At 51.8% G+C, this 55,902-nt stretch overlaps 5 protein-coding genes and 1 pseudogene across 11 annotated transcripts; 1 reads left to right on the top strand and 5 right to left on the bottom strand.

Annotated features, from left to right (window-relative positions):
- Positions 1–11,033: 11,033 nt before the first annotated feature.
- Positions 11,034–12,685, bottom strand: S100A6 (S100 calcium binding protein A6). 2 transcript variants are annotated; one of them, XM_032265119.1, is made up of 3 exons: positions 12,385–12,685; positions 11,649–11,807; positions 11,034–11,265 (listed from the first exon to the last, which is right to left on the bottom strand). In XM_032265119.1, the coding sequence occupies exons 2-3, from the start codon at positions 11,784–11,786 to the stop codon at positions 11,131–11,133; spliced, it is 273 nt and encodes a 90-aa protein (XP_032121010.1). In that variant the 5' UTR covers positions 11,787–11,807; positions 12,385–12,685; the 3' UTR covers positions 11,034–11,130. The 2 variants fall into 2 exon arrangements, with proteins under 2 accessions (XP_032121010.1, XP_032121011.1); XM_032265120.1 differs by having other exon boundaries at positions 11,649–11,822; positions 12,385–12,650.
- Positions 12,686–13,532: 847 nt separating this feature from the next.
- S100A5 (S100 calcium binding protein A5) lies at positions 13,533–16,761 on the bottom strand. Its single transcript, XM_032265121.1, has 2 exons — positions 16,093–16,761; positions 13,533–13,821 (listed from the first exon to the last, which is right to left on the bottom strand). The coding sequence occupies exons 1-2, from the start codon at positions 16,228–16,230 to the stop codon at positions 13,681–13,683; spliced, it is 279 nt and encodes a 92-aa protein (XP_032121012.1). The 5' UTR covers positions 16,231–16,761; the 3' UTR covers positions 13,533–13,680.
- A 3,289-nt stretch (positions 16,762–20,050) lies between these two features.
- S100A4 (S100 calcium binding protein A4) lies at positions 20,051–22,283 on the bottom strand. Of its 2 annotated transcripts, none has more exons than XM_032265117.1 (3): positions 22,159–22,283; positions 21,068–21,223; positions 20,051–20,352 (listed from the first exon to the last, which is right to left on the bottom strand). In XM_032265117.1, the coding sequence occupies exons 2-3, from the start codon at positions 21,206–21,208 to the stop codon at positions 20,188–20,190; spliced, it is 306 nt and encodes a 101-aa protein (XP_032121008.1). In that variant the 5' UTR covers positions 21,209–21,223; positions 22,159–22,283; the 3' UTR covers positions 20,051–20,187. The 2 variants fall into 2 exon arrangements, with proteins under 2 accessions (XP_032121008.1, XP_032121009.1); XM_032265118.1 differs by lacking the exon at positions 22,159–22,283 and adding an exon at positions 21,373–21,516.
- A 1,872-nt stretch (positions 22,284–24,155) lies between these two features.
- On the bottom strand, positions 24,156–26,979 carry S100A3 (S100 calcium binding protein A3). Of its 4 annotated transcripts, XM_032265114.1 has the most exons (4): positions 26,935–26,951; positions 26,221–26,307; positions 25,104–25,249; positions 24,156–24,606 (listed from the first exon to the last, which is right to left on the bottom strand). In XM_032265114.1, exons 3-4 carry the CDS (start codon positions 25,242–25,244, stop codon positions 24,442–24,444), a joined length of 306 nt encoding a protein of 101 aa, XP_032121005.1. In that variant the 5' UTR covers positions 25,245–25,249; positions 26,221–26,307; positions 26,935–26,951; the 3' UTR covers positions 24,156–24,441. The 4 variants fall into 4 exon arrangements, with proteins under 4 accessions (XP_032121005.1, XP_032121007.1, XP_032121006.1 ...); XM_032265116.1 differs by lacking the exon at positions 26,221–26,307 and having other exon boundaries at positions 26,935–26,979; XM_032265115.1 differs by lacking the exon at positions 26,935–26,951 and having other exon boundaries at positions 26,221–26,919.
- Positions 26,980–38,701: 11,722 nt separating this feature from the next.
- Positions 38,702–43,096, bottom strand: S100A2 (S100 calcium binding protein A2). 2 transcript variants are annotated; one of them, XM_032265111.1, is made up of 3 exons: positions 42,742–43,096; positions 41,311–41,464; positions 38,702–38,961 (listed from the first exon to the last, which is right to left on the bottom strand). In XM_032265111.1, the coding sequence occupies exons 2-3, from the start codon at positions 41,449–41,451 to the stop codon at positions 38,809–38,811; spliced, it is 294 nt and encodes a 97-aa protein (XP_032121002.1). In that variant the 5' UTR covers positions 41,452–41,464; positions 42,742–43,096; the 3' UTR covers positions 38,702–38,808. The 2 variants fall into 2 exon arrangements, with proteins under 2 accessions (XP_032121002.1, XP_032121003.1); XM_032265112.1 differs by having other exon boundaries at positions 41,311–41,458; positions 42,742–42,838.
- Positions 43,097–49,147: 6,051 nt separating this feature from the next.
- LOC116541117 overlaps positions 49,148–55,902 on the top strand; it is a 15,739-nt pseudogene continuing 8,984 nt past the window's right edge.

Here is a 55,902-nt window from a genome sequence, read left to right as displayed (position 1 = left end):
TCTCCTGCCTCAACCTCCTGAGTAGCTGAGATTACAGGCACACGCCACCATGCCCAGCTAATGTTTTGTATTTTTAGTAGAGATGGGGTTTCACCATGTTGACCAGGATGGTCTCGATCTCTTGACCTCGTGATCCACCCGCCTCTGCCTCCCAAAGTGCTGGGATTACAGGCATGAGCCACCGTGCCCAGTTTATTCTTTTTTTTAAAAGACGAGGTTTCACCATGTTCATCAGGTTGGTCTCGAACTCCTGACCTGGTGATCCACCCACTTCGGCCTCCCAAAGTGCTGGGATTACAGGCGTGAGCTACCACATCCGGCCCCAAGTATCTTAAGTAAACAGAAAGGAATTCCTCTGAATCGCTGTGAGTTGGCAGTGAGTTCCCTCGGGGCAGAGCATGGATCTCATCCAGGACGGCAGCTGCTGGCAAACAGAGGCACTCTCTGAGTCCACATTTATTGAATAAAACAATAAATACTGACAGGATAGGTATCTCGGCCAACCAGAAACATCTCAAAATGCTACCTAAAATATGAAAACCTTTTTAAAGTGCATAAGCAAAACAATCTGCTAAGAAATATTCAGAGGCCAAATCTAAATAAAAACAGAAATCTAGAAAAATTAAAATAACTTTGAAGCTGGGTTTTGCCTTGAGGGCATTTGCCAATCTTGGTAAATCGAGCTTTCATTGTCATAGCCTCCCAGGGTGATAAAACAAAAGACAAAACCCAAGATCTCTAGGCAGGAAGTTTATTGATATCCCTTCACCCCTGCGTAAACCCCAGACTTTAAAAGCCACACCTAGGCCAGGCCGGTGGCTTAAATCTGTAATCCCAGCAGTATGGAAGGCCAAGGCAGGTGGATCACCTGAGGTCTGGAGTTCAAGATCAGCCTGGCCAACATGGTGAACTCCCATCTCTAATAAAAATACAAGATCGAGGCTATCCTGGTCAACATGGTGAAACCCCGTCTCTACTAAAAATACAAAAAATTAGCTGGGCATGGTGGCGCGTGCCTGTAATCCCAGCTACTCAGGAGGCTGAGGCAGGAGAATTGCCTGCACCCAGGAGTCAGAGGTTGTGGTGAGCCGAGATTGAGCCATTGCACTCCAGCCTGGGTAACAAGAGTGAAACTCCACCGCAAAAAAAAAAAAAAAACAACTAGCCAAGCATGGTGGTGGGTGCCTGTAGTCCCAGCTACTGGGGAGGCTGAGGCAGGAGAATCGCTTGAACTGGGAGGTGGAGGTTCACACCATTGCACTCCATCTTGGGCGACAGAGTGAAACTCCGTCTCAAAACTATAATATAACATGTACAGAGCATTATTAGAGAAAAATAGTCACTACGTATTACTACAGACATTTCAGAAGATATAACAATTCTAAACTTCTTTGTATCTATTAGTGTAGCCTCAAAATATATAAAGCAAATATTGACAGAATTACTAAAATAAATTTATAAAATCACAGTCTTAGTGGGATATTTTAACGTGTTCCTTTCAGTAATTGAGAGATCAAGCAGACCAAAAAACCTCAATAAGAAAAAAAGAACGCATAACTACAGAATATGCTTTCTTTTTAAATATTATTCTGAAGCACCCACACAACTTTTATGAAAACTGACTACATGCTAGAGCAAAACAGAGAAGTCCAAGCGTATCTCGTAAAACTATCCAATAAATCCCCTGCTATCGAAACACAATGTAATTAAAAATCAATAACAAAAGGGTAACTAGAAAAAAAGATAAATGTGTGAAAGGTTAAAGATATTCCTCCAGGAAATACTTAGGGGAAGATAGGGAATCCTAATGAAAATTTGAAAACACATACTTTCTTTTTTTTTTTTTTTTTTTTTGAGACGGAGTTTCGCTCTTGTTACCCAGGCTGGAGTGCAATGGCGCGATCTCGGCTCACCGCAACCTCCGCCTCCTGGGTTCAGGCAATTCTCCTGCCTCAGCCTCCTGAGTCTCTGGGATTACAGGCACACACCACCATGCCCAGCTAATTTTTTGTATTTTTAGTAGAGACGGGGTTTCACCATGTTGACCAGCATGGTCTCGATCTCTTGACCTCGTGATCCACCCGCCTCGGCCTCCCAAAGTGCTGGGATTACAGGCTTGAGCCACCGTGCCCGGCCAACATATACTTTCATCTATCAATAAAGATAAGAAGAGGAAACCTAAAAAATGTGGAAAAATTGACCAGGCACAGTGGCTCACGTCTGTAATCCCAGCACTTTGGGAGGCCAAGGCAGGTGGATCACCTGAAGTCAGGAGCTCGAACCAGCCTGACCAACATGATGAAAGCCCACCTCTACCAAAAATACAAAAATTAGCAGGGTGTGGTGGCACATGCCTGTAATCACAGCTACCCAAGAGGCTGAGGCAGGAGAATCACTTGAACCCGGGAGGCGGAGGTTTCAGCAAGCCAAGATCATGCCATTGCACTCCAGCCTGGGCAACAGAGCAAGACCCTGTCTCAAAAAAAAAAAAAAAAAAAAAAAAAGTGGAAAAATCAAAAACACAAAATAGATGGTAGGAATAAGAACAAACAAATATATCAGTAACCTCAATACATATGAATGAATTAATTGTTCCAGTTAGAGAAATCATCTGGTCAGATTTTTCAAATCTGTATGTGCTTTTTACATAAAAACAAATCTAAAGCAAAAGAATACAAGAGACTGACAGGAGAATAAATAAAATATGTATCATGTAAATATAACCAAACAAAAGCTGGTTAGTATAAGATGTGTAGAACTAACCAATTATATATTGTTTAGGCTGGGTGTGGTGGCTCACCCCTGTAATCCTAGCACTTTGGGAGGCTGAGGAGGGAGGATCACTTGAGGTCAGGAGTTTGAGACCAGCCTGACCAACATGGCAAAACCCGATCTCTACTAAAAATACAAAAATTAGCTGGGTGTGGTGGCACATGCCTGTAATCCCAGCTACTCAGGAGGCTGAGGCAGGAGAATTGCTTGAACCCAGGAGGCGGAGGTTGCAGTGAGCCGAGGTTATGCCACTGCACTCCAGCCTGAGGACAGAGTGAGATTCTGTCTCAAACAAAATTTTAAAAAATTAAAATAAAAAAACAAGAAAGAGAGAGATCTATCAGCCTAGCCTAAGCAATATGGCAAAACCATCTCTATTTAAAGACAGAAGAAAAGGAAGGAAGGGAGGGATGGAGGGAAAAAGAGAGAAAGAAAGAAGAAACAAAGAAAGACAGAAAGACGGACGGACGGACGGACAGACGGAAGGAAGGAAGATAGTTTTCTTCATTCTTAGTTTTCTGAGCCCCCACCCCAGCACAGCACAGCAGCTCTGCAGAGATGCGATCAGACTGCTTATTCATATGGATCTCCAGTCATCCCCACAGTGTTTTCTGGCCAACAGAGGTTTCAAACTTCCCTGGATGGAGCTCGCAGAGGAAGGGATCAGCCACCATCTATGCTGTTTGGCTGCAAAGGCCGCTCTTGCCTTTGGGCTCTGGGGAGTCTGAAGCAACTGAGGGCTGGAGCGGACCCCTGGCATACCACAGCTGCTCTACAAAAACGTAGTCAGACTGCTCTTTTAAGCAGGTCCCTGATCCTATTCCTCCTGGCCGGGCAGGACCTCCCATCCAGGGTCTGCATCTACCCCTGCCATTGTTTCCTAGCAGGCAGTAGTTCCAAACCTCCTTCCACCTACCCAGGTCATGGTGCACCAGGGGTCGAAGGATGGAGCTGTCAGAGGTGTGGAGTCCTAAATGGGGACCAGGGGAAAGCAAAAAGAGAAAACAGATAAGCTATAAGTCTGCTTTTCTTCATGACCCAGGACTCATAACCCTCCTGCACAAATAACTCGCAATCTTCCTGTGCCCAACTGATGCAGGATTTTGCTCCTTAGTTCAGCTAAATCCAAGTTCTTTTGTCACAACCAGGAAACATTAGGCACGTGGACACATTGAAGGGTGAGGAGGGTGAAATTTATTGAGCAAAAGGAAAGCTCTCAGCAAAGAGAGGGCTCCTGCAAACAGGCTTCCACCTCACAACTGAATACCAGGGCTCCCACGCACTGGTGTGGGCCAGGCTCCTCCTTGCATAAGGTGTGAATTCCTGGGGGCTCCACCCCAGCTTTCCGTGTCCCTCGATTTATTTCCCTTCCTGTTCAAGTGTTAAGGGAGGGAATTTTTCACTGTGCACATGCTTAGGCAAGCCCCCCTGTACACAATGACCTGGGCGGGTTGGAAGTTCTCCAAAGACGCTTTCCTATCTGCCCAGGCATTGGGCTGTCTCCTGCGTCTATCCCAACACTCATCAGATCCTCAGCTGATAGGAAATTGGAAGTGAGCTCACTGCCACCTTGGCACTCTCGGTACTGCACAAAGCCCTTTCCCGTACACAGCAAAGAACCATCCTGTAAAATCCCCAGCATGTCCTTGTTTCCTTGCAGTCAGCGCCTCTCTTGCTGACTCTGCCCCTTGCTGTTTTGCAACATATTCATACTTTCGCTAACAAAGCTGCCTTTCTTTACCTACAACCCTCTTGGTAAATTATTTCACCGTCTACACAATACCAACCCCAGCGAGTTGCTGCTCACCTGTGATATTTTAGTGGCCCATAGGGGGCACTCTCTCCTTCTATCTCCCTCTCTCTCCCAGCCCGGTTCCCTGGGAGGACAGCATCTAAGCATGAAAACAACTGCAGGTCTCTGGCTGGAGCTACACTCCGGTGGGACTAAACAGCGTCCACGTGGAAGCGTCTTATGGCCACCACCCATTTGGGTGGGGGCCTAAGTTTATGTTATCTTTTCATAAGTCCCCCAGCAGCCCGCTTCTAGTATCCCTCTGGCAATTGATGGTAACTAGCTGGGGCCACTCTCCAGAAATGTCTGAAGGCCAGAGGGTGAACGGGGCTGGCCACCTTGCCCATGAGGGAAGAAGGGTCTCTCCTGTGTTTTCCGGCTGGAAGTCCCTAATCCCTATGCGTGATGCAACTGGCCGTGGAAGCTCGTTCACAGCAAATTCACACAGGTTTTGGGTGACTCAGACCCTCTCTTTCTCACTCTCAATTCTCCTGTGGAGTCGGCCCGGCATCCTGTCCCAATGTTGCTAAATCGGGTGATCTCAGACAGCCTCGGAACAATGGGTCTCCCCTCCCCCCACCTACACCTGTTTTCCTTGTACCTGGAGCGGCCTGATGCTGGATGGCCAGTGCAGGTACAAGGAAGCAGCCAAGTGGCCTTTTCTAATAGGTGGGACACCCCTTTAGAAAGTGCACCCCCATTCCCTTGGCAGACACAGTGGAACCCTTTTTCCTCTTGGCAGGACACCCAAGAGAAAGTGTGGTTCATGCCCCCAAAGGGTGCCCCCCCAAGCGGCGTGTTCCCCAGGCCCACCATGGGACAAACCCCGTCTATTCCTCCAGACTCACCTCTAGGCTGCATCCTAAGGTGCTGGGGCAAATTCAACCCCCGAACTCTCAGAAAATAAACATCTGGGTTTTCTGGTGTAATACAGCATGGCCACTGTGCAGGAAACCCTCAAATTAGCCTCAGTCTTTTATAATTGAGAGCAGAATAAGGATAACATGGCTAAAAACAAAGAAAATGCAGAGACAAGAGGCAGACTCCACTGCTGGCTGCTTCACAAGCCCCCAGCCCCCTCGAGGTTTCCCTAAAAGCACTCGTCCAAGGAACTGCCATCAGTGCAGAAGGCCAGGCCGGTAAAAGACAAAGTGCCCCAATAAAATACATGGGAGAAAGTCCTGTATGGCTTGGCCCCTCTGCCAAGTGAAATCCTCTCACTTGCAGCACGATACAGAAACACAAAAATTAAATGTTCTCACTCATATATGGGAGCTACAAAAGTAAATCTCATAAAGGCAGAGAATAGGATGCTGATTACCACAGGCTGAGGAGGGTAGAGGAGAGGGGAGGATGAAGAGAAGTTGGTTCATGGGTACAAAAATACAGTTAAATAGAAGGAATAAATTCCAGCATTCCATAACACAGCAAGGCCACTTTAGTTAACAAGAACTTATAACATATTTCAAAACAGCTAGAAAAGAAGATACGGCATGTTCCCGACACAAAGAAATGGTAAATGTTTGAGGCGATGGATACCCCACTGCCCTGATTTGATCATTACATATTGTATGCTGATATCAAAATATCACATGTACACCATAAATATGTACAGCTATTACACGTCAATAAAAAATCATGTTGCACACGAAAAAAATAGAAGAGATTAACAGAGAGTCTAGTGCCTTTTAAACATCTGAATAGGAAACCTTCACCATCCATTGCCTCTAAGGGTGGCCAGCCATGAGACTTCATCTACAGAATAAGAACCTTGGTCTCCACGATCCTTTATCTTAACCCAGACACTCCTTTCTATTGATTCCAGGTCTTCAGATATTAATGTAATTCCTTCAGTCAATTGCCAATCAGAAAATCTCTGAGTTTGCCTATGACCTGTAAGTCCTCACTTTGAGATGTCCTGTCTTTCCAGATCAAATCAATGTATACCTTAATGTGTTGATGTTTGTCTGTAACTTCCATCACCCTAAAATGTGTAAAATCAAGCTGTAACCCAACCACCTAGGTTGCATGGTCTCAGGATCTCCTGAGGCTGTGTCATGGGTCAAGGTCCTCACATGTGGCTCAGAATAAATCTCTTCAAATATTTTATAAGCCGGGCAATTGGGAGGCTGAGGTGGGAGGATGCCTTGAGCCCAGGAGTTCAAGACCAGCCTGGGCAACATAGTGAGACCTCATATCTTTTTAAAAATCATAATAATCTAAAATAAAATATAAAAAATATATGCATCTGTGTCACAGAGGATAGAGGTTGGCTTTTTTCATAAGAAAAAACATGGCATTTGCAACATGGTCAATAAATTGTACAATCAAGTACATATATGGTGAAAATGATAACATGTTATTCAAAGACATTTTAAAAATCCAGGTAGGGCAGGGTGGCTGGCAGCTGCAAGCCCAACACTCTGAGAGGTTGAGGTGGGAAGATCACTTGAGCCCAGGAGTTTGAGACCAGCCTGGGAAACACAGTGAGACCTCACCTTTACAAAAAAATCAAAAACATTAGGCAGGCATGGTGACACACACTTGTAGTCCCAGCAACTCAGGAGGCTGAGGCGGGAGGATTGCTTGACCCTGGGAGGTAGAGGTTGCAGTGAGCCAAGATTGCACCACTGCACTCCAGCCTGGGCAACAGACCTGGATATCTGCTTAACTTTCAATCCTTAAAGAGAGCGAAAAAACGGCCGGGCGCGGTGGCTCAAGCCTGTAATCCCAGCACTTTGGGAGGCCGAGGCGGGTGGATCACGAAGTCAAGAGATCGAGACCATCCTGGTCAACATGGTGAAACCCCGTCTCTACTAAAAATACAAAACATTAGCTGGGCATGGTGGCGCGTGCCTGTAATCCCAGCTACTCAGGAGGTTGAGGCAGGAGAAGTGCCTGAACCCGGGAGGTGGAGGTTGCGGTGAGCCGAGATCGCGCCATTGCACTCCAGCCTGGGTAATAAGAGCGAAACTTCGTCTCAAAAAAAAAAAAAAGAAAGAAAGAAAGGAAATGAACAAATACTGTTACCAGATAGTAGTTCCACAGAGAGGGAAGAATGGGATGGGGAAGGCAAGCCAGGGAACTAGAAGGTAACGGTAATGTTCACTTGTTAAAATGGGTGGGTTTTGTGTCATTGTTCTTGTATTTTAGACGTAGTCTGTAGACAGTTTTATATATTCCCAATATCTAATTAAATCATTTAAGAGAAAAAGGTGAGGAAGAAATGGTCAAAGAATGTCATGAGACAGGCACAAATGAGCTGGCCTGGAATCAGCAGACCTCAGCTCTGCTCACAGCTGTCTCTTAACTTACAGCCTGACCTGGGTAGAGGCGATGGCTTCCCTGCAGCCCACTCTTCTCACTTGTCTGGTGTGGTTAAGAATATATACAACCCAGGCTGAGCACAGTGGCTCACATGACTCACACCTTAATCCCAGAACTTTGGGAGGCCCAGTAGGGAGGATCATTTGAGGTCAGGAATTCAAGCCCAGCTTGAACAACACAGCAAGACCTCATCTCTACAAAAAATAGATTAGCCAGGCATGTCGGTGTGCACCTGTAGTCCTAACTACTCAGGAGGCTGAGGTGAGAGGATCACTTGAGCCCAGGAGTTGGAGGCCGTAGTGAGCTGTGACAGGATCACTGCACTCCATCCTGGGCAACAGAGCAAGACAGTCTCTAAAAAATATATAAAATAAAACGATACTACGCATAAATCTTCTGAAGACGACAAGAGACAATGGCTACGGTAGGTGCCTCGCAAAAACGAAATTGCTATACAAATGTGGTGCTGTACAAAGGTGGTGGCATTATTCTTGACAATTTCCTATCCGCTTGGCAAAGAACAGAAAGCCACTTCCTGTGACTCAGTCCTAACCCCCTTACCTGGGGCCTGCCCCAACTCACAGAGATGGTCTGTGGTGCTGCTGTTGCAGCTTCACAGGTGTTAAGGTGACAAGATTGAGGATTAATGTCAGCAATGGGAGGACCTCAGCTAAAGGAAGTGGGGAGATGGAGAGCCACTCCCACTGCTCAACCTTCAGAGAAGCAAAGTGTCCTCTGTGAAGCCCTCAGCTCACATCCGAGCTCTCCCTGTCCTGTAAGCTCACACCATACTCGACAGTGAGCTGAAAGGATTCAATTCCAACTTCAAATTGGTTGGAGCAATAAAATGTCCAGTCCGCACCTCTCCACACCCAGTTCCACAGTTTGACTGCTGCACCTGCCGTATTCCATTGTAAATGCTGCCTCCCTCCCCTCCCCTGCCAAATAAATAAATAAATAAAACCTTAAAAATTATTCCCCTAGGCCGGGCGCGGTGGCTCACTCCTGTAATCCCAGCACTTTGGGAGGCTGAGGCTGGAGGATCACGAGGTCAAGAGATCGAGACCATCCTGGCCAATGTGGTGAAACCCCGTCTCTACTAAAAATACAAAAACTAGCCAGTCATGGTGGCGCGCCTGCAGTCCCAGCTACTCCTGAGACTGAGACAAGAGAATCGCTTGAACCCGGGAGGCGGAGATTGCAGTGAGCTGAGACTGGCGCCACTGTACTCCAGCCTGGGCGACAGAGTGAGGTTCCGTCTCAAAGAAATAAATTAATTAATTAAAATAAAATAAAATTATATATATATATATATATCTCCCCCTAAAGATTTGGTGTTTATTTTGTTTTTTGTTTTATTCTTGAAGTCCATGTTCCCGTTCCCCTCCACCACTGTGGAGAAGCAAAAACGCAAAGCACACGCCTGTTTACTCAGCAGGTGGACCGTGCACCTGTGCTGATTCTCCTGCACCCGCGGCCTGCCCACCCGCCCGTGTCCCCCAGGAGCACCTGGCGGGCGGCCTTGCCTCCCCGCAGCAGCGGGCTTCCTGTCCCTGAAACTCCTCTTCCCTCTCCGCAGGCTGACTGATGAGTGCGGAGGTCTTCTAGCCCTGCAGGGAGGGGAGGGGAGGCGCAGAGTTCAGATTTCATTTGTCTTTGCAAAGGGACCGCCTTTCCCTCCTTGACTTGCTCATGGTGGGTGTGTCGATTGTGAAGCTGAGTTGCTTAATTCTGGGGCTGATCGCCGGGAGCCAAAGGACCCCCTACCCTGACATTCCCGGGGCGCCCAAGCCTGTCTTCTTCTTCCTGTGGACTCCCTGACTGCCAGGCCACAGCCCCGCCGCCAAACTCGGGAAAACCAACCCGAATGTCCCCGCGGCGCCCTGCTCTCTGCCCACCACACGAGGGCGCTCGCTCCGAGCCCCAAGTTGTCCGCGGCTGGAAGGCGGGCGGCGAGGGGCGGGGAGGAAAGGGGAGGACAGCGGCCCAGGGCGGGGACCTAGCGGGCGCCGGAGGAGTTGGGAAGCGCGTACTTTTCCAGAGGGAGCTGAATAGCGCCAAGGCTTGGGCACGCCTGTGCAGAGGGGGAGTTCGGACCCACCCTCCGCCCGCCGTCTCCCGCAGCCAACAGCGCGACTTCTCCCAGCAGGGCAGGGGGGGCAGTAGGGAAGGCGCGGCTCCCAGTTGTTTACCAATCCCCACCCAGTGGAGACAGAAGACAACTTAATTCCACAAAGCTGGGTCCCCAAGGAAAACGGGGAGGTGAGAGGGAAAGAAGGATGTGGTCTCCATCTGAAGTCAAGATCTCTTCCCCAGGAGCTAGAGGAGAACTTGCCCCCGCTCAGACTAGGTCTAGAGAGGATGAATGACGTGGCGTCACCCTGAAACAGAGTTTACCCCCCTTATCCCCTTCCCTCCTGCCTGAAACACTAATGCAGACGATGAACAATAATTCAATTTAGTCATCTTCTCTGATGGGGGCTGAGGTCCAGGCAACGCTCCCGTGGAACCTCCGGGTGAGTCATTATCTTGAGGCTGCAGGGACACCCCACCCCATTACTGAGCTGCCCGTGGCTCACGTGCTGGTGCAGCTGCCAGCTCCTCAGACCCCCATCCCAACAAAAAGTCCCCATCCCTGAACGCAGGGACACACCTAGAGCATGCCTCCCAACTCCACCTGGGACCTGGGCAGCCGCAGTAGACTCAGTCACACAGCATCCTCACTGGTCTGGAAAACTCCCTGAGGCAAACCTCAGGCATTTCAGATGTGTCCTCTCTGCCCACTGCACCGTGGTGAGAAAGGGAACTTGCCCCACCCCAGGGCCTCTCTTGCCACACCCAGCACAAAACACGTCTGGGAGCCTCTGGGACTATCTCTGCCCCCAGACCCATCACAGCCCAGCCCAGGAACCATTTCCATCATCCCAGGACCCTCTCCAAACCAAGAGGGGCATCTCTCCTCATTCACATAAAGGCACCTTATGTGCTAGCAGTGGCATTGTCAGGGTGGGTCCCCTGGCCTGGCAAGTCAGTGAGTCATTTTCAGAGGTTGACTGTGAGCAAATCTTCGGATGGCTGGTGCCCCGCTACACCAAGGAAGCCCAGGAGGAACAGAAATCACTGGGAAGCCAGGACGCAAGGAGAAATTTGACCCCCAAAAAATTTATTGTATAATTACCCACCACTGGATTTGACTCAGAGAGGACCCCCAGAGGTGTCTTCACCTTCCCACTTTATTTTCAGCCCTTGAGGGCTTCATTGTAGATCAAAGCCAAGGCCCCCAGGAAGGTGACATACTCCTGGAAGTTCACCTCCTGGTCCTTGTTCCGGTCCAAGTCGTCCATCAGCCTTGCAATTTCAGCATCCTGCAGCTTCTAATGTGATAGAATGTGAAATCCAGACTCAGTGGTGATGACAACCCTGGATTCTTCTCCTTCCCCCTCCCAGGCCACCCTCTCTACAAGTGGCTCTGCACTCCCTCATCTCCAAGGACCTATGTCCACCTCCGGTTTCACTTTGGCATTATGTATCCTCAGCTACTCCTCAGCTGCTGGTCCTCACTTGGAGGGATGGACATCAGGCTGGGAGCATCCCCTACCCGCTGTGGGAGTGGTTCGACAGTTCAGTAAGACATATGGAGCAGGGCTTTGGAATGTGGGTAAATGTGAGTCAGATGCACCTGGCACCTCTCCCTCCCCTAATCCTGCTTCCAAAGAACAAGGGTGGGAAGAGGGGCCCTGGGGTGGAGGCCACTCACCGAGCCAATGGTAAGCTCCTTCTGGATCAGCTCCTTCAGCTCCTTCTTGCTCAGGGTGTGCTTGTCACCCTCCCTGCCAGAGTACTTGTGGAAGATGGCCACGAGGAGGCCGATGGCCTGATCCAGGGGGCATGCCATGGCTGAGGGCTGGGCTTGGAGCTGGCAGCAGAGGGCCTGGTCAGTGCCGTGGGAGCAAGGACTTCTCACCCACACACCCCAATAACGCTGTCGGCACTAGCCCCGGCCACTCAGTCTCAGACCACACACAATGGCATGAGGAGACAGCCCAGGGCTTGAAGGGGAAGGAGAGGGCAGACTAGGGCCAAGGCCGGAGAGGTGGCTTAAGGATTCTAAGAAGCATATAGGAACAGTAGCTTTGGACACCGCTGAGAACTGTCCTTTAGGGGATCCAGAAGTTATGGAGTATGGCTGGGCAGGGGAGGAGGATGGAGGCTGCACAGGCAGCCTTGAGCACAGCCTCATAGGGCCACACCTGGTGGCAGTGACACACCCAGGGCACTCCCTTCCGCACCCCAAAAGAGTACACCCCATTGGGATCCCTTAGCCCGGGGCCTGCCTGGCACAGCACTGCTGCTCCTGACTATCCCTCCAGCGGGGGAGGCCACAGACGGCCCCAGTCTGGATCCAGGGGCCGGGCTGGGCGGGGGGTGGCTGGACCCCCAGCGTGAGGGCAGCCGGCCCTGGAAAGCACCCAGGGCTCCTGGCGAGAACTCACCGGTAGCGAGGCGGCCAAGTGCGACGGGAGCGGTCGAGGGGATGGGCTGCGTCGCGATCCCGCCGGCCTTATAGCGGCCTGTGTCCGGGAGGCCGGCTCGGCCAAGCCCACCCCACCCGCGCAAGTCCCGCCCGCGCCCCACCCCGCGCCGTGGCTTACGCAACGCACACCCCGGTGTCCCCCCTCGACTTTCCACGCCTCCTGCCCGGGGCTGTTCTGGGTTAGGACGGGATAGGGGAGCCCAACAGAACCCACTGCACGCCCGGTGACGGGGAGTTTCCCTCAGCGGCGCAGCTCAATTTGCTCTTGGTGACACGTGACCCGGCGAGGAGAGCAGAGGGAGGACGGCGGCGGTCACCCCCACTTCCTCTGCCAGAGCGCGAATGTGACCGTCGAGTCTGCGCAGCCTCCATGTGGGCAGGGAGGGCGCCTCACAGGATGCCGATGTCCCGCAGAGGATACTCAGGGTCACCCCAGAGGAGAGAGGGGGAGTAGCCAGCGGTCTAACGACATCTGCGGCACCCATCCCCCACCAGCAACAAGTCCTACCTACCCCTCCAGCCTTCCCTCACTGCCCCAAATTCCATTCACTACAGCACCTTGCGTTAATGCGTGCAGGCGGCAGCTCAGCCCTGTAAGCGCCATTCGTAGTGAAAGCCTTTTCAGAGCCTCCCCTGAGAAAAGATTTTGGTAAGAGAGGCAGGGAGAGGAGAGGGTGTTGGTCCCCAGAGGTGATGAGCGGGGAGCTGCTGAAGGGGAAATGGAGGAGAGGGAGTGGCTGGAGTAGAGGCTGACTTGCCCTTCCCACAGGTGCTGCCAGGGCGGCCTCCGCTGAGCTCTGAAGTCAAGCCTGCCTGCCCCTCAGGGTCCTCAGGAGCCACTCCCAACCCCTCCCAGTGTCCTCCTCTCCAACCAACTTCCTCTGCGTCCTTGCAGAGTTCCTGCCTGGTCTGACGTCCCCACTTTCCAGGAGGGCAAAACTAAACCAGGACAAGACCAATGACGTCCACACCGAAGGAAAAGAATGGAGTGGGGGCCCAGGACCCTGACCCCCAGAGACAGAGGCTATCTCAACCCACTGAAGGAGAGACCCCCCTGTGCTCCCCTCTCCCCAGGCCAAGGTAGACAAGACCTCTTCAAAACCCAACTCCCAGCACCTGTGATGGAAACTTTATTTCCTCCTGTGGAAGGGTCCATCTGGGAGGAAGAGAAGGGCAGGGGACCAAAGAGGGGCTGTGACAGGGGCAGCCAAGGTCAGCGGCAAGGGGCACAGGGTGAGGGTGTAGGGCATCCGAGTCACTTGTTGTCCTCCAGGAAGAAGTCGTTGTAGGCCATGCACAGCGTGGTCAGGAACACCGAGTACTCCTTGAAGTCGATCTCCTGGTCACTGTTCTTGTCCAGGCTCTTCATCAAGTCATCGATGCTGCTCTCCTTCATCTTCTTCACAGACCAGGTGGAGGGACAGCTCAGACCCCGCTCCCCACCCTGCCCTCCCACCACTGCATGGTGTCACCCCCCTCAAAGCCTCAGGGAGAGCCCCAGCTGAGTCAGCGACACTGTCAGCATCTCGACCCCCAAAGTCTGCCCGCTGCCCACACCTAGGGAAGGGCCTGGCACCAGGTAGGAGGTGAGGGACCTGACTCCTGGATGGAAATAAATGACAGCAGGAAGGCTAGCCTAGCCTGCCTTTTCCGAAACACGATCCCCCAGCCACAGAAACAATCATCTAGGCTTTATACCAATACCTGATAAAAACAGCTTGCTGGGCCAGGCTCAGTGGCTCATGCCTGTAATCTCAGCACTTTGGGAGGCCAAGGCGGGTGGATCACCTGACATCAGGAGTTCGAGACCAGCCTGATCAATATGGTGAAACCCTGTCTCTACTAAAAATACAAAATTAGCCAGGCATGGTGGTACATGCCTGTAATCCCAGCTACTTGGGAAGCTAAGGCAGGAGAATCACTTGAACTTGAGAGGCAGAGATTGCAGTGAGTGAGATCATGCCATTGCACTCCATCCTGGACAACAAGATCGAAACTCCATCTCAAAAAAAAAAAAAAACCCCAGCTTGCTGATTGTGTGGCACTGAGCATTATACAAGTCTCTGACTGACTCTCTCCCCACTCTAAGGACTAGCTGAGAATGAGCCCAGACAAAGTGTCTCTCAATGACAGCAGTGCGTTGGGGCTGTGAAGCCACTATATCCCTCCCCTGCTAGGAGAGCCATAATAGAGGCCTGCCTGGAGCCTGGAGCCTGGAGCCTGGTTGCGCACTCTTGTCTGGTCCCCTGACTTCCCAGCCCGGCTCCACCAGAATGATGGAGTCAGGGTCCTTTGGGTGGAACAGGAAGCAAATACAGATAGGCAGCTCCTGCCGTCTCCTCATCACTGCCGTCAGCTACAGGTTTTCCTGGAGACAGGATGTTGGGACTTACAGAGGCGGAACCTGCCTGAATGTGACGTGACCCTAGTCCCCAGCCTGGGCTCCAGTTGTTGCCAGGCCCTCCCCAGGGCGCCTCTCCTCCTGTAATTAACCCCTGCTGGACCCGTGGCCCCTCCCTCTGCCCTCATTAACTCCAGGATGCAGGGAGCCTGGCGGAAGGCCAGAGATCAGGCTGGAGACGCCCGCACCTGCCTCTGTCCCCTGCCCATGTGGCACCCTGTGAACTTTCTTTCTGGGAGGGCCTAGCAGGGCTCAAGGTGTGCTAGATGGAGAGGCCCCCAGGCTAAACTGTAAAGCAAACAGGGAGAATGGTTCACAGGGCTGGCCCAGAACACCGGCTCAGCCTCCCAACAGCATCGTGTCGTTAGACAAGTTATTTGATATATTTGAGCACCGATTTTTTTAACTGTAAAAATAATAAGACTAAGCACAGTGACTCATGCCTGTAATTTCAGCACTTTGGGAAGCCAGGTGATAGGATCATTTGAGGCCAGGAGTTCAAGAACAGCCTGGCTAACATAGCGAGACCCCATCTCCACAAAAAAATTAAAAATTATCTGAGTGTGGTGGCGCTAGCCTGGAGTCCCAGCTTCTCAGGAGGCTGAGGTGGGAGGATTGCTGGAGCCTGAAAGTTCGAAGCTGCAGTGAGCCATGACCACACCACTGCACTCTAACCTAGGGGACAGAGTGAGACTGTCTCAAAACTATTTATCCTCAGGGATATTGTATTATAACCACCTCATGGGCCTTCCCCTCTGTCGGCCACCTCCTTCCCGCCATCTCCATCTGGTGAGAACCAGTTCTGTCTCCTCAACACCCTACGTTTACAAATTAACCTTTCAGTGTGAGTGCCAGCACCACCAGAGAGCTCTGGCCCTGCCGTGCACACAGAGAAGAATCAGGCAGGGTCCCCTACTCTTGAGTCGTGCACAGCTGGACCTGGACGCCCTGCATCCCTTCACTGCCCATGGCCCCTAGCCCAGGCACTGCCACTGCTGCGAGAACGTGGCCCCACCCTGGAAGGCTCCTCAATCTCCTCTAAACGCTCCAGACTCAGCCCTTCCTCCTTGTCAGTGAGCCCCTGACCCATCCTCCTGCACAGAGGGCTGGAGTTTTGCTGGCCCAAAATGCCCTCCGTCTTCGTCTCTGCCTGTAGCCCTTGGCCACCCTGCCCCTGGCTTAAGCTGGGGTACCTGAAGGCAGGTATGTGTCCCCCAGAGGGAGCACTTGGACTTTGGGGTGGAGGATAAGGGAATGATCACCTACCTCCCCAAGACACAGCTCTTGCTTGATCAGCTCCTTGAGTTCCTTCCTACTCAAAGTCAGCTTGCTACCCTCTCTCCCTGAGTATTTGTGAAATACGGTTACCATAGTGGTCAGGGCCTTCTCCAGAGGGGTCTCCATCACGGTGTGCAGCTCTGCAGAGGGAGAAGGGAAGATCTCATTCCTCAGGGAGTCAGACCTGCTCTGACCACTACCAGCACTAGCCTACCTCTAAGGCCTCTCCCTCAAAGAATCAGAGACTGGAACCCAGGGTGAGACTGAAATCCAGCAACAAGAGCACCTATCTGTATCAGCCAGGTTACAGTGAGGCCCACAGCAAACGCTGGAGCAGCTGGTGCGAGGAGAACAGCCAGGCTCCAAGGGAGACCGCAGACTCTCCTGCCTGGGAGTTGTTGAAACAGGGGCTTGGGGCAGGAAGATGACAAGACGACCTCCTTAAAAGGCCTGGTGGCAGATGTCAGAGCAGATCAAGGGTCAGGATTTTCTCTCTGCCCCTTGCAGTTTTCGAACAGGTTTTCCAGGAGCAGCTCCCACCTTAGTCACCAGCCTTTGCCCCAGTGCCTGAATCTCCTGATATCTAGGACTGTCCCATTATTAAAGTGGGGAACAGAGCAAAGAGCGAGTCCAGGGCTGACAGAGGGCTGGGCTGGAACCGGGGGATGAGGTCTCAACAAGGAGCGGTAGAGAGGTGGCTGAGATGGCCCAGCCGGTCTCCAGGCTCTGGCGAGAGCAATGCATACACAGACAGGTCCGTCGGCGGAGAGGGCAGGGGGCCTGCTGAAATCTACAGGGTCATTCCAAAACCTGGATCCAGAGGCTGCGCTTGAATGAGGGCCTGGATTCCAATGGCACAGTCACCCCCAAATAAGGGAAGAGACAGATGGAGCTCAAGTGACTCAGACTCCAAAACCACTTCCCCCTAGGGAGGAAGGAGGCAACACCCACGGAACTTGAGGGCTGCAGGTTAATCCTGCGGAGAGTCCTCACCTCCAGCCCAAAGCCCTCCCCTCCATTCTTGAACCGGACCCATCGTTCCTCTCCTACCACCCAAAACCTCAGCCTCTCCCACCTCAAGGAGACTCAGCTGGGACCACAGTTGAAGGCGAGGGCCTCTGTGTACCTGCAGGGGCATCCTGGCTGGCCCGGACCCCCACCTCCACCCCAGAGCCATTTCTCTAGAAATTCCAAAGGCTCTGCCCTCTCCTCCCTGAGCACATGTCCACTGGTAACACCAGGCCTCACCATCAAGCATGACCAACCAGATAGCAGATGCCCAGGGACATAGGAAGGAAGAACTTACCACCATGGGAGTGAGCCCAGAGAATCCAGGCAGCAGACACAGCGTCCCTCACACTGCCTTCTGCCTTTATTCCTCTGCTCTCTGTCCGCAGGAAGCCAGGGGAGGGAAAGGGCCAATGGGAAGGGGTTGGGGACTTGAGGAGGCCCACAGCAGAGCCTCCCGGGATGGGGCTGGGGAGAAACCCCTTCTGTCAATCTCACAGCTGGGGACACACTGAATTCCCATGGCACATACATCTCCAGTCCCAGAAACTTTATTCTTCTGAGCAAAAATCAGAACTCACAGTCTGAAATCTGGTGGAACAATAGGCCGAAGAGGGGAAACCAGGCTGTCCTGGAAAGAAAACCTCAGAGGTGTGGCCCAAACACAGGGTGTCATCTCTCCATGTCCTAGGCCGCTCTCCACATTGGGACCCTACCACCCATCCTGACACCCACTCCAGGAGCAGAGAAGATACCCCTTAAGATGGGGATCAGTGGGAGATGATATTTTCTGCCAAGGATATGGTCAAGATCATGAGTTAATGTGAACCCAGAGGTTTTTAAAGGGCTTTTAAATTAATGATTCTGGCTGGATGCAGTGGCTCACTCCTGTAATCCCAGCACTTTGGGAGCCTGAGGTAGATGGATGACCTGCGGTCAGGAGTTCGAGACTACCCTGACTAACATGGTGAAACCCCGTCTCTACTAAAAATACAAAAATGAGCCTGGCATGGTGGCACATGCCTGTAATCCCAGCTACTTGGGGGGCTGCAGCAGGAGAATCGCTTGAACCTGGGAGGCGGAGGCTGTAGTGAGCCGAGATTGCACCACTGCACTCCAGCATGGGCAACAAGAAGGAAACTTTGTCTCAAAAAAGAAAAAATTAATGATTTCTTCAAAGCCTCAGTGATCTTCATGGGAAAGACTCATCGGAGACTCTCAGCATGAAGGACTGAGAATCAGGAATGGGGAAGGTGCCCCGCAAAGGTCTAAAGCCTGCACTGGGGTGGAGGTTGTCGAACGGGGAGGGAAGTTCAGGCTCAGGCGACTGTCAAGGAGGGAGTAGGGGCCAGGGAGAGTCGCCTGTATCCCAGGAGACACTCAGACATTGTCCAAGTACAAGAACAGAACTGGACTCAGGGTGTAGTGCCTGTCACTGCTGCAGTCCCACTGCAGCCTGGGGGGCCCCCGCACTGCTCCCCACTCCACCCCACCCCCAGCTGGCAAGTCTGGAGAGGCAGCAGGGACTGGTTACTACGCAGCAGGTGTCTCTGAAGGAGAGCGTGATGCAGGTGGAGGCCCCGGGGAGGGTGCTCCCGGGGAGGGCGGATGGAGAGGGCAGGGCAGGCAGCAGACTTTCTCCTGAGCGGAAATTCCTCCCAAGTCTCTGTGGTCAAACCCTGAGGGAACATCTGAGTCACCTGCCCGACTCCTCTGAAACCTGAGAGAAAAGCCCACGTGAGAGAGGAAAGAGGACGCTTGAGGGGAAATCAGTGGGACCAAGCCCTCCAGCCTCGGCACCTGACCCCCAGGGACCTCTTCCTTAAAGATCCCTGTGTCGCCCAGGCACGGCCTTGAAATCCAAGCTCAGCCCACCACTGCACCCCAGAGCCTCTGGCCTTGAACCTACCTAAAGAGAAGCAATATCATGCCTCAGATTTTCTGGGGGGAAATCATCTCAATTTCATTTAGCAGATCGTATATGTGGAATTTTGCCTCCACAACTATGGTCACCTTCCCACTATTTGCCTCACTCCCACCCCACCCACTGAGCCCCACTCATCTCTTCTGAAGTCCCCTGTCCTTCTCTGAAGGAGCTCGATTCCTGACTGATCACAGATCTCATCCAGGGACCTTTGCGGCAGAGACAGTGGATTCCATCAGGCTTACATTATCATGCTGATCTTCCCTATTCCTGGCTGCTGCAAACAGCGGGGTCTCCCTCCATATTTCCCTCCTGATCCTACCATGGACGGGAAAGGCTTCATCCATCACTGTGGTTTGAAGCCAGTGATCTGGAATAGGGTGGCAGGATGGCCTGGACTGTGAATGTCAGCGCTGAGTGCCAGCCCTCCTCCCCATCCCACTCCCACCTGAATACTTCCTCCCTGCAGCTCAACCCTATTCTTGTCCCTCCAGCTTGCTCCCAGGACACCCAAACTCCATTCCAAACCCAACCAGGAACAGACGTGGCCTTTAATTCCAACATCAGTTCAAGATCCTGCCAGAGGCAAGGTTGGAGAGAGACGGGAGGGGTGAGCGGGCTGGCTGAGATCCCACAGCTGGGGCCTTCCAAGCCTTGGGGTGGTGGGGGGAGTCCCCTTCCCGGCTTTGACCACACCGAGTCAACACTATTGCCTGTGCACACACACTCTTTTCTTTTTTTTTTTTTTTTTAAGACAGGGTTTCACCATATTGTTCAGGCTGGTCTCGAACTTCTGATTTCAGGTGATCCGCCTGCCTCAACCTCCCAAAGTGCTAGGATTACAGGCGTGAGCCATCGCGCCCGGGCCCTGCACACACTCTTAAGTCACCCCACCTCCCTCCCCTTACTTCCCTGATCTGCTCTCCATAAAACTTCAGCTCAGCTCCCATTGCTCCCCACAACATATCCCTCAGTTTCCAACCCACGCTCCCAGAGCTTCTCACGCCATCAGCCTCAAAACTTCCAAGAATCTTTATTGAATTTGCTCAGCATCAAGCACGGGTCTGAAGAAGCCAGGGAGGGGCCCTGTACCCACTGCCGACAGGGAAGGCCCCGGCTGGCAGACCCCCCCAACCCCATGGGAGGAGCTTTCATTTCTTCCTGGGCTGCTTATCTGGGAAGCCTTCAAAGAATTCGTTACACATCATGGCGATGCAGGACAGGAAGACACAGTACTCCTGGAAGTCCACCTCGTTGTCCCTGTTGCTGTCCAGGTTGCTCATCAGCTTCTGGAACGCAGCTTCATCTGTCCTTTTCTGGAGGGAGAAGAGGCTACGCATAGAAAACAGAAGCCCAGTGGGTGGCGCCAGGACCAGACCCAGTTTCTACCTCCAGACCAGAGCTCGGAAGCCTCCTTTGGGAGGTCCAGTTTGGAGCTCCCATCCTCAAGGCTAAGCTAGGGTGGAGAAGGTGCTCCTTGGATGAGGAAGTCTGAGTACCTGGTGCAATGGAAAAATGACAGGACCACAACATTTTCACCCAAGCTTGTTCTAATAATCCCATGAGGTAATAATAGTCATGAAACAATACGTAAACTGTATCATGTTTGCTACAAATGTACATTGTTATTGTTTGAGGGGAAAGTCTGCGGGCGTGTGATCATCTCCACATCTGTACCTTCACATCTACAAGCCAAACAGAAACTCAGTGTCCATTGTTGGAGTGACGGCAAGAGTCAGACGGTCCCGGTCCGGATGGCCGTTCTGCACACCGACCACCTTGGGAAGTTACTTAGCACTCTGAGCTTAGTCTTCCCTTCAGTGCAAAGCACCTGGCGGTGTCTGACCGGTTCATTCTCAGCCCTCTTTCAGCAGGGCGCCAGTCCGTGAGTGGTGGTATTCACTGTGTTTCCACCCCAGGCAGCCGCCCCACTGATGGATGCTCTCTGTAGCTAATGCTCTATAGAGGGACTGCTGCCTCCTCTGTGGGAAATGGCCCACGTGGGAGCACACTCAGGCACTACCTACTCACCCCCAAGAAGCTGGGCAGCTCCCGGGTCAGCAGCTCCTTTAGCTCTGACTTGTTGAGTTTGAACTTGTCACCCTCTTTGCCCGAGTACTTGTGGAAGGTGGACACCATCACATCCAGGGCCTTCTCCAGGGGGCACGCCATGACAGCCGTCAGGATCTGGGGGCAGGAGGCACAGAGACCCTCTTATTTACCCCACCCCCCAGAGATGTATTCAGAATGCCCAGCTCCACTCACATCCCTTGATGGGAGCACTTGGTGAGAATCTGCTCCCTCCCTGGGGGAGCTCAGAGCAGCGGGCCCAGCACCTGGTGGGAGGGTGTAGGGAACGCATGCTCTGGGCGGTGAACAGTGAACGTTTGCAGGACCCACTGTACAGGCTCTGGAGATTCAGGCAGCAAGCTCCCAGGCCTCTCCTCAACAACAGCATTTTTTCCACCCCTCACTCAGTCGATCCACTCCCACAGCTCAGCCACAAAGGCCCCGCCCTGGCCATTCTTCTCCCTCCCAGCACTGGGCGCGGCTGCTGGAGGTCTGCCCAGGGGCCTGCAGCGGAAAAAACCAGCCGCTTAGCGCTCAGCCTAGGGAGGGGCAGAGTGAGGTGGCAGAGTCAAGGGTTGGAGAAGGTGCAGAGGCCATGCTCTCGACCTGGGCTGCGGGGTGCAGGGCAGAGGCTCCTGGGGCACACCACCGACAAACGCCCACGGTTACCTTCTGCCTTTGCTTTGCTTCCTGCACCCGAGCGTGCAACCCAGCAAACGTGAGCCAGTGCACATACCCACGGGCACACACACACCAACACACACTAGAGCAACAGCACGTGCAAGCCGCATCTCAGAAGCGCCTGGAGAGCTCAAATCCAGTCACTTGCTCGCTTTTCTGTTTGTTTTTTCCTCCAACATGCACGTGTATGTGTGTGCACGTGCGCACCCGCACACATGCACACCCACACACACACTCTATCCAGAGCTTCCACATCAGAATCTCACATCCGGATCTGTTTAGCACATCTGGCCCCCACCCACCTCCCCTTCTGCCGCCCCAGCCCTGGCCTCTGACACCCCTTGCATGCCAGTCAGGCCAACACAACTCACCAGGCCAAGAAAGAAGAAGCGGACGAGAGAGGGTTGTAGAGAGAGGAAGAACGGGGACGGCCCAGCAGTCTGACCTATTTATACCCCCGCCAGGCCCTGCCCATAGCAGGGGATGGGGAGAGCAGATACTGCCCTCCTACTGTGGGCTGACATGGTAAGTGCCACAGCACCCTCCACCAGCCCAGCCTGGGAACCAAGCTTCCTGTCCCCAGGTGGGCCCCCGTGGGCAAGGGGTAAGCCCCAATGGTTACCACCAGCAGGGACCTGGATGTAATAGGCACTACCCAGTGCACATAGCCTGAGTTTTAGAGAGGTGGAGGAAGGGGTAGCCTGTGCCTGGAGCATTGGGGACAGGGAGAGAGAAGTCTCCCCTTTCTTTTTGAGATGGAGTTTCACTCTTGTTGCCCAGGCTGGAGTACAATGGGGTGATCTCGGCTCACTGCAACCTCCGCCTCCCAAGCTCAAGTGATTCTCCTGCCTCAGCCTCTCGAGATAGCTGGGATTACAAACATGTCCCACCACGCCCAGCCAATTTTGTATTTTTAGTAGAGACCGTGTTTCACCATATTGGCCAGGCTGGTCTTGAACTCCCGACCTCAGGTGATCCACCCACCTCGGCCTCTCAAAGTGCTGGGATTACAGGCTTGAACCATCGCACCCGGCCAAAAAAGTTTTTTTAATTAGCTGGACAGCGTGGCTGGAGCCTATAGTCCCAGCTAGTCAGGAAGTTAAAACAGGAGGATCATTTGAGCCCAGGAATTCGAGACTGCTCAAGCCACTGCTCTCCAGCCTGGGCAACACAGCGAGATCTTATCTCTTAAAAAAATAAAGATTAAGGCCAGGTGCGGCGGCTCACACCTGTAATCCCAGCACTTTGGGAGGCCGAGGCGGGTGGATCACCAGGTCAGGAGTTCAAGACCAGCCTGGCCAAGATGGTGAAATCCCATCTCTAGTAAAAATTACAATAAAATTAGTCGGGCGTGGTGGCACACACCTGTAATCCCAGCTACTCGGGAGGCGGAGGCAGGAGAATTGCTTGAATCCGGGAGATGGAGGTTGCAGTGAGCCGAGATCATGCCACTGCACTCCAGGCTGGGTGACAGAGGGAGACTCTGTCTCAAAAAAATAAATAAATAAAAATTAAAAAACAAAAATGGGGGAAGGGATCCCCAGGCCCAGTACTATCTGCCATGCCAAGTAAGGCCCAGGGCCTTACTGGGGGTTCTGGAGGGGAAGAGGTTCATACCCAAAGGAGGCTCTGGGACCACCTCAGAAACATCGGTGGGAAAGGTCCTGGGTGAGGTAGTGATGGAATGGGGGGCAATCAGGCGTGAGCGCTCATGAACAGACCCCAGGCTCAGAGAAGTTGTCGGGGGTGCCATTTAAAGTTGGGATGAGTGTCAGGAATGAAGAATCCAGGTTGGGGTGGAGAGTGAGAGGTGAAATGGCACAAAATACGGAAGTCAGGATTCGGGTCAACCTCTCAGGGTGGGCTGTAAACTCAGTGAGGGTTAGAAGTAGGGGGTTAAGGCCCTCAGGGGGCTGTGGCTTCAGGGATGGGGACTGCCTCAAGATATCCCCTTCCCCCTCCATAGGGGCACCCCGCCCTGGCTGGGAGTAAAACCTCAAACACCCTAATCCCATTAGTGCTGCTCTCTGGGCTCTCACAGCCCGGGCAGGGAACAAACACCCCCACTGCACCCACAGCCCCTCCCTCCTCAGATCACCTGATCAAGAGCCCTGAGTCCCAGGGGAAACTCAGGCGGCCCTCTCTCAAAGACCCCAGAGAAAGAGAGAGGAAGGGAGGACGGGGGTCCCAGTGTTGGCCCCACGCCCTCCTGCTGGACTCTGGAGGCCACTGCATTTCTGCAGGGTCTGAAACGTCCCTGGGGGAGCCTCCTGCGCCTGCCCTCAGCTGCCTTCCTGCAGTGGAAAAGTCCAGAGAGGAGCAAAGAGCTCAGCAGACGCGTGCCCGGAGAAGAACCAAACAAAGCCAAGCTGATGCCAGTCTTTTATTAGGAGTTAAATAGGCCCTTTCCCATCGAGGTCTCACTGGGGCCTCAGAGAAGATTCCACCTCCTCCCAGCCACAAGGGAGGCAGCGGGGGTGCGGCGGGCAGGCTGGGGCCCAGAGTGGCTCTACCCCTCACTCGCTGACATCCTGGGTAAAATGGGTGAACTGATCACGGAAGACCTTGGCAAGTCCAGATTGAAAGGGGCACAGGAGAAAGGGTAGGAGGGCGTATGGGAAAGACAACAGCCCGAGCAACCCCCAGAGCAGAGGCTACTGGGGGCACGGGGGCTCTGGGGCGCAGTCCTTGAAGTACTCGTGGCAGTAGAGACAGAGACAGGCAAGTGAGCGCACATACTCCACAAAGTCCACCTCGCAGTCCTTGTTGGTGTCCAGAACACTCATGAATTTGTTGTAGTCACACTCCCGAAACTCGGTCTGTGCAAAGGAGGGGTGGGGAAGGGTGGGGGAGCAGGATGAGGAGGCGGAACAGCCTCGCAGGCCACTTCCCCCCCTCCTCTCCCAAGTGGACCCACCCCACCCCAAACTACACCCTTCCGAGGGCCAACTTCAACCTACCTGTTCCGATAATGCACCCATCACGATCCCCTCCCAAATCCTCCCTCTGAGATTATTAATCGAGCACCTACTATCTGCTACTGAGTGCCTACTACGCGTTAGCCATTCTTCATGGTGCTCTCGCTCAGTCCTCTCACAACCCTGCAAGGCAGCAGGTGTGATGATTGTCCTCCCATTTTACAGATGAGGAAGCTGAGGCTTCTGCTGTGTCCGTTCTCTTCCTCCCACTCCCTCCTCACAGTCCAGCCTCCTCCCCTTGCTGACCTGTGCTCAGGCTTGTCCCCAGGTCTCTCTTTGCAGAGTCCAGGCCGTGCCCCCCGCCTGGTGAGGAGGGGACGGACACTCTGCCTACTCACCGGGGTCCAGGTGGGCAGCTCCTTCTGCAGCAGCTCCTTGAGCTCGGCCTGGCAGAGCTTGTGTTTGTCCCCACAGCGCCCTGCGTATTCCTGGAAGGTGCACACGATGGCAGCTACCGCCTGCTCCAGAGGCCTGGTCATCCTCCCTGTCACAGAACAAGGGCGTGACTCACAGCAGAGTTCCAGGCCAGCCCCCTGCTCACCCCTGCCTTCCATGTTTCTCAGAGACTGTTCCCAGACCCAGCTTAACCTCCACCAGGCTTCAGGCCTCATGGCTCCCCCTCCTCTGAGCAGCCCTCCTGGACCACAGCAGCCCCTGTTAATTTATCTCCCTGCTGTCCTTTTGCTGTTTTCCCCATGTGGAGGTCTCATTGCCCCAACATCACTGCAAACTCCTTAAAGAGACAGCATCTCACCCCACCACCCACACACCCCACTGTGGGGCTCCTTAAGCATTCTCGGGTTCTCTGCTTATCCCCAACACCCAGGGTGGCTTGGTCCCCTTCTGTCCCAGCCCTTGAGATGTCCTAGAAGCCTCCTGCCCTGCGGGAACTTGCACAGGGAGAGCCTAGCCCTGTGCTTCTCTGTCCTCAGGCCCGTGGAGAAGCTAGGCCTTAGCAGGGAGGGAGAGGCAGGCCTGAGGAGCCCCCACGGCCTCCCCACCACTCCCCTCACCCTGCCTCCTGCCCTGAACTCAGGGAAGCTGCATCCAAAAGAAAAACTCGTGGGCTCCCCTCTGCCTCTCACCAGCTATGCAGGCCTAGTGAGCCATTTGCCTCTCCGGGTCTCAGGGGCCTGATCTGTGAAGTGGGGTTCATCCCACCTCGCAGGCCCAGTCAGGAACCGGAGCCAGATGGTCTCTTGAGAGTTGACGGGTTCAGGTATTTACCAATCCAAGACTGGCCTCCCCTGAGGTTACCCCCCTGACCCCTAGAGGGAAGGATCTGTACAGGGGTACCCTGTTCTATTGGAGGGGAAGCCCTTCCTGGAATTGCTCAGCTCCCCCCACTTCCACTGTCCCCTTCCACCGCCCTTCTGGGATGATGCCTCCAGCCTGGGAAAACCCGAAGGCGGCCAGGAAGGCAAGAGTTTTTTCCATGCAAGACCAGTGACTCACTCCTGGCTCTCCCACGGGACGGGAGTCCTCAGCACAGGGTGGCCAGGGCCAAGACTCTCCCTGAAGATTCGCCCACTGCTGGGCCTGCTGCTGGGAGCAAATGGCTGGCGTGGTTGTGGCTGGCAGGAAAGTTGGGGAAGGAGAGTGGGGGTGCCAAGCACTGCCAGGGTTTAATTTGGTGTAAACAGCCCAGGATTGGAGCAAGGTGTCCAGGTTCCCAGCAGAGGAAAGGGCCATGATCCTCAGGAACGAGGAGCCGCAGAGGGGCTCAGCACACCTTTCTGGGCTCCTGCCAGCCTGCCTGGCACCACCACTGCTGCTGTTTCAGAAGCACAGTGCCTGGAGGTGTGGGAATCCTCTCTACCCCTGCAGCCTTAGCCAGTCTTGACCCGTCCCCAGGAATGCAGCAAGGAGGCAAAGAGCAGGTGAGGGGGCTGACTAAGGAGAACACCAGAACCTTCAGCCCAGTACTCCCGCCCCAAGGCAGACCTCAGCTCTGCACACCCCCGAGCCCAAACTTCCCCGACAGCCCTTCACTGTGCAAGGAAACCTCTGCGTCCACCGTGTCTGACTTCCCTCCCCCTGACTGTCCTGCTATGGCCATCTCTCTGCTCCCAATGCCAGACCCTGGGGCAGGAGTCAGGCTGGCTATTGGGGGTCCCCGAGCTGTCCTGACACTCAACCCAGGGCAGGACCCAAGCAGCTGGCACTCACCACTGGCACTGGCGTTTCAGCCGTAGGAGCTTAGAGATAGGGCATCCGTATTTGTAGCCTCCCAAGAAAGGAAGGAAGCAATTATGGGGGACTCAAGTAGGTCAACACTGAGGATGCCCTCGGGGAGCTCTCAGCAACCCCATTACAGACGCCACCTGCCCACCCATCCACGCGCACATCAAAGGCCAGTCTGGGCTCAGACACCACTCCCCATTCATTCTCCCCTGCCCTCCCCCAGAGTCGGGAGCTGAGGACAGCCTCCTGCCGAGTACCTTCAGCTCTGTTGGAGGATACTGGCTGGCTTATCCATCACATCACATCACATCACAGCCCCACCTCTTCATTCTGCAGAGGCCCCCAGAATACCAAGTGGGGACACACTTCCGCCTCACTGAGGCTGCACCCCTACAAATCTCCATTCACGGGGGATCTTGGAGAGCACGTGGCTAAGCCTCCCCTTTACAGGTGAGAAGACTGATCTTGCCTAACCACATCACAGCTTTTGGCTGTGAACTGCTTGCCTCCCTGGGAGAAATCGCCAGTGGGATGTCTTTGAGGCATAGGGAGAAGTGTGTTCCTTCCAGGGGCACTTCCAGCTGTCTAAGCTTGAGTTTTCTAGCCCTTCCACCCCAGGTGATGGGAATGAATTTGGGCTACAGAGCCACATGAAGGCTGCCCGTGGCTGGAGCTCCTTAAGGGCTGTTTTCCTTCTTCCCCTGCTTGCTCAGCACCAAAACAAATTTCCATGAAGTCTTGTGGGTGGCAGGATGGGATTCCCTCTGGCTTTTAGCTTGAGTGTGTAGCCTTTTCGGATCTCAGCATCATGGGAGGGTCACCCATTTGTGTCCCCTCCTGGGGTGAGCCCTGGGCTTCCGCTTCTCTCTTCCTCGCTCCCCAAACCATCAAAGTCAAAGCTCAGGCTTGGCTTGGCTTGGCCAATGACCTCAGGGCACCAAGGGCCCCAGTACAGAATCTGCTTTTACTTAGATTTTTACCTACTCATTTCTTACTGCCTTGTGGGCTCTTCCATGCTTTGAAAAGATTTAAGTCTACGCAGGATTTTACGTTGTTTTTAGCTGGAGTGGGCACAGACCACCATATTGCCAGAAATGGATACCCTTTCACATCACTTGTCTATTCTCTCCCTCGCACCGAAGCCTGAGAAACTCCTCCCCATTTCATCGGAAGAGAACCTAAAACCTAGAAGAGTGTGAGAGGGAAAAGCGGAAGGAGATTGATTCCCAGGCCAACTAAGAAGGCTTCCTGCCCTTGCAGGCAGCCAGAGCGACAGGGATACCTCGACCTGGCCCTCGGCCCCCAGCACCAAGCCTTGCCTGGAGCTTGCTTGGAGCGGGAGCAAGGAGAGGATGCTTGGAGTGTTGGGAGCAAGGAATGTTGGGAGGACTCCCCTCCCTGTTGGGGAGAGGAGTGAGCAATGGAGGAGGGAAGGGAAGGAGAAGCTGTGATTAGCCCTGTTTTATAGGCCAGGAAATATGGGGAGCAGGAGGCAGAGAACAAGAGACGGTCACGCAGCAGAAGCAGGGGCCAGAGTGGACCAGCAACTAATTCAGCTCTAGGTCAAGCACCTGTGATATCCCAGCTCTGCTGCCAGCCGCCTCCCTTAAGCAGACCGCCTCTGCTCTTTCACTCATCTGCCAATGATGGAGGATGATCATAGTAACTACCTCATAGGTTTGTGCGGGGCTTAAATAAACTAATACATATAAAGCTCATAGAATAAATAATGTCCAACACACGGCAAGGGCTTGAGAAATGTTAAGAGGTGAGTGAGGCCGGGTGAGGTGGCTCACACCTGTAATCCCAGCACTTTGGGAGGCCGAGGTGAGCAGATCACCTGAGGTCAGGAGTTCAAGACCAGCCCGGCCAACATGGTGAAACCCCATCTCTACTAAAAATACAAAAAATAGTTGGGCATGGTTGTGCGCACCTGTAATCCCAGCTACTCGGGAGGCTGAGGCAGGAGAATCACTTGAACCCGGGAGACGGAGGTTGTAGTGAGCTGAGATCATGCCACTGCACCCCAGCCCAGGCAACAGACCAAGACACTTTCTCAAAAATAAAGAGAGAGATGGGTAACTTGCCCAGAGTCACATAACTAGCAGGTGGCAGGCCTAGCAGGCATTCATTGTTCATATAAATATTTAGAGCCATTGGGTGTATAGCCATAAACCAAAGTCCCTGCTCTACAGAGATGACAGTGTATTGGGGAAAACAGACACTAACCAAATAGGTGCTGATTAATATAGGTCTATATTATAAATGTATAGATTTATATCAGCAATCTAGATTGCTGATATAAATGCTATGAAGAAAAATAAAGCAGAGCTGGGAGAAAGAAGATGATGGTAGGGAACGAGGCGCTTTACTAACATGTGAGTGGCCAGGGAAGAGCCCAGCAGCCGGTTCCTTGCCCATGTCCTCATCCGCCAGCCCCTGGCATTTCTCAGCTTGGCAGACCTCTCTGGGCTACAGCACGTGGGTCTGTCCACTGGGAAAGACTCAGACTGAGACTGTGGGGAGGGCAGGAGCTCACTCTGGGAGGTGAGGCCTGAGGGGTGGGCGTGCAGACAGAGTGGTCAGGACTTTGGGGTTGGTGGACCCTCATGGAAAGAACCTCAAGGCTCTACCTTCCTCTTGCCACCTGCCCTCAAGCATGTTACATCCTTTACCTTGTTAGGGCCTTCATTTCCTCACCTCCAGAATGGGTTTGGAAGATTCCTTCCCTAAGAATCCAACATGAAAGCGCTATCACTTGCTGTTACTGTGGACGATGTCAGGGCCGAGGCCTCAGTCCAACTCAACAAGCAGGCACTGAGTCACCTCGAGGGAGGCTCCCGGGAGGGCAGGAGGGGAGGGAGAGAACCAGGGAGAGAACCAGCCTTTTGTCACCAGGTCACTCGGTCCTGCCTCCCCCGTGCAGGTGGAGGGAGAGCTGTAACTTCCCTTCCCTTGCTTTCACAAACTCTTCTTGGGGTGATGGACTCTCTGCCCTGCTGGAAGTTCTTCCCCAGCGTCTCCCCTGCATCTCCTATCTGCAGTGGTTCGGAATGCATCCCACATGAACCACCCCACCAGAGCCTGGAGCGGGACCGTCCTCCTCCCACACCTGCTCCAGAGTCCACACACTCAGGCTGAGCCCAGCACCCTTACTGCTCACCTTCTAGAGCTCCACCACTGAAGACGTGGAACTGACCGCTGAGAAATGCAAGGAGCTCTCTCCCCATAGGGGCAGCATGTGGATGCATGAAGGGCGAGAGCAGATACCATCCGATCTGGCAGGACTTATAACAGTACCGCCTCTCTCTCCCTGCATCCATTCTCCCTGGCTCTGTCTCCCCGATATCACCACCAACACCAGATGCTCCCAGAAACTGCACTGCCTCCCTGAAGGTCAGTGTCTGGTTCTGCCCCTCAGGGAGGAACAAGATGGAGTGTCCTGAGCATCTGGATATTTTACATGCTTGTGCCAAAAGGGCCTAGGCCCCAAGGACAGGGTGAGCCCACCCCAATCCCATAGCCCCATGGGACCAATGAACCTTGTCAAAATGACTAGCTTCCTTTCTCATCATCTGAGCCAAATATAGGGAAGGCGTGGGAAGGGGCATTTGATTACCGGGACTGATGTGGAGCCAGGGAGGCCTTTGCTACAGAATTGGGGATGGGGCCTCAGGAGGTGGGAAGAGGATCAGAACTGAGATCAAAGAGGCCTGTGGACTTACTGCTTAGACCTACTGCTTCTTTTGACTGCCAGGTCAATGTCAGATTGTGAGCAATTCATAGATGACAGCAGTGAGTCAGTGAAGCAATCAAGTGACCTAAAGACAAAGGCATGGGGGCCCTACTTCAGCCACTCCCTGGTCTCAGAGCCCACCTTTGCCTTCATTCTCTCTTTTCTTGGAGGGCTAACAGGCTGCCAGGGATTAATTCAAAAAGGCAAACACCAAAGTAAGGCAGCGTGGGGGCTGAGGTGTGTGTTCCTGAGGCTCTCCTCTGGCAGCAGTTCTAGGAGGAGGTGGGAGAGAACCGGGCCAACAGACCTTTGAACAGAGCTATTTCTAGACCCTCCTGTCTGTGCTTCTGCACATAGAGCAGGTTTGGGGAGAGAAAACGGAATGGGGGAAGATTGCTGGGACCATCTGGAAAAGTAGTGCTTGCTAGTTTGTCAAACACCCAGAAGGAAAGGAAATCAGCCTCCTTCAGAACCTGCCCAGCTCCAGGGGCAGCCAGCTGAGGCCAGTCTCCACCAGCCAGAACAGCCCCAGAACCTGGAACTGAGCCCCAAGAGAAGCCAGGACATTTTGTGAGCCTAAGGCCCGAAAGAAACCAGACTGCACTAATCCACCAGGAGCAAGTGGGCCTGCTTCTCCCATTGACTCAAGATAAGGACACCAAGGGTCTGGATGTTGCTCATCCAGGTCCCCTTCACCTTACACAAAGCCCCAGGCTTTGGAGATGGCTGTGGGAAAGGGAGGAAGGCCCAAACTGCCACCCGGTGTCCACAGGGATAAGAACTTTTCTATTTTTTTTTTTTTAAGACAGGGTTTCACCGTGTTGGTCAGCCTGTTCTTGAACTCCTGACCTCAGGTGATCCGCCCGCCTTGGCCTCCAAAGTGCTCAGATTACAGGCATGAGCCACCACGCCCAGCCAAGGACCTTTCTTAAGATATGGGTCAAGTCCTGACACTACTCCTGATTTAACCTCTCCCGGCCTCTGTTTCCTCATCTGTGACATGCAGAAACTAATAGCATAGCCCTCACTCAATTGCTCCAAGGAATCAAAGAGATGATGCTTGAATAGGCCTAGCAGAGTACCTGGCCGGAGGGAGTGCTCCACGAATGACAGATGCTGCTTCCTCTCAGTTTCCTCATCTGTAAAAAGGGCTAATGACAGCTCCTCTCAGGGTTACCATGAGGCTGAAACCACAGTGCACGAAAGGAACTTTGAGAACTGCTGTAGACATGTTAATTACCATCATCATGACTTTCTGACCTATAGTTACTAGCTCCCTTCCCTACAGGATAGTAGGAAGGTGGGCTTCTCCCTTTTTATTGCTATGAAAAGAGATCATTTCTCATTGAAGGCCTGTCCTGCCTTGCCTCACCAGCCCCAGATGTGCAGTTAAGGCAGAATTGTAAGTGAGAACAAGCAGTTTTCCCAGCACCCCCGCACTTGGCCTTTTCTGTCTCTGGGGACTCTATCTGAGATACTCTAGGAGTGGTTCTGAAACATCAGTTTCCCAAGGAAATAAGAAAACAATTCAGGAAAACACTGTGTATTACTTGTCCACTACCCATCCCCTCTTTCTTCATTATTAAGACCCATTTTTTTTTCGTCTAAGATGTCAACATGGTCAGCTAAAAACACTTGGTTACAGCTAAGACTAGCCAAATTACACAGTTGAGGCCAAAGATAGAAGTGGAAGTCTCTGGGGGAGGACACTTCTATCATAATGAAAAGGCGAAGGCTCCTGTGGAAAAGGCGTTTGCACCTCACCCTTATTCTGTCTTCCAGCCTGGAACATGGACAGTGAGGTCTGGAGGTACAACAGCCATGATGTGATCACAAAACGTCCTACATGCTAGAGAGCCAAAAAATGAAAAGACACGGGGTCTCAGATGGCATCTCCGGACCTCTGAATCAAACCTGAACATCCTACTCTGGACTTCTTGGGTAAGACAATTGAAGCGACTAGCATTTGTCAGGTTTTCTGTAATTTGCGGCAGTTGAAAAAACACCTACCTAGTAGAGGATTTGATATCTTAAAGTGGAATCCTCAAGTAAAAGAATCTAAAATGTGAACTTGGCTAAGCAGAGGGAGGAAGGGAGTGAGGTGTGATGACCCAATATGTCAGGCTGGAAAGTCAGGACCTTGGTTGTGAAATCACAAAATATTTGGTCAGACCATGGCATATCTTGTAATATGGACCAAATAGAAACCTAGGTGTCATGAAAGAGGAAGTGGAGGGAAAAGTCTAGAAAGTTAGCATGAGCTGGTTCCTTGCATCTTCAGCAAACCCCTGCAAGGGCAGGATGCTGCTGTTACAAAGAAACTGAAACAGGTGTCATTGGCTTTGGGAGCAGGCAATGGGTGAAGGCTGGAAGGGTCTCTAGAAGATTATTAGTAGTGATTTGAAGGACAGTGAGGAAATTGTTAGAAATTTCCTCTAGAAAAAAGAGACCATATTAGGTAATGACACATAGTCTGGCAACGCTGCTGTCTGTGGTTACGTGGGAAATAGAAAGGTACCCAATGAGTTCATGGATATGGCTAAGGAGATTTTTAGGCAGAATAGGGAAAGTACCAGCTGACTTCTTCTAGCTGCCTATGATGAAAATATAAGACTAGAAATTTGAACTAAAGAAGGAACTTCTCACCTGGGAGGTGGAGGTTGCAGTGAGCCAAGGACACTCCAGCCTGGGCAACAGAGTGAGACTCCGTCTCAAAAGAAAAAAAAAGAAGGAACTACTCAGCTTTTCAGAGAATTCAGAGGAAATATAGAGGGCTCAGTACAGTCTTTCCAGCCAGCAAATGGCTCTCAAACTAATAAATGGCTTTGGAACAAACATCAAATCCAGATCCCTGTCGGTAAAAAGATCTCAGGATAAAGATGAAGTAAGTCAAAGGTAAGACCTTGTAATAAGACCTCAAAAAGATTTAAGGGCAGGCTTCCTCGATCTCAGATAAATAATGCAATGTCTAATAATTCTGGAAGTCTGCCTCTTAGGCCCTTTCAGACTAGAAGGCTTTTAGGAATCTCAAGGGCATTTACTCCCAGCACCCTGACTCTCAGTCCAAGCTGGAGAGAGGCCAATCTTAAAAAGATTTGTAGGTGTGGTGTTGCCTATTAAGTGAATTATAAGTTGATGCACAGTGAGGTCACATTTTTACAGGAATTATATCATTTTGAACTAAAAGGGGCTGAGATAGATTTCTTTTAATCAAAGAAGTTTTTTTTTTGTTTTTTTTTTTTGAGACGGAGTTTCACTCTTGTTACCCAGGCTGGAGTGCAATGGCGCAATCTCGGCTCACCACAACCTCGGCCTCCTGGGTTCAGGCAATTCTCCTGCCTCAGCCTCCTGAGTAGCTGGGATTACAGTCACGCACCACCATGCCCAGCTAATTTTTTGTATTTTTAGTAGAGACGGGGTTTCACCATATTGACCAGGATGGTCTCGATCTCTTGACCTCGTGATCCACCCGCCTCGGCCTCCCAAAGTGCTGGGATTACAGGCGTGAGCCACCGCGCCCGGCCAAAAGAAGTTTTTAGGTCTTCAACGTCAAATGGGCAAGAACCAGGCTGAGAGAGCTACTTAGCTATCAACACAGATACTTTTTTTTTTTTTTTTTTTTGAGATGGAGTTTTGCTCTTGTTGCCCAGGCTGGAGTGCAGTGGCACAGTCTCGGCTCACCACAACCTCTGCCTCCCAAGTTCAAGAGATTCTCCTGCCTCAGACTCCCGAGTAGCTGGGATTATAGGCACACGCCACCACACCCGGCTAATTTTGTATTTTTAGTAGAGACAGGGTTTCTACATGTTGGTCAAGCTGGCCTCGAACTCCCAACCTTAAGTGATCCGCCTACCTCGGCCTCCCAAAGTGCTGGGATTACAGGCATGAGCCACCATGCCCGGCCAACACAGATACTTCTTATGGAAAATAGAGAGTTAACTCAGAAAATGAAGTCAAGAACCTAGAAGCCAAGAGCCGAGAACCATTTATAGAGGGCAGAACTGGGTCCTAGTCAAAAATCTGGGGACACGTATATGACTCAATTTCAGAATTGCTATGGACCCAATGCACCAATCTGTGCCTCCAATACACCACCGCCCCCTTTAGAAAAGGAGCGTTTATGGCTGTTATATTTTTGTTTGTTTGTTTGTTTGTTTTTTGAACAGAGTCTCACTCTGTCACCCAGGCTGGAGTTCAGTGGTGTGATCTCATCTCACTGCAATCTCTGCCTCCCAGTTTCAAGCGATTCTCCGGCCTCAGGCTCCCGAGTAGCTGGGATTACAGTTGTGCACCACCACGCCAAGCTAATTTTTGTATTTTTAGTAGAGACAGAGTTTTGCCACATTGGCCAGGCTGGTCTTGAACTCCTGACCTCAAGTGATCCACCCACTTTGGCCTCCCAAAGTGCTGGATTACAGGCGTGAGCCACCAAGCCTGGATGGCAGTTATCTATCTTCATTTCGCCTGTGAACATTGACTGTGTTCTTCACAGGACCTCAGGCCAAGAGGAACTGCTTTTGAGGAGCTGTCCTGCAGAAACTGCACATGAGAAGCCTTGTTCATATCTCTGGGCCTGTCTCAGATAATACAATCAAAGACTTCAAATTGATGCCTTAATGAGATGAGACTTTGTGGGTCATGGGAAGGAGATGAGTGTATTTTGTATATGGGAGGGATGTGAATTTCAATTGCTAGAAGACAGACTATGGTATTTAGTCTCCAAAGATGGTCACTGTCAATTTTATGCATGCTGTTCATAAGAATTAGACATCTCTTAGTGTATAAAATTGAGAGATGTCTAATTCTCCTCCCCTTAATCTGAGCCAGACTTAATGATTTTTTTTTTATCATTAGAATGCGGCAGAAATGATGTCCCAGGATTTCTGAAATAAATCTTAAGAAGTAGCCAGGTGCAGTGGCTCACGCCTGTAATTCCAGCACTTTGGGAGGCCAAGGCGGGCGGATCACAAGGTCAGGAGTTCAAGAACAGCCTGACTAACATGGTGAAACCTCGTCTCTACTAAAGCTACAAAAATTAGCTGGGCATGGCGGTGCACACCTATAGTCCCAGCTACTCGGAGGCTGAGGAGGGAGAATTGCTTGAGGTTGTAGTGAGCCAAGATCGCACCACTGCACTCCAGCCTGGGCAACACATCGAGACTCCATCTAAAAAAAAAAAAGTGCCAGGCACAGTGTCTCATGCCTGCAATCCCAGCACTTTGGGAGACCAAGGCAGGTGGGACTCTTGAGTCCAGGAATTCAAGACCAGCCTGGGCAACGTGGTGAAACCCTGTCTCTACTTTAAAAAATATAAAAGTTAGCTGGGCGTGGTGGTGCATGCCTATCATCCTGGCTACTCAGTAGGCCGAGGCAAGAGAATGGCTTGAACCCAGGAGGCGGAGGTAGCAGTGGGCCAAGATCGCGCCACTGCACTCCAGCCTGGGCAAAGAGTGAAACTCCATCTCAAAAAAAAAAAAGAAAAGAAAAAACTAATAAATTTAATTAGAATTAAAATAAACCTTAAGAAGCCTACCAGCTTCCATGTGGGCCTCATGCAATTCTCACTTTGGGATTTGACCTCTCAGGACCCTGCTGCCATGATCTAAGAAGCCCAAGCCACATGGAGAGGCCATGGTAAGCACTCCAGCTGAGCTCCCAGCTAACCTCCAGAATCAATGCCACGCATGTTAAGCAAGCTACCATAGACGCTGAGTTTGTTCAAACATTTAGATTATTCTAGCTCCAATTTCCATCTACACCTGCATGAAAGACCCCACACGAGAACCACCAACGAAGTCCAGACTACCCCCAGAACCATAAGAGATAATAAATGTATGCTCTTCTTTTTGTGTTGTTGTTATGTTTTTCTGTTCATTTTTTGAAATGGACTCTCTCTCTGTCACCCAGGCTGGAGTGCAGTGGTGCCATCTCAGCTGACTGAGTTCAAGCAATTCTCCTGCCTCAGCCTCCTGAGTAGCGGGGTTTACAGGTGTGCGCCACCACACCTGGTTAATTTTTGTATTCTTAGTAGAGACAGGTTTCACCATGTTGGCCAGGCTGGTCTCAAACCCCTGACCTCAAGTGATCCGCCTACCTCAGTCTCCCAAAGTGCTTGGATTACAGACGTGAGCCACTGTGCCTGGCCCATAAAGTCACGTTTTAAGACACCACATGTTGGGGTGATTTGTGATGCACCAGCACAACGTCTGTGAGTCACCAAACCAGAACTGCCTACTTTACACTATTTTTTGTATGAAGGATTCACACTCAAATAAATTGAGACCAATTTATTTAAGTCACTGTTAGTCAGGTTTTCTGTAACCTACAACTGAATACATTCCCAACTGATAGAGAATGTGGTAACTGGAAGTGGGACCCAGCAAGAAAATAACCTAGAATGTGGGATTAAATGAAGGTAAGAAAGGATAAAATATGAGGACCTAACTTTTGCAAAGCTGGAATGTTGGCAATCCTTGCTATGAGATGGCAAAGCACCTGGTTAAACTGTACCCGATGTACCTTAAAATACAGAATATATGACAACCTAGCCTACAGTTTTAGGGGAAATAGTAGGAAAAAATTAGAATGTTGACATTAGCTGGCTCCTAGTGGCTTTTAGCAGAGCCCAGTAGAAGAGCTAGCCAATCTAAAAGCAGATATTAAAAGCAATACAGTACAATACTGTATACAATATAGAATATACAATACTAGAATTTTTTTTTTTTTAAAGACGAGATTTCACCATGTTGGTCAGGCTGGTCTTGAACTCCCGACCTCAGGTGATCTGCCCGCCTTGGCCTCCAAAGTGCTTAGATTACAGGTGTGAGCCACCACGCCTGGGCTACAATACTAGAATATTAAATACAATATAGAATGTATTGTGTAGACAATACCCTTGTTTTCTGAAAACAGGTGTACTGCCTGTCTTGGCCCATTTTGTATTTCTACAACAGAATACCACAGACTGGTAGTCAAAAGAAAAACAGATATTTATTGGCTCACAATTCTGGAGGCCAGGAAATCTAAGCTGGAGGAAGTAGCACCTGGAGAAGGCCGTCTTGCTCCATCATCTCATGGTGGAAGGGCAAAGAGAGGGAGAGAGAGAAAAGGTGGGGGACAACCTCACCCTTCTGCAAGTAACCCACTCCCGTGACAACAGCATTAACCCCTTCATTACAGCAGAGCCCTCATGGCCTAATCACCTGTTAAATAGTGTTTCTTTGGAGATAAAGTTTCTATCACATAACTCTGGGGAACACATTCAAACCACAGCACTGCCTATGGCCTGTATTCTGACAATGAATCCTTCTTTTTATTTTGAGAAAAAGTCTTGCTCTGTTGCCCAAGGTGGATTGCAGTGGCCTGATCTTGCAACCTCTGTCTCCCAGGTTCAAGTGATTCTCCCGCCTCAACCTCCTGAGTAGCTAGGACTACAGGCATGCGCCACCACACCCAGCTAATTGTTTGGTATTTTTTGGTAGAGATGGGGTTTCACCATGTTGGCCAGGCGGGTCTCGAACTCCCAGCCTCAAGGGATCTGCCTGCCTCAGCCTCCCAAAGTGCTGGGATTACAGGGTGAGCCACCACACTTGGTCTGACAAGGAATCCTTTAAATAAAGCTTTGCAGGGTTGATTAGACTAATTCATATCTCCAGAACAGATCCTGGTACAACTCATTCCTTACAGTATTGAATGTTAAGATCTGTCCTTTATTCTGAGATTATACCTTTCCTCCTTTATTGGAACTGAAATTTTCTTTTTTTATGAAATGATAGTGATGGTAGAAGGTATTTGCCCTTTTTCATATCTTTATTTGACAAAATAAAAGTCAGTAACCTATCCTGATTTTCAAATTTTTGCTAGTATTTGAAATCCCAAAATTGAGACCTAAAGCACAGCTCTGGCCTTGGAGAGATTTCCAGGAGAGTCAGAGCCCAGAAGGGAGCGGGGTCCTGGAGGTCCTCATTTTTCAGCACTCCAGCTGAGCCAGCCAGATTATGGAACATCACTGGGTGATTAAAATATTATCAACAGATAAAAAATAAGTTTATTGAATACAAAACTCAAAGGCATCGAGCGTCCTGGGCTCAAGAGATCCATAGCAGGGCGTCAAGAGTTCTGCTTCAGGGTCGGTCTGGGCAGCCCTGGAAGAATTCATTGCACATGACAGTGATGAGGGCCAGAAAAACAGCATACTCCTGGAAGTCCACCTGCTGGTCACTGTTCTCATCCAGGTTGCCCATCAGCTTCTTCAGCCCCTCCTCATCCACCTTCTCCTGAAAGTGAGAGGAAATATGCTCATCACCAAGCCAGCCCCCAACCCCAGCTCCACCAAACACCCAGACCCCACACACACTCTAGTTGGCTCCCAGCTCTTCCTCCCCACTGGGCAGCTGGGTACATGGCGAGCAGGAGGCCCTGGGAGCTGCTAAGAGGGCCCAGTGAGTAAGGAGAAACGGATGCTCATTGGTGAACACCTCCAGTGTGCCCCCCTCCTGGACACAAGGAAGACACTCAGGGCTCCTCTGAGAACACATCAGCTCAAATCCCACAGGATCCCAGCGAGATAAGGTATCATCACCCCATTCTGTCGATGAGGAAACTGAAGACTGCTGCTCCCCAACACCAGCCAGGTGGATTCAGAAGAGAAGAACACTTTATTTTTTAAGACAAGGTCTTGCTCTGTTGCCCAGACTGGAGTGCAGTGGCACCATCACGACTCACTGCAGCCTCAGCCTCCTGGGCTCAAGCAATCCTCCCACCTCAGCCTCCCAAGTAGCTGGGACCACAGGCTCACGCCACCACGCCCAGCTAATTGTTTATTTTTAGTAGAGACAAAGTCTCATTATGTTGCCTAAGCTGGTCTTGGCAACCAGAGTGATCTCACTCTGTCACCCAGGCTGGATCACAGCTCACTGTAACCTCAAATTCCTGGGCTCAATCAATCCTCCCAAGTAGCTGGGACTACAGGAGTATGCCACCGTGCCTGGCCAATTTTTATTTTTATTTTTGTAGAGATGAAGTCTTGCCATGTTGCCCAGGTTAGTCGAACTCCTGGGCTTAAGAGATCGTCCTGCCTTAACTTCCCAGAGTGTGGGGATTACAGGCATGGGCCACCGTGCCCAGCTGAAAAACACTTTTTTAATACTAGCCAAAATAATTAGAAAAGTTTAACCTCCAGGCGCGGTGGCTCACGCCTGTAATCCCAGCACTTTGGGAGGCCGAGGCGGTCAGATCACGAGGTCAATACTGGCCAACATGGTGAAACCCAATCTCTACCAAAAAATACCAAAAAAAATTAGCTGGGCGTGGTGGCGTGCGCCTGTAGTCCCAGCTACTTGGGAGGCTGAGGCAGAAGAATTGCTCGAACCCAGGAGGCAGAGATTGCAGTGAGCTGAGATTACGCCGCTGCACTCCAGCCTGGCGCCTGGCGACAGAACAAGGCTGTCTCAAAAAATAAAAAAGAAAGAAAGAAGGAAAAGTTTAGCCAACCACAAAAACAAAACAAAAAAAGGAAAGAAGGACCTGCCTCATGTGTTCAAAGCCCAACACCTAACCTTGGGATCACCAAAGAGTCAGGCTCGGGAGGCTGGGGGACAAATTGAGGGTTGACTGCATTTCTCCACGAAATATATTTTGACCATATATTTCAGCTGGGCTTTTCTCTCCCTACACACTTTCTTAGTGTGGCATATAAAAATGGGAAAAGGCCAAGCACGGTGGCTCACATCTGTAATTCCAATACTTCGGGAGGCCGAGATGGGAGGACTGCTTGAGCCCAGGAGTTCAAGCAACATAGCAAGACTCCAACTCTACAAACATTTTTTTAAAAAATTGGTCAGGCATGGTGGCATACGCCTGTAGTCCCAACTACTTAGGAGGATTGCTTGAGCCCAGGAGTTTGAGGTTACAATGAGCTACGATCCAGCCTGGATGACAGAGTGAGATCTTGTCCCCTCCCCCACAAAAAAAAAGGAAAGAGAGAGAGAGAGAGAACGTGCCAGTGCTGTGTGATGTTGGGACAATCACTTTTCCTTTCTGGGCTCTGGTTTCTCAACTCTCCAATGACAGGATTAGACAGATGGGCCCTGAAGGCCCTAACAGCACACAGTTCTCTGGAATGCTGGAGGAGACAGCCATTAATAAAACACTCCCAGCCAGGCATGGTGGCTCACACCTGTAATCTCAGCACTTTGGGAGGCCAAGGCAGGCGGATCATCTGGGGTCAGGAGCTCGAGACCAGCCTGACCAACATGGAAAAACCCTGTCTCTACTAAAAATACAAAATTAGCCAGGCGTGGTGGCACATGCCTGTGATCCTAGCTACTCTGGAGGCTGAGGTGGGAGAATCAGTTGTGGTGAGCCGAGATCGCGCCATTGCACTTCCTGCCTGGGCAACAGAGTGAAATTCCATCTCAAAAATAAATAAATAAAAATACATAAAAAATTAAAGCACTCCCACTCAGGCCTCACTCCCACTCCAGTGGGGCCATGAAGCAAAAGTGGAGAAAGGGCTGGGCCCCAGCCCGGCACTTTCATCAGTAGGCACCCAGAACTGGAGGAGAGGTTTAACCTGCACCCCCACACTCACACCAGGCGCTCCCCCACGGGCCTGCGCCACTCACCCCCACAAAGCTGGGCAGCTCCTTCTGCAGCAGTTCCTTCATCTCCCCCTTACTCAGCTTGAACTTGTCGCCCTCCTGGCAGGAGTACTTGTGGAAGGTGGTGACCAGCACAGCCAGTGCCTGCTCCAGGGGACTGCACATCGTGGACCTGCAGCTGCAGAGGTGCCAGGTGATGGGGACCCTGCTGAGGCTCCTGGGGCCTTGGCTCAGCCTGCAGGGTCTGCTTCTGCCCTACACCCGCAAACCACCTGGCAAAGCCCCTCTCTGAAGGGGAAGGCAGGGGTTGCATCTCCCCCTCAGACTGTTCTTCCCTGAGGGGGGGGGCATACCTCCACCTCACACTGAGGGCAGATACTAACACTTCCCTTGTGTCTGGGAGTCACCAATGGCAGGGCCCCAAGCCTCCTCTGATGGCACTTGGGACACCCCCCCGAGGGCAGGGCTCCCTGCTTGAGTGTCTGCCAGAAGGAAAATGACAGGGTGACCAGAGTCCCATTTTGACAGCATCTGCCCAGGTACTGGGGAGCAGACCACATGTGTGGGCCGGGGGGGCGCCATAGCTACAGCTGTGAGCAGGAAGACCCCGGAAGGAGTCATTTCCCTCCTCAGACTCGGGGCTCCTGAAGCCAGAGGTGCCTCTCTCTGCCATCTAACTGGAAGCTCCCCTAGGGGTGTCTCCTCTCTCAAAGTAGGGGCTCTCAGAGGGCTGGGAATGTGTCTCCCCTCACCCTGAAGGCCCCTGAGCCATGGGGCGCTGCCTGCGTACAGACAGGGACCTGGGTATCGTAGGGGCAACTGAACATCCTCTCCACCAGGAGGGACCTGTTGGAATTAGGATTAAAGAAGTGAAATGTTCAGTGCCTTGGGACCAGGATGGGACAGACCTCAGCGGCAAGGCCTGTGAGAATGCTCAGACCAGCCGGGAAGGCTTTGGCAGGTTCCGGGGTGAAGCCAGAGGAGCTATGCCAGAGGCAGGGCACGCCCTGGGCCTGTCCTGCCAGCCCTCCCTTCACCGAGGCAGGGCGCAGAGCTGTGCTGCTCAGGGCCATGCCCAGGCAGAGTCTCACACTTGAGACCCCTGCCTCTTGCTCCTTAGTCCCGTTAGAATCCAGGACTTTGCAATGACAAAAAGCCAAGCAAAACCATCTCAGGATTCTTACTGTAACATCACCCACATGTATGCCCAAAGAAGGGTCCTAGACTGAGCTATCCAGGGAGGGCCTCAGAGCAACCCCTGCACCATGACCTCACAGAGGAACCTGGAGAAAGACCCTCCAGTCAACACTTCACAGACGCTTCTTCCGAGGTGGAAGGCCCAGAGACGCCCGGGTTGATCCACCAGGGAAGCCGGATTGAAAGAACCATGGAGACAAAGGCAGAGACCCAGGGCGGTCCTCCGGACCCTGTCCTCAGCAGGACAGAGGTACTCACCAGATCAGGTGGCGGAGAGAAACCCAGGAAGGAGAGCAAGGCACCCAGGCTCCCAGGGTGAGGATTTATATGTTTGCCCCGCTGGCCCCCGACTTGGCATTTTTAGGAAACCAAACCTGCCTCGACCTGCTCCCACCAAAGCCTGGCCTCCCGCCATTCCCACTCACTTCCTGCCAGCGCCCTCCCTCCCAGAGGGTGCCAGCTCCACCACCAGCTGGCAGAGGGCTCTAGGCTAGGCCAAGGGCAGCCCCTGAGCCCACCCCGGCCACAGTGGGGAGTGGGAGGTGTCATGGGGAGTGGGCAGCCTGGGCCAGGGGTGAGGGGAGGCAGCCCTTCCCTGGGGCCTGGAGACTGGTGCCAGGCCTCGTTCTCGTGACATGCCTGTGAGTCACAGCCGGCTCCTGAGCGAGACGCTGCAGACACACACTGGGACTTCATGGCCCCGTGCTCGTGTGCATACATGTGCCTGTGTGTGTGACACAGAAGCAACCTGGGGCCACGCTCGGGAAGCCGGAGGCCAGAGACGGCCGCTGGGGGACATCAGGAGGACAGGACTGACTTCAGGGCACGGACGAAGTGCAGTTACTTGTAATGGCCAGCACCAGAATACCTCTTAATGAGGTCATGAAGTAACTACGCGTGCTTGGAAATACAGAGGCTGCCTCCGCGTAGGGAGGGGTCTGGAAGGATGAGCTGCTCTGCACACAGCCACAGCTGGGCCACAGTCTGTGCGGAGTGCAAGGAAGTCTCGAGTTGTTAAATGGTGAACAAGAAAACTTTGGCCTTCCCTTCTCCAGCCTGAGGGCTGGGGAGGTGGATAGGGGAAGATCTCTACCCAGGGCAGAAAACACCAGCTGGACAGCTTCCTAAGCCAGAGTCCCGGCCTGAGCAGAGGCTCCAGCCACAGCCCTTCTCACCACCCCCACACACTTGTGCTCCCCAGACCGGAGAAGCGCAAACACTGCGGCCATTCAGAGCCCAGCCCGAGGGAGGGCTGCCCCCTCCCAGGGCCTCTTCCTCCTTGACCCTTTGTCTATCCCAACCCCAGTCTGGGCATCTGGGCACCGCCCTTTCTGTGGCCCAACTTCTTCCCCTCCCCCAGCCCCTCTACCCCAGCCCTAGGTGACTCACCCAGAGGTTCCACGCCCAGATGCCCAGGCAGTGACTCAGCGGCACCACCCTCCTCCGCCAGGGCCAGGGCAGCAGCAGTCCCAGAGCAGCAGGCGGAAGCCCCAGCCCAGCCCGGCAGGGAGAGCACTGGCATGGAGACCCCGCACGAGCCTGCCAGGGGGAACCAGAGGAGGATCAGACCGATAAGAGGCTGGTCCCTTCCTGGCAGTCACTGTGTCACCTGGGGACCAGCCCGAGCAGTGTACATGAAGCCAGGTCTTGGGGGCCGCAGTGTCCTCTTCTATACCTTGGCACAGCCACCCAGTGTCCCCTGCTCCCCTCGGCACTTGAACCCTCATGCTACTTGTCTTCCCGGGAAGCCTACTTCAGGTAGAACTCGGAATAAACACCCTTCACACTGAGGGTGAGGGACAAGGAGTGCCATGCATCGATTTTCACAGCCATTTGTTCCTTTGAACTAAGGGCCTCCGCAGGACCCTCCCTGCTCGGAAACTGCAATGCGTCCCCACGGCTATCCCTTAAACCTGGAGGTATGTTCTCACTCATAAGTGGGAGTTGAACAATGAGAACACATGGACGCAGGGCCTGTCGGCGGGATTGGGGTTGGGGGCGGGGGGCAAGGGGAGAGAGAGCATTAGGACAAATACCTAATGCATGCAGGGCTTAAAACCTAGATGACAGGTTGATGGGTGCAGCAAACCACCACGGCGCATGTACACCTATGTGACAAACCTGCATGTTCTGCACATGCATCCCAAACTTAAAATGAAAATAAAATTTAAATTAAAAAATTTGTTAAAGCCTGGCGGTGAGATGCTCCAGGCTCGGCCCTCTGCTGGGTGTCCCTTGAACACAGAGGCACATGCAGCTAGTGTGGCCAAGCCCCTCAGCCTGCGCTGACCCCTCTGCGCAGAACGTGCCCACACACGCCCACGCCCTCTCTCCTGCTGAAATCCCACCCCACCCTTCGAAGGCCAGCAAAATGCCACCCACGGCAGAGAGCCTTCCCAGGGCCCAACCGGATTCAGTCTCCACCTGCTCTGCCCTGTTGCCCTTCTCGTGTGTACCTAGAGCATTCCGATTTTGACTGAATTGCTTGTGTACTTGCTTTCCCTCAGCCTCACCCCCACATGGTGAGCTCATCAGTCTTACTCATTTCTGCATGAGGTAAGGGTCTTGCCCACACCAGGTGCCAACCAGTGTTTACAGCAACCGCATGGCAACAGGGGCACTGGAGGAGCGCTTAGGAGCCAGGGAGTCCCTCTCACCCCCTGAAATCACACCACTAACTATGCTACAAAATAAGCACCTCTCCTCTGGATCCCAAGAGTGGAACGGAGACACCTGGTCGGAAAACAGCATCAGAGAGCTACAAATCCCTGCGGGGTGACAGCAGAAATGAGGCTCCCAGGACCCAGTGAGGGAGCCGGGCAAACCCCCCAGTGGGCAGAGACAGAGACAGGAGCAGACAAACAGGCAGTCAGATGGAAAAGCCAGGGAGGAAAAGAGAGACAGCAGCAGAGCCGAGGGTCACCAGGGTCAGCTCCTGTTGGCCCGTCCTAATCAGATGTCTCTGTCTCAGGAACTGAGGCCGCCAATGCATCCATCAAATGGCCTTATTCCCAAGATTGGTGATCATCATATTCATTTGCCACTAACATACTGTGTACCCTTGGGCAATTCCACAGCAGGACAGGAGAGTTGTACGGAATGGCCCCTACAGTCCGATCCCAATCCCACTCTGACATTCTCCAGCTGCCTACAGAGGCAGAAAACTTAGGACACAGGCAGACCCTGTGGACATCCAAGACAGTGACTCTGCCCAGGCCCAGCCTAAGGAAGCTGGGTCCTCACATTCCATCCACTCCCTCTCCGGGCTCCAGTTGTCAGAAATTTTCCACCAGCAGCCCCGTGGGTTTTGCCCGGCTGCTTCGTGCCCTCTGGTGATTGAGGCGTGCCACTGCAGCGCTAGCCTGCTGTCGTCCTCCCTGCCTCTTGACCGCCAGGCCCTGCCGAACGTCGCTGCTGACTCACACAGGAGGAGGCAGTGCTGATTCATTTACAAGGGGCCTTCCTACACCCATACCTGCCTCACATAGATGAGGTTTCCGGGACAGTCCCTATCCAGAAGCCCAGGTGGATGTCTGAGATGACAGCCAGATACCTGGAAGCCATTTTAAAGGCCTGCGGATATAGTTACCTGGGAGACAGGAGGCAGGAGGACCATTTGAGCCTAGGGATTCGAGGCTGCAGTGAGCCATGATCGTGCCACTGCACTCCAGCCTGGACAACAGAGCAAGACCCTGTCTCAACCAATCCATCATTCAATGCAAGCCAGGAGATAGGGGCAGGAGGAAATCAGGTGTCAGAAGTGAGGGACTGGCCACTGCCAAGTTCTGCCCACCCACCCCCTTCCCCAGGCTGTTCGGGGAAAGAGAAATGGCCTCACTGTGGGGGCCGCAGGTCTAGTTTAAGTCCTGGCATTGCCTCTGGCTCACTGTGTGACCGTCGAGCTCGGCTGAGTGGTGCCACAAACCTGAGCATAAATGTTTTCAGCAGAAGGACCCCTTCGTTATGCCCCTGCCCCACAAAAGAAGTTCTGAAGTATTCTCTCTTAGCAAACTGCATTAAATGATTTATTTCCCCTGTTTTACTAATCGGATCCATAAGTGTCTCCCGACAGCATGACCAGCATGCAAGGACCCACGTTATCACACTGGGTTCGGGTCATTCTGGATTTGCCACTCACAATGGGTGTGTGCATATCCTTTGCTGGAGGGGTGCAGACTGAAATTTCTAAGCATCTGCTGTACATCAGGTGCTCTCTGTATATTACCCCATTTAATTCACACAACAATCACAGGAAGTTAGAACCAGCTGACCCCACTTCACAGAGAACACTGAGACTCAAAGTCTCCCCAGATTCACACAATTAGTTAGGGGTGCAGAGGCCTGATGAACACAGGTGGTCACAATGCTAGTTTTCTAGAAGCTCCAATCATCCCCTGATTACCCTGAGAGCGCTACATTCCATTTCCATTCAGACCAGCCTCAGTCTCTCTGCCCATCCTCTCTCCACCCCCACACCCCGCCTATCTGTCTCATTTCTCAACCTCACCAGGTGGAAGAAGCCCATCTTCTCCCCATCTCTGATTCTGGCATCTTTTCCTCTTGCCTTCAAATGACCTTTGGCCTGGATTCTTTTTAATTTTTGTGTATTTATTTACTTACTTATTCAAGACATAGTCTCCCCAGGCACGGTGTCTCACACCTGTAATCTCAGCACTTTGGGAAGCCAAGGCAGGCAGATCACGAGGTCAAGAGATCAAGACTATCCTGGCCAACCTGGTCAAACCCTGTCTCTACTAAAAATATAAAAATTAGCTGGGCATGGTGGTGTGCACCTGTAGTCCCAGCTACTCGGGAGGCTGAGGCAGGAGAATTGCTTGAACCCAGGAGGCGGAGGTTGCAGTCAACCAAGATCGTGCCACTGCACTCCAGCCTAGTGCCTGGCAACAGAGCGAGACCCTGTCTCAAAAAAAAAAAAGACATAGTGTCACTCTGTCGCCAAGGCTGGAGTACAGTGGCGCCATCACAGCTCACTACAGCCTCAGCCTCCTGGGCTCGAGTGATCCTCCCACATCAACCTCCTGAGTAGCTGGGGCTATAAGCGCATGCCACTGTGCCCAGCTATTTTTCTCATTTTTTGTGGTGACAGAGTTTTGCCGTGTTGCCCAGACTTGTCTTGATCTCCTGAGCTCAAGCAATCCTCCTGCCTCGGCCTCCCAGAGTGCTGGGAAACCAACTCGAGCCAGCATGTCCAGCCTAGTCTAGATTCAATATAAGCATAAAAGAGACTGGGCACGGTGGTTCATGCCTGTAATCCCAGAATTTTGGGAGGCCGAGGCAGGCAGATCACCTGAGGCCAAGAGTTCAAGATCAGCCTGCCCAACATGGCAAAACCCCATCTCTACTAAAAACACAAAAATTAGCTGGGTGTGGTGGTGCACACCTGTAATCCCAGCAACTCGGGAGGCTGAAGCACGAGAATAGCTTGAACCTGGGAGGTGGAGATTGCAGTGAGCTACAATCACATCACTGCACTCTAGCCTGGGCAACAGAGTGAGACCCTGTCTCAAAAAAATAATAGTACAATAAAATAGGCTTAAAGGAACCCTTTCTCAGATGTCCCTCCTCCTGGCTTCCCCCTACCACAAATAACAACACCATCCACCCAATCGCCCAAACCAGAAATGTGGCCATCCCCAGTCCTCTAGCCTCCTGCTTCCCCCTCCCTGCCCTCCAGATGTTGGTCAGTCAACCTACTGTCTCCACCTTGTAAATACCCCTCCGCTCTGTCCACGCTGCCTTAGTTCCCTCAGCACCATCCTGCTCCTGGACTACTGCAAGCACAGCCCAACTCCCCTCCCACCTCCACCCTTGCCCCCTGCCACTCTAACTCCTTCTCAGTTCTGCCACCAGAGGAATCTTCCTGAAATTCAAATCCGAGCATGTCACCGCAGATTCAAACGTTTAGTGAACCCCCATAACGTTCAAAAGAAGGCTGCCTTGCATGGCATGACTTTGCCAGCACAGCAACTACACTGATGTGTGTGCCACGCCCTTCTGTGCTTCCAAGCACCTGCCTGTACCTCACATTCTCTTGAAAAGCCCTTCTTCGGGGTGTCCACCTGTTGATCCTAATCATCCTTTAAACTCACTCAACAGCACTTTGGGAGGCCGAGGCGGGTGGATCACGAGGTCAAGAGATCAAGACCATCCTGGTCAACATGGTGAAACTCCGTCTCTACAAAAAATACAAAACGTTAGCTGGGCATGGTGGCGAGTGCCTGTAATCCCAGCTACTCAGGAGGCTGAGGCAGGAGAATTGCCTGAACCCAGGAGGCAGATGTTGCGGTGAGCCGAGATCGCGCCATTGCACTCCAGCCTGGGTAACAAGAGCGAAACTCCGTCTCAAAAAAAAAGTTTTTTAGCAGGGAGGAGCCACCCACTCCTCTCTCCACCACTCTCTGCCCCTCCCAGGGTAACAGGTATGACTGAGGGATAGGCTCTGAGCAGGCTCGGCTCTGTGCCTTCTCACTGCAGCTTCCTCTCCCTAGCCAGTCTGGCCCCGGGAAGATGCACCCGCCTCCTGCACTCCCCACCTGCACTGATGACCCACCACTGCGAGGGTCATCAAGAAGTAAAGAAAGGTCTACTCAAGTAGCAATGGGAGCTCTTTTCCTCCCTGGCTGTCTGAGGATAGGCCGCCACCATGAACGACACAGTAAGTATCCACACCAGAAAGTTCACGACCAAACGACGACTCCAGAGGAAACAAATGGTCATTGATGTCCTTCACCCCAGGAAGGCAACAGTGCCTAAGACAGAAATTCGGGAAAAACCAGCCAAAGTGTACAAAACCACCGCGGATGTCATCTTTGTGTTCGGATTCAGAACTCATGTTGGTGGTGGCAAGACAGCTGGCTTTGGCATGATTGATGGTTCCCTGGATTATGCAAAGAAAAAGAAACCCAAACATAGATTTGTAAGACGTGGCCTGTGTGAGAAGACAAAGACCTCAAGAGAGCAACGAAAGGAACGCAGGAACAGAAGAAGGAAGTCGGGGGACTCAGAGGCCAATGTTGGCGCTGGCAAAAAGTGAGCTGGAGATCGGATCACGGCCGAAGTGGTAAAAGTGCTGCCATGATGTTATCTACAGCCGTGGTGGATTTTTCACGAGAAGCTGAATAAACTAAAAACTTTCATGTGAAAAGAAAAAAAGAAGAAGCAACGGAGACGAATAGAAAGATCTTTTCAGCCTCAGCTCCAAATTACATTCTCTGGTTCACAGCTGAGACTTGGAGCTTGGCTTGAGTCCTTTTTCTCAGAAATCAAAAGAAAGAAGGATGTGAACAATTAGCACCCTCAGAAACCCTAATCCCCAGGCCTCCCTCCGCCTCAGCCACTCTGTTATTATCTACGCTGTTACCCAGGGCCGTTCCCCAGGGGGATCTGCTCAGGAAACATCCACTCCTTGTGCGCCTAACCTCCCACCACCTCCACCATCATTCCTGCCCTAATGAAGGTAGGTTAGAAAGAGCCAGCCACTCTGTACCCTCTCCCACTGGGCCTCAGGGCCCGCTGGGACTTGCCTCCCCAACCTACAACTCCTTATACAAAGTCAATGTATCAGGCTGAGCATAGTGGCTCATACCTGTAACCCCATCACTAGAAAGCTGAGGCAAGAGAATCGCTTGAGGCGGAGTTCAAGACCACCCTGGTCAATAGACTGAGCTATACAAAATAATAACAATAATAATGTCAGTGTGTCGTGGTTCCTGAGTTCTGATGCCTGACACCTGGCTCAAGAACGCGGAATATTTCCACCCTGGCCTGCCAGCTCTCATGGTCTCCCAGCGCCAGAGGCTGCTGCTGTCCTGGCAAGGCCATAGGCCTGGGTGTCAGGCAGGCTTGAGTCTGAAGCCAAGCTCAGAGGGCCAAGAAGGAACAATGTCACTTGGTTAAACTGAAACTGGTGCTAACGGGAATCAACATAAATCAGGTGATTCACAATCTTCCCAGAAACACCCAACTTGGGAGATGCATTGTGTGTTCTGATAAATCCAAGTTGATTTCTAAATCTTAGAAAAGGACTAAGGGAAGCTTCAGAAAAAGAAAGGTGACTCAGGACAGTGAGCGGTGATTTTTAATAGTATAGTGTGTTGCTCATGAGGAAATGGTTTAAAGAAAGACGTTTTTGAAGATGAATGTCTAACACTGGGAAATGGTTATGCAAAGGACTTAAGACTCTGGATTCTAGATTTGAATCTTGACTCTACCATATTCTAATTCTGTCAATCAAGATCTTTCAGCTGAAAGAGACAGAAGTTTAATTCAAGCTCACCAAAGTAAAAAGGAGGTGTATTGAGTTACGTCGCATAAGGTCACAGTGATAATTCGCAGGATCAATAAACCACAGCCGTGGGGACCAGAATGAGGAACTCAACACTATTCATTCATCCATTCTTCTCTTGTGTGTTTGTGTCTTTTTGCATGTGAGCGTCACCCTTAGCGTAGCATAGCAGAGCCTCTCCAAATAATGAGGACCGTGGCCACAGACTGCTCCAGCTTTGTAAACCCATTATTTATGTATTAATCCAGAGAAGAGCCCTGATTGGCCCTGCTTTGTACTCAGCCATGGGCCAATTTCTGTTGCCAGGGAGATGGGGTGCTGTGATTAGCCAGTGTGGTCAAAGGGTCTCTTACTAAAAGAAGGAAGCGCTGGGTGCAGTGGCTCACGCCTGTAATCCCAGCACTTTGGGAGGCCGAGGCAGGTGGATCACAAGGTCACAAGTTCGAGACCAGCCTGGCCAACATGGTGAAACCCCGACTCTACAAAAAATACAAAAATTAGCCAGGCGTGGTGGCTCATACCACTAATCCCAGCTACTCGGGAGGCTGAGGCAGGAGAATTGCTTGAACCCAGGAGGCGGAGGTTGCAGTAAGCGGAGATCACGCCGTTGTACTCCAACCTGGGTGACAGAGCAAGACTCCGTCTCGAAAAAAAAATGAATAAACTGTGAGGTATACTGAAAACCAATGTCATGTCCAAGATGGGGCCATCTGATGTATCAGCAACATCAGACTATGACCAAACCCCACACCCACCAAACTACAAGGGCTGTGATCCACTCCTGGTCTCTCTGTCAATATTTATTTATCCTTTTAACCCATCTTTTGCCATCTGCAAGTGTCAGATGTTAGTTTAAGAAAAATAGTAAAGAAAAACCCTAAAATTGAGGATAATCTGTTAATTTGCTACATTATTTCTCCTAGTTTGGAAACTCCCGGATTTTTCTCATTATAATTGGTAAAACATCTAGGTCTAGCTTCAAAAATAATGGACTTTGGTGACAACTTGCTGGATCCAGTTCAATGCTTCCCCCCATTTCAAAATAAGAAACTGGTTCCCTACGGGGAGACAGACACACACCAGTAACTAGGCTTACTCAGCGACCCTTTAAGTCCACCCACCTCTGGGCTCTCCATTCTCCAACCAGCCTCTGCTTTGCATTTGGATTCTCAAAGGAACTTTACTTCTGGGAAGAAATTGAGCTAATTCCTGGAATGTTCGGGTTTATTTTGTGGTCATAAAGATGCACGAGAATTAGTCTCTCAGAACAAAAGCATCCCTCAGTGAAGTGATAAAGAATGACCTGAACCTGCCCAGCTTCTGGTTAGATAAACATCTGTTCCTAAGAAGGAAAGAAGAGACAGGGAGCCGACGTGTCATCTCAGCGCTTTGGGAGGTCAAAGCGGGAGGGTCGCTTGAGGCCAGGAATTCCAGACCAGTCTGGGCAACAGAGCAAGAGACCACCTCTATATATAATAATGAAAATTCAGTTCATTGCAGCACTGTTTACAATAGCAAAGACCTGGAACCAACCCAAATGCCCATCGACGATAGACTGGATAGGGAAAATGTGGCACATATACACCATGGAATATTATGCAGCCATCAAAAACAATGAGTTTGGGTCCTTTGTAGGGACTTGGATGAACCTGGAAACCATCATTCTCAGCAAACTGACAGAAGAGCAGAAGATCAAACACCACATGTTCTCACTCACAGGCAGGTGTTGAACAATGAGAACACATGGACACAGGGAGGGGAGCACTGCACGCTGGGGTCAGTTGGGGGGAGGTGGGGGAGGGACGGTGGGGGGGCGGGGGGGTGGGGGGGGAAGGCAGGGGGGGGGGTGCCGGATGTGGGTGATGGGGAGGAGGGCAGCAGATCGCACTGCCACGTGTGTTCCTATGCAGCAATTTTGCATGTTCTTCGCATGTACCCCAAAACCTGAAATGCAATAAAATAAATAAATGGGGAAAAAAAAAAGAAAATTCAAAAATTATTAAACTATATATATTAGCTGGGCATGGTGGCTCATGTCCGGAGTCCCAGCTACTCAGGAGGCTGAGTCAGGAGGATCACTTGAGCACAGGAAGTCAAGGCTGCAGTGAGCCATAATTGTACCACACTGTTCTCCAGCCTGAGCAACAGAAAATGACCCTGTCAACGAAAGAAAGAAAAGAAAAGAGAGGAAGGGGGGAGGGAGGCGGAGAGAGAGAGACAGGAAAGAATGAAGGAAGGAAGGAGAAAGCGAGAAGAAAAAAAAGAAAGCGAGAGAAAGAGAGAGAGCGCAGGCCAGGTGTGGTGTGGCTCATGCCTGTAATCCAAACACTGGGAGGCTAACACAGGCAGATTGCTTGAGCCCAGGAGTTCAATACCATCCTGGGCAACAAAGCAAAACCCCATCTCCATAAAGAAAACAAAAATTAGCCAGGTGTGGTAGTGTGCACCTGTGGTTCCAGCTACTCAGGAGGCTGAAATGGAGGATCACTTGAGCTCAGGAAGCAGAGGTTGCAGTAAGCTGAGAACGCACCACTGCACTCCAGCCTGGGTGACAGAGGGAAACCCTATCTCAAAAAAAAAAAAAAGAAAAAAGAAAGGAAAAAAAAAGAGAAGGCAGACAGGCAGGTAGGCAGGAAGAAAGTATCATTTACTGAGTGCTTGTACTGTGTAGGCATTACACTGAGTAATGTACATTTATTACCTAATTTACTCTTCCCAACCACTCTGTAATGTAGGCTATGTCTGTGATTACTAGTCCAGGAAACAGAAGCACAATGGATTAAGTGCAGAGCTGGGATTTGAACTGGATTGGCCTGGCTGCATAGTACCACACCTCCATCACTGTGGCTCTGCCAGTCCTCCACCCAGAGTTTCTTCTGCAGCCCCTTTCCCAGGACCTCTTCCTCCCTCTACCCCAGCTGGTGGAGCTAACGTTGGTCCTCTAAGCTTTTCTCTCTTGCTTACTTCCCTCTGTCTCCTTTCTCTTTCTTCCTCTTTCTCACACCATCACCACCCCTCAGGTTATTTATTTATTTATTATTATTATTTTTTATAAATAGAGATGGGGTTTCTCCATGTTGATCAGGCTGGCCTCGAACTCCCACCCTCAGGAGATCCACCCACCTCGGCCTCCCAAAGTGCTGGGATTATAGGCGTGAGCCACCGCACCAGGCCTATTTATTTATTTTAATAGAGATGGTTCTTGCTCTGTTGCGCAGGCTGGTCTCAAATTCCTGGGCTCAAGAGATCCTCCCACCCCAACTCCCCCCAGTCCTCCACCCACCAGCAATAGCTAGGACTACAGGCACTCACCACCACACCTGAACACACCCTTCGGTTTAGACAGCTCCTAAAAAGGATTTGAATCTGCACTCCACCAGCTCCGCCCTTCCAGCCCCAGGCTCTACCAGTGAGCTCACTGCTTCCCCATACCCCAACTCCATCCCATCATCAAGCCCCAATGTGGGTATTGTCTTTGCCTTGCTCTGCAGAAACCCAGATACAGCCAAGCAGCCACTGAGCACACACCAGGTGCTGCTGGGTTTTCCTTGGAAGCTCATCTGGCCAACCCGTTCTCTCTGTCCCTGTAGCTACTGCCTCATGCCAGCCTGTCCTGGGACAGCAACCTCCTGGCTAGCCTCTCCTTGGACTGCAGTCTCTCCCTTCTTCATCCATTGTGATTATAGCTCTTTGTTCTGTCACTCACTTGCTCAAAAACCTTTTGGGTCTCTCCACGGACCACCATATCGTTTAAATTCTTCAACATGGCTCTCGAGGATAAAACTCTAATTCATTCTCTGTTCATGTACTTGACAAACAATTATTAAGTACTGACATTGGACTAGATAGACCCTGCGGAGAGATCGGTGAATAAAACAGACATATTCCCTGCCCTGGTGAAGCATGGAATTATATAATCAGCTGGGGGGAGGAAAGGGAAGAATATACAATTACAAGTAGTAGTAAGTGCTATGAATACAAATAGGTGTGATGATGGAGAACCATAGGGGTGCCAGGCACGCACCTGGGTACAGTCAGGAAATGGGCTTGCTAAGGAGGAGAGCTTTCATCTGAGACTGAAGGATAAGGAGTTGCCCACACAAAGACCAGAACCCAGGGATGGTAAAGAGTTTGGTATAAGGAAGCAAAAGAAGGCCGGTGTGGATGGAGCGTGGATGAAAGAGAGATTGGCACAGGGTGGAATTGGAGAGGTGAGCAGGGGTCAAATCATGCAGAGCCTTGTAGTCTATGTAAGAAACTTAGGGTTTTTTCTAACTCCAATGTCGTTGCATTCAAATGATGGAATGACATTATCTGATTTTAAAGATACTCTAGGGAACTCTCAACAAAGGATGGCACATTAGAGGTATTCTTTCTTCACCTTTGGGACATCACTAGGAATAATCAAACAGAAAAAGACAGAGAAAGGGGGAAAAGCCATGTTTACTGAAACTGATACAACCCCGGGCTACAGATCACAAAAGGCATCGGCTGAATGTATTTCTGCACGGAGCTAAGCAAGGACACTCAATGAGAGCAGAGCATGCCACCCAAGCCCTTGGTGGAGCACCCGCCCGGTGAAAGGAGCCTACCTGTCTGAGGTTGAGAAGATTCTGACACCCCAGGGCAGCAGGGAGGGGGAGCTTAAGAAGAAAGCATGAGGACGACACATTCCTATTGCCTCGTCAGGGACACCACCAGAGGTGAGCTGGGATGAAGCAGGAGAGGCAAGGCAGGCGGATCACCTGAGGCCGGGAGTTCAAGACCAGCCTGACCAACATGGTGAAACCCCATCTTAAAAATATATATATATAGGCCGGGCGCGGTGGCTCAAGCCTGTAATCCCAGCACTTTGGGAGGCCGAGGCGGGTGGATCACGAGGTCGAGAGATCAAGACCATCCTGGTCAACATGGTGAAACCCCGACTCTACTAAAACTACAAAAAATTAGCTGGGCATGGTGGCGCGTGCCTGTAGTCCCAGCTACTCAGGAGGCTGAGGCAGGAGAATTGCCTGAACCCAGGAGGCGGAGGTTGCGGTGAGCCGAGATCGCGCCATTGCACTCCAGCCTGGGTAACAAGAGCGAAACTCCGTCTCAAAAAAAAAAAAAATTTA

Source organism: Sapajus apella, unplaced genomic scaffold (genome assembly GCF_009761245.1).
Source record: "Sapajus apella isolate SASKATOON/1434 unplaced genomic scaffold, GSC_monkey_1.0 scaffold148, whole genome shotgun sequence".
Taxonomy (NCBI): domain Eukaryota; kingdom Metazoa; phylum Chordata; class Mammalia; order Primates; family Cebidae; genus Sapajus; species Sapajus apella.
The sequence above is the reverse complement of the archived record's forward strand: the minus strand, read 5'-3'. Positions and strand labels throughout refer to the sequence as shown.

Bases quoted from the DNA above. Each gene is read 5' to 3' on its own strand.
- S100A2 (XM_032265111.1), bottom strand. From the start codon at position 41,451: ATGTGCAGTCCCCTGGAGCAGGCACTGGCTGTGCTGGTCACCACCTTC. The intron at 38,962-41,310 runs GTGAGTGGCGCA...TCTCACTTTCAG, and splicing joins AGCTGCCCAGCTTTGTGGGG to GAGAAGGTGGATGAGGAGGG.
- S100A6 (XM_032265119.1), bottom strand. From the start codon at position 11,786: ATGGCATGCCCCCTGGATCAGGCCATCGGCCTCCTCGTGGCCATCTTC. The intron at 11,266-11,648 runs GTGAGTGGCCTC...CTATCACATTAG, and splicing joins AGGAGCTTACCATTGGCTCG to AAGCTGCAGGATGCTGAAAT.
- S100A3 (XM_032265113.1), bottom strand. From the start codon at position 25,376: ATGAGGCCTGAAGCCTGGTGGAGGTTAAGCTGGGTCTGGGAACAGTCT. The intron at 24,607-25,103 runs GTGAGTAGGCAG...TCCTTTGCACAG, and splicing joins AGCTGCCCACCTGGACCCCG to ACCGAGTTTCGGGAGTGTGA.
- S100A5 (XM_032265121.1), bottom strand. From the start codon at position 16,230: ATGGAGACCCCTCTGGAGAAGGCCCTGACCACTATGGTAACCGTATTT. The intron at 13,822-16,092 runs GTAGGTGATCAT...TCTGTGAAGAAG, and splicing joins AAGAGCTGTGTCTTGGGGAG to ATGAAGGAGAGCAGCATCGA.
- S100A4 (XM_032265117.1), bottom strand. From the start codon at position 21,208: ATGGCGTGCCCCCTGGAGAAGGCCCTGGATGTGATGGTGTCCACCTTC. The intron at 20,353-21,067 runs GTGAGTAGGTAG...TTCTCCCTCCAG, and splicing joins AGCTGCCCAGCTTCTTGGGG to AAAAGGACAGATGAAGCTGC.